The sequence below is a fragment of the Arachis hypogaea genome, chromosome 13, assembly GCF_003086295.3.
Source record: "Arachis hypogaea cultivar Tifrunner chromosome 13, arahy.Tifrunner.gnm2.J5K5, whole genome shotgun sequence".
NCBI classification, from domain to species: domain Eukaryota; kingdom Viridiplantae; phylum Streptophyta; class Magnoliopsida; order Fabales; family Fabaceae; genus Arachis; species Arachis hypogaea.
Genome location: NC_092048.1, coordinates 22,990,944 through 23,063,032, shown reverse-complemented (window position 1 = coordinate 23,063,032; position 72,089 = coordinate 22,990,944). Strand labels below are relative to the sequence as shown.

The 72,089-nt window shown below is 31.7% G+C and overlaps 6 protein-coding genes across 12 annotated transcripts; 4 read left to right on the top strand and 2 right to left on the bottom strand.

Annotated features, from left to right (window-relative positions):
* The first annotated feature begins 18,150 nt into the window (after positions 1-18,150).
* LOC112737697 (uncharacterized) lies at positions 18,151-22,281 on the top strand. Its single transcript, XM_025787724.2, has 7 exons — positions 18,151-18,302; positions 19,491-19,628; positions 19,724-19,769; positions 19,883-20,052; positions 20,145-20,224; positions 20,331-20,469; positions 21,250-22,281. The coding sequence occupies exons 4-7, from the start codon at positions 19,999-20,001 to the stop codon at positions 21,928-21,930; spliced, it is 954 nt and encodes a 317-aa protein (XP_025643509.1). The 5' UTR covers positions 18,151-18,302; positions 19,491-19,628; positions 19,724-19,769; positions 19,883-19,998; the 3' UTR covers positions 21,931-22,281.
* Positions 22,282-23,804: 1,523 nt separating this feature from the next.
* LOC112737696 (GRF1-interacting factor 3) lies at positions 23,805-27,054 on the top strand. 2 transcript variants are annotated; one of them, XM_025787723.3, is made up of 6 exons: positions 24,100-24,533; positions 24,838-24,867; positions 24,959-25,067; positions 25,542-25,618; positions 26,078-26,162; positions 26,251-27,054. In XM_025787723.3, the coding sequence occupies exons 3-6, from the start codon at positions 24,990-24,992 to the stop codon at positions 26,671-26,673; spliced, it is 663 nt and encodes a 220-aa protein (XP_025643508.1). In that variant the 5' UTR covers positions 24,100-24,533; positions 24,838-24,867; positions 24,959-24,989; the 3' UTR covers positions 26,674-27,054. The 2 variants fall into 2 exon arrangements, with proteins under 2 accessions (XP_025643507.1, XP_025643508.1); XM_025787722.3 differs by lacking the exon at positions 24,838-24,867 and having other exon boundaries at positions 23,805-24,533.
* A 6,851-nt stretch (positions 27,055-33,905) lies between these two features.
* On the bottom strand, positions 33,906-38,803 carry LOC112737694 (uncharacterized). The gene is made up of 6 exons (XM_025787718.2): positions 38,514-38,803; positions 36,444-37,954; positions 35,481-35,594; positions 35,311-35,383; positions 34,937-35,002; positions 33,906-34,454 (listed from the first exon to the last, which is right to left on the bottom strand). The coding sequence occupies exons 3-6, from the start codon at positions 35,525-35,527 to the stop codon at positions 34,308-34,310; spliced, it is 333 nt and encodes a 110-aa protein (XP_025643503.1). The 5' UTR covers positions 35,528-35,594; positions 36,444-37,954; positions 38,514-38,803; the 3' UTR covers positions 33,906-34,307.
* Positions 38,804-41,912: 3,109 nt separating this feature from the next.
* Positions 41,913-44,823, top strand: LOC140177493 (serine/threonine-protein phosphatase 7 long form homolog). Its single transcript, XM_072210606.1, has 5 exons — positions 41,913-41,990; positions 43,239-43,954; positions 44,029-44,119; positions 44,207-44,493; positions 44,655-44,823. Exons 1-5 carry the CDS (start codon positions 41,913-41,915, stop codon positions 44,821-44,823), a joined length of 1,341 nt encoding a protein of 446 aa, XP_072066707.1.
* Positions 44,824-49,507: 4,684 nt separating this feature from the next.
* LOC112737693 (snRNA-activating protein complex subunit) lies at positions 49,508-56,376 on the top strand. 6 transcript variants are annotated; one of them, XM_025787711.3, is made up of 13 exons: positions 49,508-49,871; positions 50,096-50,307; positions 51,649-51,958; positions 52,041-52,096; positions 52,190-52,256; positions 52,330-52,382; positions 53,233-53,290; positions 53,891-53,979; positions 54,068-54,152; positions 54,671-54,766; positions 54,936-55,061; positions 55,138-55,398; positions 55,807-56,376. In XM_025787711.3, the coding sequence occupies exons 3-13, from the start codon at positions 51,815-51,817 to the stop codon at positions 56,089-56,091; spliced, it is 1,320 nt and encodes a 439-aa protein (XP_025643496.1). In that variant the 5' UTR covers positions 49,508-49,871; positions 50,096-50,307; positions 51,649-51,814; the 3' UTR covers positions 56,092-56,376. The 6 variants fall into 6 exon arrangements, with proteins under 6 accessions (XP_025643496.1, XP_025643497.1, XP_025643499.1 ...); XM_025787712.3 differs by having other exon boundaries at positions 49,549-49,871; positions 51,652-51,958; XM_025787714.3 differs by having other exon boundaries at positions 49,552-49,871; positions 50,166-50,307.
* An 11,564-nt stretch (positions 56,377-67,940) lies between these two features.
* On the bottom strand, positions 67,941-69,760 carry LOC112735813 (leucine-rich repeat extensin-like protein 4). The gene has a single exon (XM_025785301.3). The coding sequence runs from the start codon at positions 69,690-69,692 to the stop codon at positions 68,376-68,378; it is 1,317 nt and encodes a 438-aa protein (XP_025641086.2). The 5' UTR covers positions 69,693-69,760; the 3' UTR covers positions 67,941-68,375.
* Between the last annotated feature and the right edge of the window lie 2,329 nt (positions 69,761-72,089).

Sequence of the window (72,089 nt, the reverse complement as noted above, 5' to 3'; positions counted from 1 at the left end):
AATATTAGGAAGCCTTAGGAAATGAGGGTTGGAACTTTTACTCAGAAAACAGTCAAGCACACTCACATTCCAGGAAATTTCTGAGTCTGCAATTGAGTAACTTTTCTGTAGGGTTCCTTCCATCTTTTCATTTTTTCAGTTTATCTTTCTGTAAACTTTATGTTTTAAGCAAATTTATTTTCCAAGTATTCTTTATCTTCATCTTTGTCCAATTTACATTTCTGCATTGTTTACTTTTAATTTAAAGTCTTTTAATCCAGTCAAAGGCATTTTATCGCTTTCCTTTAATTTCAACACAAACTTTTCTGTTTTCAATATGTTTTCTTTTCGAAAACCTTCCTTTTATTCTTTTCTTTGATTTATCAATTTTAATTTATTTTTATTCCCAATCCCGGTCTAATCGAAGACGCTTTGATGCACTTTTAGAAAATTGGTACCTGCAAAGAGGAGTAGGTTTTGCTCCCAGACCACTAGATATCAAACCACCATCGATTTATTAAAAATCGACAAAACACATAGTGCATACTAAACAAACCCTAACTAGAACGTTATAAATACTAACAACCTAGCACAAGAAAAATAGAGTTCCAAACTAATAAATATGTCGTAACAACCTTGCACAAGCAAATAGAGTTCTAAATTCCTCCTAGAGACCTACTACTAAACTTGCCAACTACGTTACGGTTCTTCGGGACTACCGTAACCACGACCACATACTTAGATTAAACAAACAGAACAAAACTAACCTTAAAGTCGGCCGCCCTGGCATAATGCGACGTCTCGTTCAGCCTGTTGATGTCTCCGTCGTTCCCCGCCTGTCACGCCATCGCAGTATCAGTCGAAAATAGGGTCAGAAAAGAATAATAGAGAGGAGAAAGTGGTTGATTAGGTTAAATTGGGGTCCAGAATGACACTATAAACGACATATATTTATAGGTGTCGACAGACTTTATCTCGTTTACAGTGTAAACAAGATCTACACATGATAGCGTAACGTGTCTTATCTCATTTACAAGAGAGAAAAAATTTTTAATTATTTATTTTGATAATTATTACATTTATTTTATTTATTAAAATAAAAAATTCAACTAAAGTATATATATGGAAATATAAAATAAAATAAAAAATAAAAATAAGAAATAACATCATTTCACTTGTTTAGGTACATGAACCTATTTTGTGATGAACATTAGAGATTGCAACTGACACGCAGCCACTTGGTACGGAAGCCAGAGTAAGGGAATTTAGTAGACGACAAAAGAAAACATCAGTGGCGAGAATTGAACTTGGAACTTGAGAGGTGAGAGCTTACTCAGCTTAGAGATATGACACAAATGTACGCTCACGTTCGATTAAGTGATTAACTAATGCTCCTCCGTTATCAATTGAACATGTGTATTCCGAATCCTTTCCAATCTCTCGCTCATTTTATTTTATGTTATAATTCTACTTTTTTTTAATGAGTGTATTTTGTCTTAAAATTTTATATATTAACTTTTTTAAATATATGAATTTTTTAACAAATCTAGAATTAAAAAACAAATTTATTTTGAAAAATAGAAAATATAATTTACTACATTCGTCATTAAAATATCAAAGCCAAGTGTATGAACTTGGTACGTTACTAATCCAAATTATATATAAACTCATTTAAAAGTAGAAGCTTATAAAATAAAACTATAAAAAATGAATTAACAAAGAAAATAATTTTTATTTCTAATTGTAATATATTTATAATGTATATTTTCAATATTTATTGTTTATTTATATTATTTAAAACCATGGATAAAAATATGGGTAATTTACATTAATAAACTAAATGAAGTTTAAAATTATGCAAATATTCTAAATTAATTTTTGTTACATAATTGTCCTAGAATATTTTTATACCACCTTAAAAAGCTATATTTTATATTAATTTTTTAATATCAAAAGTTTCTATGATGATTTTTTAGATGCTAATGAATCAAATGATGATTTTTAATAAATTTCTAGAAATCGTTTATTATTCCATTTTAAATTCACAAGTTTATAAAAATCTAAATCTTTTAGAATTTGAACTAAATACAAAAGTTAGATTTTTATTCTTATTTGTTTTATTTTTTTATATATTTTATTTAAACTCAAATGAGAAGTATTTTTTATTAACATTTGTGTTTTAAAGTTAATATAAAAAAATCAAAAAGCTATATAATAATAAATTGAATTAATCTGATTTGATTTACTATATATATACCGCAAAAATAATAAATCAAATAAATTAAATATTTATTATTGGTGTAGTACTTATAGTTAAATCGAATCAAGTTAATTCAATTTACTATTTTTTATTGACATTTGTCTTTTAAAATTAATATAAAAATGTCAAAAAGTAGTAAATTGCTTCATTTGATTTATTATATATATCTCGCATAAGGAGTAAATCAAATAAATTCAATTCGATTTATTATTGATGTAGTATATATGGTAAATCAAATAAATTTGGTTCGATTTATATAGAAATATTCTAAGACATATGTATAATAAAATTTGATTTAGAATATTTGCGTAATTTTAAACTTCATTCAGTTTATTAATGTAAATTATCCTAATTATCCTAAAAATTATTTATAATAAAATTATTTATTACTAAAAATAGCAAGAATTCAAAAATGACTTTTTTTCAATAAATAAGCAGTTAATATTCTTTTTTTTTTCCTCTTTATCTCTATACAATGACAATTCAACGTTTCAAACCCAAACGAAAATATCTCTAACATTTTAGTGCGTATACGGTATTACTTAATTCGTTACTGACAGGTTATTATATAAAAATGAAATTTACATAGTATATAAATATGATTAATTATGTAAGTAAATAAGTTAAATTAACATAAATAGGTTGAAAATAATCACTAAACAGTTAAGAAGCTGAAATATCTCTATATATACATCAAACGCTAACCCATCTATCTATTCTATTATATAAAAATCGGATGTTTGCACTTAATGATGAGCTGACGTAGCATGCTCTGGAGAGTGTTTCCTGATTTAATTATTTTAATTCATTCAATACAATTTATTACCATGACTTAATTATATCAGCTAATTGATTTGATTAGATATTTAAATATTAATATAATTTATTATAATATATATTACTTAATTAATTTTACTACATTAATTATAATTTGTTGTATTAGTTAATTAATTTATTCATTTATAAAGTCTGAAATAAAATAAATAATTTATTATTTATTCTAATTGAATTCATTAAATTTAATTATACATTATATACGAATTAATAATAATTTGTAAATCACTTTATATTATATATGTATTAATAAAATATTATATATGTCTTAATGTGTTAATTAAATATTATATACGCACAGAAAAATAAATACAAAGATGATTTATAGAATATTAATAATATTATATTAGCATGGTGATTTTTTTTTTTTTAATATCATATGGTATTAATAATGATAATATTATTATATAGTATTGTATAAACTTTCTAATATTAGTATAGAAAATTGGAAAATTATTCCTTATAGTCATTCTTAGTAGAATAGTGTGTCCTTTATATAGTATTGATAATTGTTGCTTAATTTAAAGTAATTGTATGTTAGTATCTTAAATTTATTTTCAATAATGACCTAAATAAATAAATCTAATTGAATTGAATAATTATATAAAATATTTTATATTATTAATATACTAAAATTAAATTCATTTTTTGGTACAAAATTTTATAAGTAAATTTTATACAATATTAAGTATTTTTTTATTTTTTTATTTGTTTTATCTATGTTACTTTATTTAATTTTAAGTAGCTTCATATTTATAATTACCGCCAGTATGATATTTTATAAAATATGAAAATCAATTTTTTTATAATTTAAATATCAATGTTTGAATAGAAGAACTTAACAGACTCAGAATGAGAGAGAGAAAAATTTACCTAGAGAAAAGAAACTCGGCATGAGAATAGTGGTGACGGGCTCAACAACGACGGTAACGGGATGAGCAGCGATGATGATATAAGCTGTGAACAGTGACGGACCTAGAAAAATTTAGTAATGGGGACAAAATATAATAAAATTTAGGTATAGATATTTTTTTTACTTCCCACGATATTCAACAAGTTAAGGACTAATCTGTCATGAATTTGAATTCCATTTAAGAATCTACAATTGGCCGGCAACGAGTTGCTATACATACGAGACAGAATTCGAACCCTCAATACTTATTTAAGCGGACGACTAAGTTGATCACTTGATCAATCTAAATTGGTTTAGATATATTCAAAATTTAAAATTAGAACTATCTAATACATATTGATAAGAACTAGAAATATACACACAATCATTATTATAATATTTAAAATAATAAAAATATAATTTCATACACATAGTATAACTAATTTTTAACCAAAATAATTACAGTATATTATAATTGTCAAATCTACTTATTATAATTTTTATAGTATAAATAAATTTTTTAACCAAAATAATTACAGTATATTAATACATAGATAATATATTTTTTTATCTTAAACAATTTTTTAAAAAATCACTAATAATTTAAGTTTATTTAATTAGAAAACTAAGTTTTAATTTAATTATTAAGTAATTAACTAATATAATATAATTAATTATCACTAATTTTTTAGTGTATTTATTTATTTTTCATACTAAATCAAATTTAACAATATAATTATTATTATGTGTTAAATTTAACAAAATATTTTTTAACATAAAATACAAAAGAACTATTTATATTTTATTTTGAGACAAATATACTATAATAAGTGGTATATATGTATATAAGTATTAATTTTTTTCAAAAAAATTTGTGGGGCAAATGCCCCCTCTATATTAAACGTGGGTTTGTCTCTGGCTGTGAAGGAAGATGGGAGTTGTGAATAGGTAAGCGGCGATGGACTCAGCAACAACATGACAGGAGCTATGCGATTTTTTTGTGAAGAAGTCGAGAAGAAGAAGATTTTAGGTGAGGATGATTGAGTTTATCTTGCATGGCTATAGAGTATAGACTGAAACTGTGAATCATGTGTGATGTGAGGCAAATCCTAATTACTATAAAGTGTTTATATGTATATATTCGGGGCGAGTACACCCTAAACCCGACGATACCTGTCTTAAGCAAAATCTGTCCCGACTTGAGTCAAGTTATTACCCTTTTTATCCGGGTATAGACAGGTCGGGTACCTGCGTATTCGAAAACTCCTGCCAAGTCTAACCACGTATTGATACTCTTTTTATTAAGGGTTTATCGCTAGCCAATTGATTGCTATATACACAAGGCGAGATTCTAACTCCTAATAGTTGTTTAAGCGGACGAGTTAGATGATCACTTAACAAACTCAAATTGATTAAGATAAATACTAATTATTTTTAATATTTTAATATTAAAAATTTTAAAAATTTGACTTTAATTATAAGTTTATAAAATATTTATAATAATTATTATATATATTATTTAATTTTTTAATAAAATTTTTAATATAATTTTTTGTATTACTAGTTTATATAATAGGACATCCAATCCCTAGCAAGGTGGATACACATAACACTCCTTATATAATTTTCCTTTCATATTTGTGGTGAAAATTTTTTATTTTTATTTCTATCTTTCATTTGCATTTCACTTAATCTCTTATGAAAACCAGTTTCATCATTTCGAACTGAAATGCATCTTCTTGTTTTCTGAAAAATGCAATTACTCTTTAAAATTTTAAAAAGGTTTTTTTGTCGTCTTCAAAAAACATATGAAAAAACTGTCTTTTGATGTTCTTAGATTTTGTTTAATAATAAATTAAATATAAAAATAAATTATACAAGTTGAATTTATTATTTTTTATACAAAAATTTTAGAAAAAAATGATAAAATATATAATTATAAAAAATTAATAAAAATAATAAAAAAAAGTTATATTTTTTATTAATGTCTTTATATTTTTTCTATAAAAAAAAATGTAGATATATTCATTTAATATTTTTGGACATAATAATTATATTAATATCTTATCTATCAAATATAATTTTGTATTTTTATATTACTGTCTCAATCTATAAACAAATTTTGTCTTATATTCTTGCGATTTCCGCATTTGTCCCATGTCGTGACATTTCACCAAATTTTACTTTGATTTCTATGCCATTTAGTAATAATATTTTCCTTTACCCCAAAAAAGAAAAAAATTATGTTGTAACATGTGAAGATATGCACAATTCCTGGACGAAGTTTTTTGGGCATTACTAGCAGAATATATTCCATTACTAACGTATTGTATATATGGTAGAATTCTTCTGCATAATTGACCATATGTGCAGAGACAAAATGCTGAACAAGATCCCTACATTGAGCCTGTTATTCTTCACCTTATCTTTTTTTTTCCCTCCCTATCAACTGTGAATTAATTTTAATTTGAAAGTTTATCACACTTCAAGACAAATCTTAAGACTCAATTATCTAACGATTAGAAAAATATACTCATAAATAATTTATTAGCGAAAGATAAATCAAATTCAAGTAATCAATGGCAATACATGAAGAAGGTTGATTATGTATATTTTCTCGTAGTATTTAAATTTTAGAGTTCTTCACTCAGATTTTGTGATAAAGATCACAAATTTAAACATTAACTACTATTAAGAGAGAACCATAAAAAAGATTGGGTCAGCAGTTGAAAAGTCGATCTGTATCGACTTAGCCACCAAATCTGAAAAGAGGAAGAAGTATACAAGAGCATGTCTGCAAATCAATTTCGAATTTTCAGTTATAAGGAGAATTAAAGTTAATGGCAATGTAATGACATAGAATATGAACACTTAAATTTTGTTTGTGCAAAATATAGCTGTTTTGGGATCTTTCATCCACGTTTGGCTCTTCGAGAACCTTACATGAAAATGGGTTGAGAATTTCCTTGGCAACAGACTATTACCACAGTCAAAGAACAAGAAGCAGGTTTTTTTTTTTTAGGATGACCTGGTTGAGGAATATGCTTTCACACATTCTTCCTGGAACAGATCCGAATACTCTCTGTAAGTATGCTAGGTGCTACTTGATGATACTTATTGGGAGGTTTTTATTCATAGACAAATTAGCTACACTTGTCCTTCTCAAATGGCTGCTGTTGTTGGAGGATTTCGATCATTGCAGGCAGTTGTCTTGGGAGTCTGTACTCCTGACACATACGTACCACTCACTTTGCACCAGTTCTGAGTGTGATGTGACTGACATTGTAGGGTGCATATCGCTTGTAATGTCCTGAATTTACAAAAAAAATGTCATTTTATCGGATTGGGTATAACGTCCTTAAGTTTCCATTTGCAGCCAAGTAATTAATTATTTTTAAAATTTTAATTTAAGATCTTTTAATTACAGTACTAATTAGTTACTACTTTAATTAATTTTATAATTTTTATTATCATTATTATTCATTTTAATACAACAAAGCATAAATGAGGATGATACTTATTATTCCGGTAATTTAAATAATAATGATACTTATCCTGAGTATACTTTGCTAGTACCTTAAACTTCCTGTGGTTTCGAAGGAACACTTTTGTCTTTGATAAAGATAGAATCCCATATGTAAGCAAGATTCATGAAATAGCATGGTATATGGCACAAGACTATCACATGGCTCATTCTGAATTTATGCGATCTAGGAGAAGAGTGGGACTTTTGCAGAGAAGCTTATTAAGTGGCAACCACCTCCTCCTCCTTTTATCAAGCTGAATTCGGACAGCTCAGTTAGTAAGGATGGCAGAGCGGCTTGTGGTGGTATCCTTAGAGATAGCAATGGTCAGTTTTTAGCTTGTTATAGTGTGAATTTGGGTGCTTGCACTGTGATTGCGGCAGAACTTTGGGGCATACTCTTCAGCTTTGAGCTAATCATTAACTTGGGACACTCCCATGTTAAAATTGAGGTTGATTCAGCGGTAGCAGTGTAGCTATGTTCTCAGGATTTGGGCAACCTACATTCGGTAGGAGCTCTTGTATTAGCAATAAGGATCAGGTGCAATAGGCTCAGTAGCTGGACTCTTCACCATGAATTCAGGGAAGCAAACTCTTATGCCGATAAATTGGCATCTTTTGGTCATAGTTTAAGTTATGGTTGTCATTTCTTTTTTTCATTGCCACCTTGTATTTCCTTGCATTTCTTTACTGATGCTGCAGGAACGGTTCACTCCAGAATAGTTTCTGGTTAGTTCTTTCTTTTTGGGCTTTAGCCCGTTGTTAATAAAAAAAAACTCATGTGTAGGTTAGTGGGTTGGGACAACAAAGCAGAGACCATCACTATGATAGAATATTGTGATTGCGCTGTCGTATCAATGCCACCACCTTTGATGAGGTACGATTTATTTTGGTTTTGACTATATTATAGTTAGTGATCTTCTATATCTAATAATTGTAATTTATGTGATTTTCTAGTTTCGATGGACACCATATGAGAATTTTCAATTACAGCAGATTGCTTATGACTAGATTAGGAGTGCTGGAGAAATTCATACATGGAAAGTTATGGTCCCGATCGTCTGCTTGGATAGAGCCAAGAGACAGCTTGGGGAGCAACGGTATCGGCTAGCAAATCTGGTCAATATCGACGAGTTTCTATTCAAGACAACACATGGAGATGACTATGGTGGCCCGATGTGCATTGTGACTAGTTCGACTTGTGGAAGGGATGGCCAGCCACAACACATGGTGATCATCGATGGGGACCCTAATCCGAGGCCCACACAGGAGTACTAGACATAGTAGCAGCGAGCATGTCAAGTTTGTTTTCTATCTGGGGATGACTTCTTGGCTGATTCGAGGGTGGTAGCATTGCCTGCTGATATCCTCCCTGCTGCCCCGGAGCAGAAAGATCATGTAGACCTTCCAACAGATGCTATAAATCATAGATGGTGGGTAAGGAGGTGTGTTTGAGATAATGTTCAGAGGCCATCTCGGAGGGTACGTGATCAGTACGTGAGGCCTGTAGGTATGGATGATTAACATTCAAACGAGGAGACCGAGGATACATGCCATAAGGATGTTACTGAGGACCCTATAGGAGCTAAACATGGAGATGTTCTATTGCCTGGATTCTTTGTTGGACATGAGACAAATATTGCTAGGGAGTTCATGCCAGGGTCCTCCTCAACTGGACATCACCAAGAGGGTGCCTTTTCTTGTGATCAACGTGAGTTCAACATCAGCACACTACAGCTTATATAGTTCGATGAGATGTACCAGCTTATGACTGCATTGGGAGATGTCATGGATCACTTGGCAGATCGATATCTTGGAAGGAGAGACCACGATGGAAAACTTGTGACATCCACATATCCTGATTTTTAGTAGCAGACTCCTCTATCGTGGGACTACACACAGGCTCATCCTACGTACGAGGTACCTGCCACTACACCCGTAGATCGACAAGTGCCACCACCACTGGTATATCAGCAAATGCCATAATCGTATTACCAGGGAGGCATTCTTGCAAGGCTTGTAACAACTTGGGTATCTTGTTGTATGACTCTTTCTAATCATCATAAATATAGGTAATCACCTTCTGCTTTGCTATCCATACCTTTTGATACAATGACTTAAAATGATAACTCTGTTGCATTGCACTTTGCAATACTAGGATAGAAACATACAGGTCAGCATGTATTATTGGCAGGATGACCTTGCAAATCAAACTACTACCCAACTGAGCATGGTCCTGAGACATGGTTGGTGCCAAAAAGGTATGTGGTCCACCAAATCTTTGCACCTCTCTACAAAATTACTCGTAGATCTCAGCATCTAGTATATAACATAATCAACATATACACATTTAATTTCATAAAGGGCAAAGGACAAAATTTATCAATAGTTCGAATTCTATCAAAGTGCTACACGAAGACTCCATGGATACCCATTAGAGAATTGCTTGCAACGATAATGGTATTTAAGCCTATCCGTCTCTAGACTTTTGTATTATGTGTTCTTTCGAATGCTGTAGTTCTTCACTGCCATGAGAATAACATCCCTATTTCTGTACCTACGGCCCACCTAAAATTTCACACCGTCATTTGGATTGTAATCTTCCTCGTCACCACCTGCATTGCATCCAAATTCAAAGGCTGATAATGTCTTGGAACTTCTGATAATTGTGGAATGGCCAAAGGGAGAGGGAGGAGAAACCGAGCTCCCCACCGGTAGAAGTTTCCGACACATACTCATAAGAGGAATCATCATCGTTGGACGACCCGATTTTGACAACATAATCTGAATCACTCTCGTTGTCGCCCTCTTCAACACTATCATAAGGCTGAGCAAAGTGAATCGGTCATGCATCCAACGAGACTACTTACATCCTCGAAGAGGATGACCCACAACCACCAGCCACGTCACGAACTGTAGCATACCACTCCATCACATGTTGCAGCATTAACCTAGCATGTACGTTGAACATTACCTTCATATGCTGATCAGCTTCGAGCAAGAATAACTTGTTAGCAAATCCACCATCCGAAAGCTCTGATAAAAATCTATATGCAACATGCCCAACCTTCTTAGAATCTATTGTCCCCATGTTACTTAGTATGACAATCTTTAGCGCATGTAGAGATCAACACGGCAAGCATGCAACATTACAGATGAATTAGACTAAAAGCCATTCCTTCCTCACCGTTTCTTATTATCTCATTGGGATAAATTACAACAAAAAAAAACTGATTATTATCCATGACTACAAAAAGAAGGATAAAGAAAGAGACTAAAGATATGGATGTAATGTGACTAATGGTTGAGCTAGGAAGTTTCTTATATAAAGTTTTTCTTTTAGTTATCTCAGGTGCAGAGACACCTAGATAATTAGACACACATCTCGGGTGTTGTGACCTCATTTTTCACTATGCACGCATCCCGGATACTGTAATCCCGTTTCTTGTTATGAACATATCCCGGATACTGTGACCTCATTCTCTCAGCAGTCGTATCTCGAGTAGTCAGTACCCGTTTTTTCGTTTTTTCATTTGTGTCGTATCTTGGATGCATTTGATGAACTCTTATTGAATTTTTGTTTACCTTTAATGAATTTGATGTTTTATGTTTTATTCTAACTTACTTAAGATGTTATTGTTACTTGCTTACATTGGGTAGTTATAGATTTTATTATTCTTGTAATTTATGATGCTTTATTTTTATACACTCTAAGTATTTTTTAACTTGGGTTGTTAAAATTTGCATATTTTTTTTTGAATTGGAAAATAGAGACACCTTTACGAATGCATATGGTTAGCTAATGTTTCATCGTAAATGATCTTCCTAAAGTTTGTGTTAGCAATTAAGAGAATCCTCACATGCTTGTTGAGAAATGTAATTTATCGTCTAAGTGGTACTTGAAATTGGTATTGCCTTTCTAATTCCATTTGGACTATCAATTCCAGAAGTTAAAATAATTTTAAGATACTTGATTATATCATTTATATGTGTATGATGCAACAAAGAATGTTGCTTTGAAAAGTATGAACAGTTCCCTTCGTTATGTGAAAAGTTTCGTTATTTGACTTCAAGTAGTGCTATGGTCCTCGCATACTTTGAGTACCTAACAACCTCTGATAGTTTTCATAATACACTTGTTTTTTTTATAGATACTCATTAACCTACAACTCTATGATGTGTGATTAATAGTACATACTTTTACAAAGTGATTAAAAAATAGTGTGTCAAGCTTTACTAATCTGTGTATTTCTATTTCAAATAATGATTTAGGGCTGCAGAAATTCCCTCCTGTTAAAACCTGCCTACATATATGTGAGATTGCCCGATTGGTGTGAATGCTTTTAGTGCTTCTGCTGTCAGTAATGCAGAAATTCCTTCCTCTTAAAATTTAGAACTCATCAGCAAACGCGCTTCCTTTGACTTCCGCGAAATTGGAAAGACTTATGGGTCACTAAGGAGCTTCAAAAGCTAAAGGACACGGTTGAGTCGTTCTTTCTGATGCCAAGGAGGTCAAGACGTGGGAGCTCTCGTCAATGTCTAGTTATGCAGGCTCAGAGATGTGGTGCACAATGCTGATAACCTGCTCATTGAAGACTTAAGGCGCAAGGCATCGATTTTATTTTCGTTATAAAATGGCCTATAGGGTTGAAAAATCCAGAAGTAATTTAATGATGTCTCTAGTGATATGTCTAAGTTGAATCTAACTAATACAAGAGTTGTTATATGTAATCAGAAAGAGAGTTCTTGGAGGGAAACACTTGTGTTCCAGTCTGGAAATATTTGAAGGGATGAAAGCAAAAATGAGATCGTTGACTTTTTGCTTAAGCAAACCGGTACGAACCGAAATGTTTCCTTGATTGCTATGTTGGTATGGGGTCTTAGGCAAAACAACTCTTGCTCTATTATTGGTCAATAATGATGCTCATGTGCAAAAACATTTTCAGAAGAGGAAGACTGAAATGGATGCATTGTGAATATATTTCGGATCTATTCTTCCCATCATTGGAGCCGCTTGTCTTCTATAATTGTTGGAATTAGCAAAAAATATCGATAAGCATCTTCATTGCCTCCTTTTCCTTGTCTTCTTTTCAAATTAGGATTCATCTAAACTTGACTAATACTTTATCATGCCAGGTCAAAGGGTGAGGAGTTCACATGTAGCACAACTTTGATGGATGAAGAATGCCTAGTACAATTTGAGTCTTCCTTAGTTTGTTTTCTCTCTGCAATGAAGCAGTTGCAAATTGGACTAGTTTCAGAATTCAGAGACTAAAACAGTAGCTAAAGAATGGGTGCAAAACCTCACATGGAATGTCTTCCTACTAAACTTCAGGAACTGCATATTGAATTGAATGTGTTGATGAAAACAAATTGATTTGTGGAAAGATGAGTATAATAGCATTCAATGCCGTATTGCCTCCCTCATGGGATCTATAAATGAATATCTTCAGTTCCTCAAGATATGTAAGTTACTCGTGATTTCTCATGTTTATGCATACTCATAAAAGCTTCTTATTAAGATTTGTTATGCATGCAAATAAATATCAACAGAGAGAAGCATCTACATTTTTGTTTTTTTAAGAAATAGCAGGGGGATAATTAATGAAGGAAATAAACCTCAATTTTACAAGTCAAATGAGAAGATCATTATGTATTTTCTGTTAAAATTGTTGAATGCTGAAGATCACCATACTTGTTCAAATTTAAGATTTTACGCAATTCAGGTATCCTTGATTGCTTGTTTAGTTGTAAACAGTTAACCATAAAGTGACAAAAAGAGACTATAGTATAAAATGCAGTTCAAAGCTATGGTTTTGAGTGACATTAAAACATCTTAATTATTGTAATATGTGGGTCTCATGTGCTACAAGACGAGAAGCACAAATACAACAAGTCAATTAGTATTTGTAGGTAGAGGTAAGTGTACGGGTTAGTCCGGTCTATTTAGTTTAGACTACAATGGACTAATTATTAGCGAACTGAGTTGGGTTAGTTCACAATATATATAGACTGCTTTAAGAGAGGCTCATATTCGCATTGTATTAGTCCGCAGGCCAACCCAAACCGCAAATTTCTTTTTCTGTTACTTTTTTTTTTTTACATTGCTATTATCAAATTCATGAGTTATGACTAAAAAATTGGTAAGAGAATGGATCATAAGAAAAGACACAAATCTTGTAAAGCAATAAATTGATAAATTTAGGTCTAATTAAAGAGTTAAAGAATAAATACTGAGATGAAAAAATAAGTTTTAAATGAGTTGTTGGCTTTTAACTCATAAAAATATTTTGCTAATATTATATATACTTCAAGCAGAGTAACGAGTTGACTCGCTAAATCATAGGTTCAACCTGTTTAACCCAAGAGTTAAATGGTGCAGATTGAAAAACCCATTAAAAGTGTGGATAAAAAAATTACGGATTTAAGTGGTGCAAATTGCTAATTAAATGAGTTGACCCATGAGTCATGACCCATATACTCAGCTCTAATTGTAGGACTCACCATAATCATGCTTGGTATGGTTATGACTTTCACACTCAATGATTTTCGTGATGCTCTAAGCGACAGACCGAGAAAAATTTAATAATGGGACAAAAAATATATAAAAATAAAATTTTAATATAAATTTATTTATAATTTTAAATTAAAGCTATTTATATTTGTTAAGAATAAATTAAAATTATATACACAAACATACATATGTATAAATTAAATTTAAATTTTTAATAAATTAATTATTTAAAAGATATATTAATCTAAATTAATAAAAGATTTATTTATAATTTTCTTTTATTTTTAACATAATTAAGTATTTTTATTCTCTATATTTTTAATAATTATTTAACTATTTATTATTTTTTATTTATTTGTAATTTTTTTATTATAATATTTATGGTATAAATATATTTTTTAACTCAAACAATTACCAGCATAAACAAGATTATTTTAATAAAGAATGTTAATATATTAATATGAGAAATATTAGAGCGTTATCAGAATTTATTGTTTTTAGTCATCACTTAACTATCAACTCAATTTCTTTAGTATAGTTCCTTTAGTCTAGTAATTCAACAATATACTTTATTCTATATTTTTAAACATTAATAGCTAAATAATGACCAAAAATGATAAATTCTAATGGTCCTTTAACATTTCTCTAATAATATAGATAATATGCATTTTGATCTTAAATAACTTTAAAAAGAACACTAATAATTTTAGTTATATTTAAAAAATTAAGTTTCAATTTAATTATTAACTTACTACTTAACTAGTGTTAAAAATTAACTATAACTATTTATTATTTTTTATTGAGTTAATTTATTTATTTATTTTTAATTTCTATACAAAAAATCAAATTTAACAAGATAATTATAATTTTTTTACCATAAAACTCAACATCTATCTATAATTTTCATTTTTTTCAATATGTTTGTGGGAGCAAATGTCTCCTCTATCTTCTTCTTGGATCCGTGCTTGGGTGCTCTTGCCGTGTCCAAAGAAATTCTCTCTTATTTTTTGCTTCAATATTCGGTTAGTTTTTCTGTCTTCTTGTAATGTCAATTCTTTCTTACGAGTTTTTTCTTTAGAGAAGACTAGGCGATCAAAATTTATTATTTTTGACAATTACCTAGCCATCAATTCAATTTTGATGGCCGATACTTTTAAATATTGATGGCTAATTAATAGTAACAAATAATAAATTCTAATGATTCTCTAACATTCTTCTTTTCTTTTTCTTCTTATTATAAAGTTGTTCATATCCTGACCACTAAAGCCAGCTCCAAAATGAATAAAATCCAATCAACAGATATCATTCGGATCGACACCTACTCAATCTCATAGAGGTCGGACATGGTAACGTTAGCCTAGCCCTACTTATCTGAATCAGCAATTAACTCCTACAATTTCTTTTATTCATCTAAAAATGAGATCTCAACAACCTCCCTAATAAAAGGGAGCAACAAACCCACCATCGAAGGTGGAACTACTTCAAAGGTAGTTATTGACTCTACATCTATACTTATAAATACCCTGACACTCTCAGGTATTCTTCGAACTCCAGTCTACTAAAAACTTGCCTAAAAACCTTTGCTAATTTAGCCATCAGAGTCCATTGTAGGTACCACCCCTACCTCCTCACGAGGAACTTGGACGACTTCATCCTTATAGAAAAAAACGTTGGATATTTCACTCAAAGACGTCTAGACCTCATGTTCAAACCAAACCATCCTAATTCTAGGTAAGCCCTGAAACAAAACTAAAATTAAAATTTTAATTTTTTTTCTTTTCATTATTTATTATTATTATTATTATTATTATTATTATTATTATTATTATTATTGAAAATATAAGTAGATAAAATACAAGGAAAATGACTCCCAATTTTTTTTAGAGTGAATACCTAACCTGATTCCTATCCATTCCAAATTAGGACAAAGCAATCTTTGTCAAAAAAGACACCCACGCTGGCTCCTATTTAGGGATGTCAATGGGGCAGGGCGGGGGCGGGGATGCCTCTCTGCTCCCCATCCCCGCCCTCATATTTGCTCCCCATCCCCGCTCCATTCTCCGCCGTGGGGAATATTGCTCCCCATCTCCATTCTCCACGGGGCCCATTCCCCGCGGGGACCCCATTCCCCAATCTACATAATAGTTCTAACTAATTATTAATTTCCATATGAATAGAGCTACAAGTATCTATCTTATACAAAAACTGCAAGATTTTATACAAAAAGTCTAAATGACACGATGGTGACTTCTTTCAAAATAACGCAATGGGGGACGCAACGACGAGCCAAAGGAAAAAGCAGTGGACGAGGTGGGAGACGCGACAACAGAGAGGAGAATGGACACGACGGCAGAGTTACAAAAAGGAACACCGCAAATAGAAATTACGACACAGTAAGGGTGATGGCACGGTGAGGTGTGACGATGCGGTGAGAAGGGTGACGAGGGGGTGGCTGCAGAGAGGTTGGATGGAGTATGGACAGCCTTAGGGATCTCTGAATTGAAGAGGGGTTATGCAAATAAAGATTAGGAGTTTTGGGTTTCTATATATATGTGTGTGTGAGAAATGACTAAAAAACATATATGAGAAATAAATTATTAAGGATAATTCAAGGAATTTATAAATTTCGGGGAATAGCGGGGACGGGGCAGGGATCCCCGCTCCTGCTTCGGGGGAATTTTGTCCCCCATCCCCATCCCCACGGGAAAAATTTCCCACAATCGGATCCCATTCGGGGCAGTCCCCGCAGGGATCCCCGCGTCTCGGAGAATTTTGCCATCCCTTCCTATCCATTCCAAATTAGGACAAAGCAATCTTTGTCAAAAAAGACACCCACGCTGGCTCCTAAGTCCTATTCATCCCTAAAGTGAGTCATCACGGCCTCTCCATCGCTTCCCCTAATCAAACTTGACGGAAAAAATCTTATATGACAGTTATCGGCGTTGATATGGACGTTTATTCAGACTGAAGTGCCATGTTGGATTAGGAGAAATGGTCAGGGGTCGATTTGTCCCCATGCCTCCTCCAAAAACGACGTCGCTTTTGAGGAATGGCAGAATGAAACATCGCTCTCACCCACATAACCCCAAACCTTAATCCGTATTTACAAAATAACCAAATCCTTGTAATATTCTTCGCATGAAAAGAGAAACACCAGATGGAGTAGTTGATTGTGGTGCTAACAAGGGTGCTAACAAGGTCGCTGAGAAGGACCCAAACGACGCTTCTAACTGCACAATTGATGGAGTCACAAATGACGTCGAGTGGAGATAGCTGTTGTCGCCGTTCAGGTTAGTGAGTCTATTCCTAAATTGCATTTTTTTTAATAGCATGAGACTCGCAATAGCACTTTAGAGATACTTATTTTTTCTTCCTTTAAGCTCCAACACTCTCACTAGAGTTCATGCTGCAAATCGAATTATTGCCTCCGATTCACAGGTTCGAGGACGAACAACGTTCTCCACTCCCAATCATGGTGTTTTAGGATTTGTCTTTTGTTGTTTCGCATACGAATGAGTAAGGAGAAGTTGAGGGAGCAAAGAATCATCCAAATTAAGTTTTGGTTCAGCGGATGATGCGTCGTTTTTGAAGGAGGCAAGAGGACAAATCGACTCTTGTTTATTCCTCTTAATCCAACATGACACTTAAATCTAAATAAACGTCCACGTTAGATATGATGATTTTTCTGTCAAGTTTGATAAAGGAAGATGGTAGAGGGGCCACGATGACTCATTTTAGAGACAAATAAGAGCTGGCTTGAGTATTTTTTTTACAAAAATTGTCTTGTTCTAATTTTAAATAAATAAAGACAGAATTAAGTGTTCACCTTTTTTATTTGTTATAATGCCACCCACCTTACGAATGATTTTTTTTTAATATACATTTGCATGAATTTAAAGGCTAATTTTTTTATATGAAAATTATTATTGTATTATTCTCTCTCATAAAGAAGTGGTGTATTTTAATTTAATATAAAGGTAATTATAAAGAAGAAGGTCTAATTTGTACATTAAATTTTTTTTTTTAATTTTAAAACACAAATAAAAAAGTCAGATCTATGTTTTAAAAAATTAAAGTTCAGAAATCAGAGGTTGAGTTTTGTGTAGGTTTACAAATAGGAGGGAAGATTTTGTGTGTTAAAAATTTTAAAAAATTATACTTCACAAATCGGACGTTCCCTCTCTCTCCGTCTCGGATCGAAGTCGCTCTCTCTCGCACCGGCGCCCTTGGGTCGCTCTCCCTCGCGTTTCTCTCTCCCTCACAGCTGCGCAGACCGAAGGCTCTCTCTTTCTCTGCTCTGGTAAGCTATTTGTTTATTTTTCTTTTATTTTGCTGTTTGTGGCAGGGATGTTTGAAGATTCTGTTTTCTGTTTGAGTTTTGAGGGATGTTTGATGATTCAGTTTGAGCTTTGGAATGTCTGATTTACTGATTTTTTTTTCTTGATTAATCACTGATTTACAAATTCTGTTCTCTATTTTTTAGTTACTGATTATTGATTCTGATCTCTATTATTTTGTTATTCTATTCTCTATTGTTTAGGGTTTGAGTTATGGATTCTGTAATAGTGATGCAGCTTAGGATTCCAAAGATTCAAAATAGGAAATAATATAAAGTAATTAGTCTAGTAAGTATTGGGGAAAAGGGAATTTATCACATAATGCAGCAGAACAATTGAATGTTTAAGAACTATATTGCAATATAGTACATTGACACAACATTTTGAACCTAAGCAAAATAAGATTGAAAACAAGCTTGGAAGGCAATTTATATTAAAAAGAAGAAAAGGAAATCAAGTCTGGAACAAAGAAAAAGTTAATATAGAGTATAAAAACAAAAGGAAGTAATGATAATTTGTGGGACTGGTTCATCTAAGTTTTGTGGTTGCTGTTTTTTAATTATTTAATTTGGTGTTCTAATTTGTTCTAATTTTCTTTCAACATGATGTAAATTAGTATCTACTGTCTAGGCCATTGTTTTGATATAAAGGAATTGATTTATGCTTTATCGCATTCATTTCTGCGTTTTGTAACTGTTTCTGTTATTAGTTTGTGTCTTTAGTATTGATTTCACGGATTTGTTTGTTCTTTTGTTTTCTATTTTTGGTTTATGACTGGAATTACTTTTATATCTTCAAATGATGCTTTCTTTAGTTTTAGTGAAGCATTGGTCTTCTTTCATAACGTCCTGTTTTTATAAACTCTCATTGCTTCCTTTTGTTTTTATACTCTGTATTAATTTTTCCTTGTTCCAGACTTCATTTTCTTTTCTTCTTTTTAATATAAATTGTCTTGCAAGTTTGTTTTCAATATTATTTTGCTTAGATTCAAAGTGTTGAGTCTATATACTATATTGCAGTGTGGTTCTTAAAATATTTAATTGTTTGCTGCATATGTGATAAATTCCCTTTTTCCCAATATTTTTACTATACTAATTACTTTATATTATTTCCTATTTGAATCTTTGGAATCCTAATTCTGCCATCCTCAGGTGCTTCACTATTCCTCACTCTTTCCATTACCCTTGTCTCCATCATATTCATTCTCTCTTCCTCGTTGCGCAACACTGCTACTCTCTGCCCCAAGTCAACACTCAGTGCTGCCGTTTTTCCTGTCCCCCAGATCACCAGTAGCTAAACTCTTCATTTAGATTGTAGCTTGTCACTTTCTCTCTTTTTGTTAGTTAGATGCTTGCCTCTATGTTCATTTGTGCTGCCTCATCAGGCTATTAACAGCTGTAGAAGGCCGTACATTTTCAACCTTCAAGGAGGTTGGTTGATTCATATAGATTTCTTGTTTCTTATGTAGTAATTTCATCTTGGTGCAGGAATATTGTTTTTCCTCTCCTGATAAAACATTCAACATGCTTAATTTTTCTTGTAGGATCTCTAAACAGTCTTCTGGCCGAAAGTACTTGGTCTGTTTCCACCCCTACCATAGTGGGTGCTCTAGAATTTGAAATAGATCTGTTGTCACCTCACTGTGCGATCACTCACTTAATGTCTGGAACTCCTCTCTCCAGTCACAAGCATCACCTCCCCCCCTTAAAATATGTATGTGAAGTATATTATCCCCTTTCTCTTCTGTTCCATCAAATTCCAATATCAGTAGTACAAAATAAACTCTTCTCTTCTCTTCTGCACAGGTTTTCATGTCCGATTGGTGGCTTGCCAAGCCTTGCCTTCCACTCCAGGGTTTAGCGGTTGGTGGCATTGCTTATGGCCAGTAAGAATCAACCAATTAATCTTATTTTTTCATTTGATTCTTCTAAGTTTGTTTTGAACTTATGTTTCATTACACTACATTTCCCTTGTTCTTGTCTATCCTGCAGGAGAGAGAGAATGTTCTTATCGACAGTGATTGCAAAGAGGCACGAGGCGAATGTCTTGGAGACTGAAGACGGAGTCACTCTTCACTTAAGTAGTTTCATTAACAGCTCTCGCTCGTTTCAGAATGGCTTCCCACGTGAGGTACTATGTCCATATTCATATTCCTATCTTATTCGGTTTCTGATTACCATAGGTGAACTTAATCACTTCACTCGTGCAAATGCAACTTGTGCACCAAGAGCAACAACAACAAATTAGTCTAGTCTAGTGTAGAAAACCAATTCATGCTTTGACTATCAACCTTCCAAGTTGATGGCACAAGCAGATATATAAAAAGAAGAGTAAAGTAATATTTTTTGTCCTTAACGTTTGCGGTTTTTTTCAAAAATACCATTAATGTTCAATTTCATTCAATTTTGTCTTTAACATTTTCGATTCATTCAATTTTTTCATTGACGTTTTTAATTTGTGTCAAAACTACCCCTGAAATATTTCAATTTTGTCCCTAAAGTTTTACAAGGAATTAACGTCCAGGGGTAATTTTGATACAAATCGGAAACGTTAAGGACAAAATTGAATGAAACTAAACGTTAAGGATATTTTTGAAAAAAATCGTAAGTGTTAGGAACAAAAAATATACTTTACCCTAAAAAGAATCAAGAGAGTCTATTCTAAATTGTATTTGACAATCTGTTTATTAGTACAAAACTCAAGAACACAAAAAGAAAGTACCAAACAGCAGAGCATTACTTAGAGTTGGTTCGAGATAGTTGGTTACTTTATAAAATTATACTCAAATTCAAAAAGTATATAAGATGCTCTACCTAACTCCATAGTCAATTGCTAGGATTAGAATTCTCCTAATGAACCAGATATCCATTGTCTTAATGATAGTGTTTGCTGCTAAATCTCTTTAAACAGGTATGTGAAGACTTCTTGTTGGGATTTCCAGACGATTGGCAAAAGTACACTGCTCATAGTTTTAGAGCTAAATGTGTCGATGGGCATACTGGATTTTGTGAGCCAAATGCTTCTTTACACAAGAGGGCTATTGATCCTATCCCATTTTCCATTCGTGATCATCGTTCGGCAGAGAGATATGATTTTTCATCGTCCAATGATGGAATTCTCAAAGCAAAAACGAATATCTGCAATGAACCAGAGAATTCAATTGTCAATGTTTTAAAGCAATCCGTATCAAAAAATAGTGTGGAATGCAGTAATAGCAAGAAAACTGTGGAGGGTGAACGCAATGACAATATTGTGAGTCTTAAATCGTCTCAGTCACTTGTTGACACGATGGATGATGGTGAAAATGGAGTCTTAGTAGCTGCACCGATAAGCCAAGTTGTAAATCCAAACAACGATCAATCTTTGACAGGTGTGTTTGACTGGAATCCATGTAAAGTTCATTCTGGGAAAAGCATGGTTGGATCTCCAGTTTCGACAGCGAAAATCAGAGTAACACAATCATCGGGTGACTGCAAGGAGGAACATGTTAGTCACACTAGAAAATATTCGAAAAAAAATCTCACATCACTCAAAGAAACCAGTTCTTGTCCAGTTAGAAGATCTCCCAGGCTGTCAAAGTCAACGAAATGAGCAAGTAAAACCTGTATGAGAAACAAGTCGTCATTCTTTGTTGCGGTAAGAAATGGATTAATTGTTGTTGTTTTGTCATTGTGTCTTTGCAATAGGTTTGAGAACGAATTGATTCAAGTTATGTACATCATGGAATGGCTTTCTGTCTAGTATCAAAATTCTTGATTTTTATACCTGGATGGCCATTTTTTTAACATTAGTTTGTCTGTTAGGCCGACAAAAATAAGTAATAACTCCAAGTTTTGTATTTAACAAAGCCCTCGTGTATATAATTCAAAATTGTGTAAGAATATTTTGATAACTATTTATGAAGTACATAAAAAAATAGACCAAAATGGTTTATGCTTTTAATCATGCTTGCAAAATGTAACAAAATTTAATCTTTAAAATACTTTTTGAAATATATATAGATAACATCATAAAAGTATGGTATTTTTGTTAGTGGCTTAAAAAATCGGTGGGATTTTTATAGTTTACCTTAATAGTAGAGACCAAAATTAATTAGTATATATGCATTTAAAATTTATGATGAGGAGTTTGTCCAAGATTAGCAGAGTATATCGCATTCAATAATCAATAAGCTCCCCATGTTGACGAATAAGCTTACTCCTGTTAGCAAGCTTAAACTAGTCTTAAATAAATTGAATTTGATTCTCAATTTATGGACTACAAACGGTAGTTGAATTAGAAATTTATTCGAGGGATCAAGTAAAAGCAAAATATAATTTATTAAATAATTATATTTTTAAATTATTAGTCACATTTTATTTTGATAAAGGTTAAACTTCAAAAGTATATATTAAAGATTTTGGTATTTTAAGATATGTTTGACATTAATGCTTTAGGGAACAAAAATCATAGATAATTATATGTGAAGTAAATTTTGAAACAATCTAATTTTCAATGTATATTTCTTCAGTTCAGTAAGTTATTTAATTAATAGATTGCTTAGTAAAAATTTTAAATATTGATAATTGAATTTGAAATAAAAGAATTAGAATTTGCAAAATTGTTTAGGTTAACTAGCTACGATACAAAATAATATCTTCAAAAAGCTAGTAAAATTATTGATTGATTTTCTCTTAATAGGTTTTTTTTTTTTTTTTTTTGTATTAGGGCATTCATCAGACTCACTTATTGTAGAAACAAAGTGACAACCCTCCCAAACAATCAAGTTTTATTAGTGAACAAATAACTATAAAGTTAAATAACTAAAAATAGTAACAATCTCATATGAGTGAGCATGCAAGACTAGAAAGAAAAGAGGGATATCATGTTTATAAGAACATGCAAAATCCTATTAATGATTCTTTTGTTTATAGGAGAGATTTAACATTCAAATTAATAATAAATAAGAGATCAATTTTGTTAACCAATAATTGTTTTTTTTTTTCTGGTGACTAACCAATAATTGTTTATATTAAGACATAAAATTCCATACTAGTAGTTACAGAAAAAAAAATTCTATCATGTATTATAAAACGTAAAAAAAAGAGTATTTATAGTGCTGGAATAAAAAAATTACTACTATTTTTATCTCATTTTTGAATAAAAAAATCTATCACCTTTTTGTTTACACATTTTTTTTCTCATTTTTGAGAAGAAAAATTTTTAATAGGTCCTACATTATTTTTTTTTCTTTCACTCTATTTTTCTTTTTTATTCATTCATTTTTTTTTTCTATATTCCATTCACTCAAACAATGTGTTAACCTTTGATGAAATTAAGATTGAGAATTTGAGATTCAAGAATTTCGTTGGTGCGTTCTACAGTACAACAAAAAATGAAGCAACCGTCAAAGTCAAACTGAGACAATAAAAGAGCAAAACATGGGGTCTCATTTACAAATATCCACATCCACTAGTACTTGATTTGAGCTTTGTACCCAACTCACACCAAATCTTTGCTTTGGTAAAGTAGTTTTGTGTCACCACAAACAAACAAGTACCTAAACATATTCCTTGTATTTATCTATCTATCCCCCATTTTATTTATTATTAATTATTTATTTACCTTGCCTTAAATTTCAGAAACATTAACAGGTAGCCGTTTAATAAACGGAGTGGAGGACCTTTCTATCCAGTAAATATCCGTATAATAAGTTAATAACCATTAGTGTAAAATTGTTAAAATATCCTCATATATATATTTTGAAACCTGAAACCCTAATTTCTCACTCTCTCTCTCTGTCGTTATTCCTTCACAATTCAAACTCTCTCACTTCCTCACCCACATATACTGATATATACTGTCAAGTCACCGGTCACCGCCACCCTCACAACAACACAGCCGCGAGCTCCGCCATCTTCACAACCGCGAGATCGCGTCTCCTTTTCCTACTCGTCACCGCCTCCAGCAGGTCTTCCAGCAGCCTTCTCAGCCTCTTCGTCTCCGCGTCAACGTCGCCGCATCATCGTCGTTGCGTCATCGTCGCCGCCTCCATCAGTCTCCGTTTCCCATCATCGCCGCCCCCTGCTCCGCGACTGCTCCTTCACGTCGCCGATCTTGTTGCCGCCGCCGACTGCTCCTTCTCGCCGCTGCTACTCAGCACCTTCACGCCGCCGAGCTCTTGTCGCCGCCGCCGTCCACCTCCTCCATTGCAAGTAATTAAATTTTAGAAACCCTAATTATTGTTCTGTTTAAACCCTAATTATTATTCTGTTCATGAGATGGGATACTTACTGTTTATTTAGTGGAAATGACAAATTGAGTTACGGACTTTGTTTATTTCTTGTTAAAATTGATGTGAAATTGGTTGAATAGAGTTACTGGCTTTGTTCATTTCTTGTTAAATTGCAGTGAAATTGGTGTAAAATTGGTTGAATTGAGTTACTGACTTTGTTTATTTTTTTCGGTTTTATTTTGAATTTTTCGGTTTTTTTCGTTGCCAACCGTGCTCCACCGTAGCTTCTGCCGTTCCGATTCTCCTCTGCTCACGTGATCCGCCGCTGCTAATTTCTCTCAAAGTTATCGTCTTTTCTGACAACGGCTTTGTGTTTAGGGTTCTTAACCGTTGATTTATTTTTAGGGTGTTTTTTGGGCGTTATTACTTTGAGAAGATGCAGCAGACACCCCCAATGATGCCGATGATGCCTTCCTTCCCACCTGCAAACATTACCACTGAGCAGATTCAGAAGGTACGCTCTCACTCTGAATAGGGTTTGCAAACTGATAATCTAAAGTTCTTAATTTTGATATCTGTAGCGGTTCTCAAATTCTGGATTGCCTATATGAAATGTTATTTTTGCCTTTCCGTAGAAAGATCAGTTACTTGTTAGAGGGTTGAAGTTAATAAATTGATTGGTCCATGATATGTTTGGTGGAAAGCTGATTATGTAGATAAGAGTTGTTAGAGAGTTTGAAGTTAATGAATTGATATGTAAGCTAGGTTGTAAACGATACTAATGTGCTTGAAATTTTTTCAATTGTCAAAGAAATATTCATTTTACCCTTTGTCTTTGGGGTCAATTTTGACAATTCACCTTAATTTTCGTTGTATTTGCTTGTTGTGATGAGTTTACTAACCATTATATACATGTTAAGTTTTATCCAATAGGCAGCAAGAATTCTTAATTTTTTTTCTATACCCTGTTTGTTCTTACACAACACAGTATCTTGATGACAACAAGAAGCTGATTCTGGCAATTTTGGACAATCAAAATCTTGGAAAACTTGCTGAATGTGCCCAGTAAGTCTTCTCTCAATTTTTATAGTGCTTTGAATAGATTTGTCATATTATATATTCTGAGCCTTGAGTCCTTGGCAGTTTGCATATCTGTATTAGTCATGGATAAAGAATGATCTAATGTGACTTTGGTTGTGTTATTCCAAAGTTTTCTATAGAAAAATACTTTATACTTGGTGAGATTGAGAAGTTTTTCCCCTTTAAGTTTACACTTTCCTGTTTCAGTATCTAAATTCACTCATGTCAGTTGTTATCAGTTGTCATTTCAATCCTGGCAGAAGGATAGTTTAGAGAGGAATTCTATTCTACGTATAGCAATGGACATTACTCTCTTAATTCTTTATCCTTACCAAGCCTCTCTTAATCTTTCTGCATGGCTGGTAATTATCGCATTCTTTCTTTGTCTTAAATAACTTATGGCAAGGTTTTATATAATGGTTGTTGGATGCTTTGATGTTCTAGGTACCAAGCTCAGCTTCAAAAGAATTTAATGTATTTAGCTGCAATTGCTGATGCCCAGCCACAAACACCAGCTATGCCTGCACAGGTGAAAATTCAATCATCACTGGTTTCTCGAATTCTATCATTTGCTCTTAACCACGTCCTGATTGCCTCCTTTTATCCAATGCTTGCAGATGCCCCCACACCCTATGATGCAACCAGGAGGATACTATATGCAACACCCTCAGGCTGCAGCGATGGCTCAGCAACAAGGGTTCTTTGCTCAAAAGATGCCAATGCAATATGGTAACCCACATCAAATGCAGGATCCGCAGCAGCAGCATTTGCACCAGCAGGCCATCCAGGGCCAAATGGGACTGAGACCTGGAGGGATAAATAATGGCATGCATCCACTGCATGGCGAGGCTGGTCTTGGAGGTGGCAGCAGTGGTGGTCAACCTTCAACTGCAGGTCCAAATGATGCACGTGGTGGAAGCAAGCAAGATGCCCTGGAAGCTGGGACAGCAGGTGGAGATGGCCAGGGCAATTCGGCTGCTGCTCATAACAGTGGTGATGGTGAATCACCCTATCTGAAGGGATCAGAAGAAGCCAAGTGACATGTTTTTATGTAGCTTTCATAAGATACATCTGATTGTTGATATTAGGTTTCTCTTATAAAGGTAGGATCTCATGACCTTTAATAGGTCAAAGCAAAGAACAAATAGCTTCTCCTTTCTAGGTAGTTCAGGAGATGCGGTCGTGTTGTTAGGGTCTTGGCATGCATCTGGGTTCTAGAATTAAATCAATGTAGTTACAAGGGGAAGTGATGAAATTGTGTTTTTAAGACCATCTCCAATGTGAAATTCCGAAGTTGGATCCCACTTTTGACCCCCTCTAGAGACCATGAAAAGTAACTGGGATTTAAATTAGGGTGGTTGTTCCCGTACCTAACGTGGATCAGTAAAAAGTTTAAGAGTGCTTTTTAAGCTATTACTCGATGGGTTTTCTTGATTTCGTTCTCTCAACTCTTCCTCTTAATTTGTTTCCTTTGACCATGTTATCTTTATGGATGATAACAGACTCAATATCCTGAAGAATCGATATCAAATTAACACTTTTGGCTTCATATTGTTTGCAAATTGCAGGTGGTAAACATTAGAGCAAGTAAAATACAGTTCCATCAAAGCAACTCCTGCTTCAAATTTGATGCCTAGTATCATACACTTTAACATTCTTATTAGTATGAACTATGAAGAGAACATGTGTCCAATTTGTTGTAGGAATAGCAATATGTCTACTTCATTTGCCTTACTCTTTTTTCTCACCAAAATCTTCCAATTCAAGAGATCAAGGATTAATTTATTGCAGATCAAAACTCTAAGAATTTACCGTTGGTTAAAAGATAATTTCATGTGTAAAGTAGAATTTGAATTTTCGATACCTATTTAAATAAACTTGTGAACTAAGTCACTACATCAAGCCAAGTTTATAACCTTTTTTTTTAAGGTTGCTTGCATGTGTTTACGTAAAGTAGCTTGGATTAAAAAGAATGAATATTTTAGGACAGAATCCAAAATTGAATCTCAAGGGCAGAATCCAAAATTAAGAGATAAGAAAAATCGTCATTTAGGCTTCGTACAGATATTGCTTATCTCTGGGACAGAAATATGAAAACAAAAGGATGGAGGCAGAGAAAGAGACTTTAGAGATATAAAAATTTCTCTCTGTATATTATTTGATAAAAATACTCTCACAGAAAATCACCATCTACCTTCATCTTATACCATTTTTTACCAATAAAAATTTCTCTCCCTATCTATTACTGTGTCCCTCATTTTGGACTGGTTGATTCCTGTCATTCTTTACAAACATTTTTCTCTCTCTGTTTTCAGCTCGAAATAGAAACCAAAAGAAGCTTTACAAAACACGCATGACAATACAGAGATTGAAAATATTTTAATCAAATGGAGTAAATCATCTTTTCGTTCATTTAATAAGTCAAACAGGTGTTCTCAAGAGTATCTGTCACGTGTTCAGTAATCAGTACACATCTTAATTTCATGATGAGAAAGCATTCTTATTAGTAGTACTGGTATAATTATACCAAATTTATAATTAAATTTTTAAATTTAAATTTACAATTATATCGTTGAAATTTTAAAAATATTTAACTTAATAAAATATGTTAAAATATATTTGTTGATAGTATAAGATAAATAATATTTTTTATAATATTTATTTTTAAAGATAATCTAATTATAAATTTAAAATTAATATAAAGAGTCAATTAAAAATTTTAAAATATAAAAATTAACAGAATAATTTAACTTATAATATATACGTATATGAATATAAATTTTTTTTCAAGGGATTCGCTCCCTTATAGAATAATAATTAGGTAATTAATTGAGAGTAAGAACCACTGAAATGAGCAGAAGAAAACAAGCTTCACCGCATCAAGATGTGTAGCCAGCAAGATCATTATTACAATTACACGTAGACACAAAATTAATGATGATTGCCGACAAAATAGAGAACAAAACAAAATACAAAACAGCAGAGTAGTATCAGTATCCTAGGTAGATCGGGTGAAAATATTGTGCGTAAATGGAATAAAATGCAATAATATACTTATACAATCACATGCTAAGTTGTTAAGTTAAATGAAAGAATGGTTTGTAAATTTATTAATAAAATGTTTGGCTATTTTGCAAATATAAATGAAAGAGTTTGTCATTAAAATATAATAGATATATAATTATGTGAGCTTCGTAAGTCATAACCAGCGGTGATAAAGGAATAAGTTTAAGCACTCCAATAAAGGAATTTAGAATTTTAAAATTTTTCATAACCTACAAAAGAACCCCTACATTTTAGGCATTAAATTAGAACTTAGAAGAGCATGAGCAACTTCAATTTAACAACACAGTAGAATTTTAAAATCCTTTTTTATTGTTAATGTCAAGGAGTAGTGGTGCTCAATTCCATGGGGAAAAACCCTCTACATACAAGTGAAAGTTACTGTCTTAGTGTCTTTGATTTCGTTATTGCACACGTTTATGATTCATCACCACCCCAATCCCAAAGATCGACACATAATTTCACGCGGTTACGTTCTTCATTAGTTGATTGGTTAGTTTAGAGGCTCAATAAATTAATGACATATTGACTATGGTGTTCAAATTCAAATTAAATCATTTATTTAATTAAAATTCAAATAAAAACTGATTAAAATCACATTAATTTAGATTTAATTGAATTTTATTTTTTATAAATCACATGGATTGAATCACATTTTATATCTATTTTTTAAAATTGATTCAATCCAATTCAAACCGTATAATATATTTGTTTCACTCCTTTTTTAGTTAACTTTAAAACGAATTTATATCAAAATCTCAAATATTAAAAACAAATATGATTCTTCTAAAAAAATGTGAACTCAACCTAAAAATGACTTAATTAATGTTAAAGCAATTTTATGTCAAGGTTTAAAAGTGCTAAACTTGTGATAACTGACTAAGAAATAAATAATCAAATAGAAAAAATAAAACTGCGAAATATTGATTTAAGCAATAACAACAAAACAAAATTCAAAGAAAATGCACAACGATAAATCAAATAGGCAAAAGAAAACGAATTAAAGATTGATTTCTAATATTCACCTGCACTTATATTTCATGTTTTTTGTTGCGTTGCGAAGATAAAATTTTTTATAAATTTATATGATAATCTAATGTTTTGATTTAAAGTTTTAAATTGCTTCTAAATTTTGACTATTTATAGACTGATAATAAAACATATTGTTTATGATTTTTTTTTTTTTTTAATTATAACCTTGTCTTGATAATAAAAAATTTTGATCTCTAAATTTTGACATTTGCGTCTTCTTTAGTCTTTAATTTTTACGTTTGTACAATTTACTCCTTAAATTTCGCACCTATGTCTTTCACTCAATTTGAAAGTCAATTAACAAGTCTTGATATGATCAAAGAAAGGTAACAACTATATCTTTTCCATTTTATACCATTCTTTGACTTCGACTTGGTCATTTCTGTTTTTGTAGTCAAAACATTGCTTTTATGGTCGAACCCACTAGTAGTAAAAAAAATTCATTTTCATACCAATAGTGCTATAATATTATTAATTTTATTATTATATTTATAATTTTACTTATAATATCTTTATTTTATTATATATTTTAATATTATTATTATTTAATAAATATTTTATGTTTAAAATGATATTTATTTATTTATTTTAACTAATAATTTTATTTTTATTGTTATGTTATTGTTGATTTTTTAAAATATTATTGAGACTTGTTATGTCATTGTTAGTTATTTAAAATTTTATGTTGATACTTATTATGTCTGTTTAATTTTTTTAATTTATAAAATTGTAAATTCAATCTAATTTAAATTGCTTGAAATTGGATCGGATTGGATCAAATTTTTTAAAAAAATTATCCAATCTAAATCGCATTACAAATAAAATTAATGTTCAAATTAAATGAATTTTAATTTAAAATCGATCTAAATCGCATTGCAAACACCCTTGATGTTGACATACATGCGGAATGTGGTGTGGGATAATCAGTCTAAAGAAATTAATTTTAGGTTCTTTTAGGTAGCGTTTGGTGGAGAGACAGAGACGGAAAGACTGAGACTAAGAGACAGAGATTAAAATAAATTTCAGTATTCTGTTTGGTGCAAAATAGGAGATAGAAATTGAAACAAGAATGAAACTCTAATTTAATTTGTACAAAGGATAAAATTAGAATTAATTAATTGAAATAAGGATATTTTTAGTATAAAATGTTATTAAAATTTCAGTCCCCATATCTAAAAATTTTAATTCCCTGTGTCCCTACTTTTCGGAGGTATTGAAATACTAAAATTTAAGGATAGAAATAGAAATTTTAGTACCAATCTCTGAACCAACAAACATGATATTAAGTCTCAGTCTCTCAGTTTCTGTCTCAGTACCTCAAACTAAACGTTACCTTACAAGGTATATTTGATTGAGATAATAATTTCACATTAAATCTATCTATAATTTTTATTTTGGTACTTCTAATTGAGTAAACATAATCTATAACTATAAATCAAAAACAAAAACCAAAAACTGATTTAATTATTTTCTAAATATTCTCTTATGTATTGGTAAATAAATTTAGACATATGAATTACTTTTATTTTGAAACATTAAGTGGGTTGGGTTACAGAGGAAAAAATGACTTGTAAAGTAATTCTTTGAGGATTTATATATTAACTTACACATAATCTCCAATTGTATCTATTTTTTAATTCTATTTTGTATTTTTTATAGCACTTACTTGATTATTTATAAGTCTTTAAAAGAAGAAATATAGACACTTAACATTTAAATAATTAATATTAATTCGTTTTTATTATAAAATTATTTTGTTAACTTTTTTGTGGAGATTTTAGAATTTAAAATAAAAAAAAATTGTTGAGATTACCTAAAGACTTTTTAGTTGAACTTAGAAATAGTTCATACTATCATTCCAAACTCTTACTTTTTTTTAAGCTTTAGAAAAAAAAAAATGAGTATTTGTAAACATCTTACTTTTATATATAGAAATAACTAACAGTCTAACACATACATATTTGATTAATGCTAACAAATCCTGTGTTACATTTTTGGTGTATCTTATTCCTATGAACAAACCTCATTAATAATTTTAGAACAAACCACATATTACCCTTTACCCCTATAGCTACTACCAATCTATATCCCACAGGGTCTTGCCAAAAAAATTTACATATAGGGATGTTTATTTCTATCTACTATAAATTTATTTGGTACATGCCAGTTACAGATTCTTAGGGATTTAATCTTACTAGATATTGTAAACCCTGTGATATCTAGTTTTGTTTGGTAGACATCAAAGTAGTGGTTAATTGGGAAAAAAAGTTAATATGTTTCTAAATTAAGATTCATAAAGAATATGTATGTTATACAAATGTTTTAGGCTTTTAGTTTATCCTTCTATGTTAAGGCCCTTTAATGGAGGTTGTTATAATTTGTCTTTACATATTAAAACGGTAATAACTCCTATCTACAATCTCATCATACACGATTACCTGTATTAATGGGTCAAATTGCATGAGTAGCACAAAAAAATATTATTTAAATAATAATAATAATAATAATAATAAGATACGGGTCCTTTTAAAAAATATTATTTTTAATGGATTCGAAGTTGTTCTGTTAGGTAGTGTTTGTTTTTAGAAATTAAAACTAATATTGTAGGATTATTATGTTTGGTTGTCAAAAACTGAAATTAAAATTTCGGTCTCTTTGTTACTTCTAAAAAATAAGAACAAAGAGGTGACTGAAATTTTTAGAACTAAAAATTAAAAATTTAATATTTTTAAAAAATATATATTTTTATTTAACTTTTTAAAATTTAAATCTATCCCTCAATTTTTATATTTATCTTAAATCAAATATAATATTTAGACATAATTTAATCCAACAGAATATAAAAACTTAATTTAATCTTTATATTTTAGTCTCTATAGTTTTTATTTCTCAGTCTCATTCATCTTTTTCAAACGCAACGCTACGAAACACTATTTTGTTATTTTTTTTTCCGTGCAATAATTTATATTAATGATTAAGAAAATAATTTGACTATAGGAAAGGATTACGTGTAACTGAAGTTGAAAAAAATTATTAATAATAAGGACATTAGAGAAAAGAGAGAACAATCTTATGAAACACATACCCTTGTGAAACACATACACAAGTCAGAGCCTATTAATGCCACTTTGAAGTTTATACTTAAGGAAATAATTCCCAATTCCAGGATCCTAAGCTACCAAACAAGAGCAGGAGAAAAAGCAAAAGTGATACCAGAATCCAATTCCATTCCCATTTTAATTTATACAAGCCAGGGGATAAAACAATACCGAAAATGCTGTAAAAATAGTAGGATATTGGAAAAGGAAGGGACCACAATAAAATCTATAAGTGCAACAAGCATACCAGAGTATATTAATTGAAGTGCTGTAATCTTTTTTATTCTTCTTCTTTTTTTAACAAATAAATAAATAAATAAGTCCATTTATCATTTATGTATAGGATAGTGCCAGATGCATGCAGCCACTCAACATCAACACGTTTGAAACAATTTTGATTCCAAATTTCCATTGAATTGACAAGCTTGCACTATGAAAACGAAAAGCTCTTTAATTTCTGCACAAGGTCGGTTCATATTACTGCTATTGTTATAAACTGCTATTTCCACTTTAAGCAATATGAAGTCATGTAAAAAATTTAGCTGTACTTGATTTTTTAAAATAATCTCTGACTCTGGTGTATTATAAGTGACACCTCGTTTAAAAGTATTATTTTTAGAAAATTTATGAGTGAAAGATATTTTTCATTTGGTGAGTTAGTTTTTGGGAATAAATTAAAAATTAATTTAATTGTTAATATGACATTAAAATCTATATGATTTAATCTAGTTGAACCAATCACATATGTAAAAAATGTGTTTATAAATTTTATAGTAGTTGGCCGAATTGTTAGCGATAAATTTCATAACGCAAGCCTTTTGATTTGATCAACATAACAATGACTGGTATTGACAGAATTTTATTTGCCTGTGCCACAAGAAACTTGTGCTTAATCTCCTTTACATTCTATGATGTAAAATGATGTAATATCTTTTATAGTTTTATTACTAATTTAATATCTTTTATCTACTTAATTAACAAACTCGAAACTGAGTGCAATTTCAACATCATCAAACTAAGAGTAGTATCATAGCTTCATCGATCCAGCTAAAAAGGCAAAGATCATGTTGTCATGTACATTGCAGTGAAAATTTTTTCATAACTTTTGTATTGCCAAGAAAATGCATTCATTTACAAAGAGTAAGCTATGATAAAAAATAAATTAAAACAAAGCAAAGGATATATAGAGTAAAGAAAGATCTATTTCATTCCCGCTAATTTGTTCCAAATTAACGAGTGAATGAATCTAAATTCTAAACTATGTCCTCACTGTTTGTCATGGGCTTCTATAAGATCTCCCGTACAAAATAATAGTACAGAAGATAGAAGAATTGAACTAAGATGGATTAGAATTAGAAATAGAAAGAAGGAAGTCACTAGTGCAGGAGATTTTAGTATGAAATTCTCCAGACCAGTGAAATATGTATTGAAGTAAGGGAATGAATAAAGCCAATTCCTCTCACCCATTCTGTTATTTTCTCTTATCTCCTCCTATAAGTGTATCGAAAAGGAGTGATTTCCCTTTGTTGCCCTCGAGTTTCTATACTGCTGGGGTGTGTAACAGCTTCGTTATTGTTATTTTCAGTTAAAGCTCCAACATTATCAACAGCATTGGAATTGCCATCACTCTGCACACAAGTATACATAAAGAAATAAACATATTTGAAGCTAAATATATAATACATATGGAATGCACCTCCAATGAAACAGGAGGGAAATTCTAGATTACAACTACTATAATCTGTATGTTAATTCATGCTCATTCATTTTATGGGCCACAAATCAAACAGAAAAATGTATCTTTTAGTGAGATTATCCACATTGAAGAATGTACAATTACTAATTAAATCTTTTGGACGAACTCAGTAATCGAAAAAAAAAAAAAACTATGCAGGATTAATTTCCTGATATTAAAAGATTTGGATAGATATAACACCAATCATCCTACCAGAATTAGAGCATATTACAAGTGTTTTTATGTACTTATAGATAATCTATCAAAATGATTTTTATGGCAGCGGTGAGAATCGAAGTTAGGTCCTTATGGGATTCCAATGATCAAACCCTAACCCTACACTGTAAACGAGATGAGATGAGTTGATCAAGATACCTTTTTAGTTAGACCATGAGCTGACATAACTTCATAGAGCTTGTGCATAAGCATTTCTTCTTCGACCTATTAATTAGAACTTGAATTAATGTTGATGAATTAATACAAACATGTCTCACAGAAAAATAAATCATTATTCGGAAATTCATTGATACATGCCACCAGAAATCAGTATCACAATCCCAATAGAAACCAAAAAGTACTTTCTCTCTTACAAACATCACATTTGTTATTTGTTACTGAAAAATGCATCAAACTAGGACTATCTAAATGAAGAATGTAATTTCCTTGTCAAAGAGAATAGCTAAAATAGTAAAAAAGCACAAATTACATTTAGAGACAGGAAAATTCAGGGTTAGTGCTAAGCAAAGAACCTGAAGTTTTTGCGATTCATGGAGCATTGATCTATAGGCTTCCATAAGGATCTCATTCTGCTTATCCATATGCCTGTTCAACATAAAAATCAGAATCAAACTGGGTTCCAAAAAATAAAATAAATTGAAGAAAAAAAAAAGAAGCACGACGCAGGTTGAAGGGAAAGTACTTCAATAACTCTGCAGAGTAAGTTGGATCAAATCTTCCAGGTTCCATGGCAAGAGAAAAGAAATTGGGGTTTCGAACTGAGCGAGAATAATAACGGAACACGCTCACGGGTTTTCTGGGGAAAAAGAAGCAATCAAATTGAAACGAAGATAGGTATGAATCCGCTAAAGCAAAGTGTGGAATGGCTAAATTCCAATTTCAATTCGAGCCAATCATAGTTGTCAGAATCGAATTGGTAATCAAACCGATCAAACTACTGAATCACTGGATTATTGGTTCAACCAGTGAGTCACAGGTTGAACCAATTAATCCAGTCCTATATAAATAAAATATAAAATAGTCAACATATATACAGCAACAACATAGAACAACAATGAACAATATATTACACTATAAAATAAAAAATTGAATAATCTGCCAGGAATCAACAAATTATAATCAACCAAATATAATCAATAACAAGTTTAAAATTCAACTCAATAATAACACAAATTCAACTCTAAATCCCCCTATATTCCCATCACACAAAATTACTGAATCTTCCTTCCATATGCAATGAATTCAACTACTCATCTTCATCTTCATCTTCATCTGTTTCTAATTTTCAAATTCAAAATTTTCAAACACTGAATCCTAGCCTCTCCAAAACACTGTATACAATGGCTACCGCAGCATTCAAATCCACCACAGATTTGATCATTTCAATATCAGACATCAAAATAAAGACAGATTTGGGGATATTTTTTTAAAAGAGGCAAATTTATAATCACAAGCAAAAATTTTCGGCATTACAACGTTAATCAACAAATTATAATCAACCAAATATAATCAACAACAATTAAGATTCAACAAATTCAGTTAATCAACATCATTAGTCAGTTCTTCAGTGGTTCAGTTAATCAAATTATAACCCAACAAGACAATAAATTAATAACTGAATAAATAAAAAAATTAAAAAACATACCTGAGAAGTGGGAGACCAAGCACGGCGGGAAGGAAGAAGCGACGGTGAGCTACGCCGGACGAGGACGAGACGACGACTACGACGAGAGACGAAGTCAGGCAGAGGAGGCGACGAGCCAGTGAAGCCGTGAAGGAGACGCAGAGGGGCCGATGCGAGAGTCGCAACTCACGAGACAAGCAGAGTAGCCCGGCGGTGGCGGCGGCCAGTGCTTTTTTGGGAGTGTGAGAGTCAGAGCATCAGAGGTCCTTCTCCTTCTTCATGGGGGCTCGAAGAGGAAGAGGGTAGGTTTTAGGGTTTTTTTTTTTCCAAAGGTTGCAAGAATCGAATTGGTCATTGATCTGATCTAGTGATTGATTTAGTAATTCAATGGTCCAATTAAAATTAAACTGTGATTAAACCGATTTAATTAAATATATAATAAAATTATTAAAAAATCAATGTATAATTTCATATATTCAAACTCAATCATTTCTAAACTATTTCAAAGTTTCACAACATCTATAATTTATTATTAAAAATTTACAAAATAATAAATTTTTAAGTTGAAATCAAATAATTAGCAATAACATTAAAATTACGTTTGTTTTTTAAAAACAAGATAAGATAAGATATTGAGAAAAAGACATAAGATATAGAGACATAAAATTTTATGTTTTTATATTTTATTTGGTGATAAATTAAAATAAATTATGAAAATCTAATTTATTCTCTTTTTTTTCATTCAAAAAATTAGATCTGTACACGAATCGGATCGAATCGGATATAACCTAAAATTCTATCCGATCTGCATTACACTTATCGGATCGGATTAGATACGATATCCGTATTTTTTTCAGGCCATATCCGATCCGCATCGGATTGAATCAGATATCGGGTATATCCGCATAATTAAAAAAATAACTATTTTAAGATTCTATTTGGCTATTTTTACAAAAATATCCATAAAATTCATTTTTCACCTGTTTAACAGCTTAAGCCTATTTACTCCTAAAATATTATCAATAAAAGTTCTCTTGAATAATAAAAAAAAAATAATAACAAAGATTTAAGTTTAATTATTCTAAATTGAAGTATAACATAAAAAATTAAAAACAAGATATCATAAAATTCATAAAACAACACACTAAAATTTATATCATATTAGGGTTTACTTTCTTAAATTATGCTATTTATATCCTACCATAGTGTGGATCGGATAATATCCGCAAAATTCGGATTGGATGCGGATAATTACTACGGATATGCGGATATTATCCGATCCATGTGCAGCCCTACAAAAAATTTGAGATGAAAAATATAATAATAAAAAAATATAATTATAAAAAAATTAACAAAAATAATGAAAAAAATGAAAAATAAGTTGTGTCACTTGTTAGTGTGTCCGTGTCCTTCCTGTTAGGATAGACACAAAATACACTAATTCAGTGTCTTTGGACACATTGTCTCTGTCCATGTCTCCTCTCTCAAACACGATTTTGTGTCTCTGAATCTTGTCTCAGTGTCCTATATATCTGTAAACAAACGCAGCCTAATGTGTCATCACATCAACAACAAAAAATCAGAATAAAAAATATTCAACAATAACTTCAATAATAAAAAATAAGAACATTATTTGTATTTTACATAAAGTGAATAATGGAGATCTTCAAACCAAGAATCATATAATCCTAACATAAAACAAAGTTCAATTCAATTACAAATTTTTAAACCTTAAGAATATAAGAGAGCCAAAGCATATCATTATATTTAGTTTGAGTTCTAATCCATTAATCAGCAGCTGAATTTAACTTCTGAATTCAAACTAAATTAAAAACACAGCAGCAACAAAAACTAAATTGAATCCAATTTCAAACTTAGAATCCAAATTAATTTGAATTCAGAATCACGTCAGCATTTAACAAATTAAATAAATAATCCAATTCCAAACTCAGAACACAAATTCAGTTTAGAATCTTAAAAATTAATTGGACAAAAAGATAAACTCAAAATTAATTTTGGGAGTCAGAGAGTCGGGAATACAGGAAAGAATGATATAGAGAAGAACGACCAGGTTAGAGTCGAGGAGTTTACTGTCGACGACGTCGAAGAAGCATGCAACGACACTCGCGGTAGAGAATGGAGAGGCGAGCAAAAAGGCGATTTGGGCGGCGAGCCGACGACAGAGATGAAGTAAACGAACCAGAAACAGAGGAACGTGGGTGGGGTGATCAACGCTGGTTGCATCAACGAGGAGAGGAGGAGTCAAGGAGTGCTTACTGTAGAGGTGAGCCGACAAGATGAGCGATGTGCGGCAGTGAAGTGAGTTACGGACTTAGGGTTGCTGGATTGGACGATTGGTAGTGGTTAATGGATCAGGTCACAAAACACAATGTTTTTGGTCAAATTCAAAAAATCGGTTGGGTCCTGGTTCGGTTTGACCAATCGGTTACCGGCCGATTTAGCGGTTCTATTCTGGTTTTTTTGTTTCTACGATTTTGGAGTATGACCAAACTGTAATTGCCATCGGTTCGCGATTCGACCGATTTGACCGGTTGGTTTGAACCAATTTTCAGAATCTTGGTTTACAGTATAAACGAAGTATGTGTATTTTTCCAAATTCCATATATCTCGTTTGCAAATGAGATAAAACCAAATAAAATTGGGTCTTATCTCTTTACCATGTAAACGAGATATAACCAAATTTAATTCGTTTACACTATAAATAAAATATGTAAAAAAAATAAAAATTGATAAATATACTAAAAATTAGGGTAAAAAACTCAAATAAGCCAAAGGGAGCAAAATTTTACACAAATCCGCCAAATCAAAATCTGCTTCATGAATCCACCAATGCACATCTATATGTAGTTTGAACCAGCCTGATTCGAACTCCATTTCTACATAATTCCAACCAGCACACAAACACACGCACACACTAATTCGAACCAGCTTGGTTCGAATTATACACTTATAAAAAAAATTAATAATTTAAAAATTAAATAAATATATATTTTATTTTATACATTAAAAAAAGCTAACAAAATATTTAATTACGAGACTTCTTTAAAATATTAATGAGCTATCGATTCGAATTCCGTACAATACTCTTTTGTCCATTTTTAATAACTCATGAATATTTTTTAATAAATTTTTTTAATAAATTTATTTAAATTATACTACAAAAAATATTTGATCCTATGCAAAACAATTTAAAAAAAATGGCTTAAAAAATGTTAGGAGTACTATAAAAATTTGTAACGTTCTAATAACTTAGGTAAATACATGCATGTACTCAAATTTTAAATAAAATACTCTACATAGTCAATGATAATTTAGAAATAAAAGAAAATATTTTATTCCATATAAAATAATTAAAAAAATATTTTATTCTATACAAAATAATTTTAAAAAAATGGCTTAAAAGATGTTATGAGTACTATAAAAGTTTGTAGTATTCTAGTGATTTAGGTAAATACATGATAAAAATATTTTTTCTTTAATTTTTAAATTATTATTGACTATGCAGAGTATTTCTTTAATGTCCTAAGTCATTAGAACGTTACAAATTTTTATAGTACTCTTAATATTTTTTAAGCCATTTTTTTTAAATTGTTTTGCATAGGATCAAATATTTTTTTAGTATAATTTAAATAAATTTATTAAAAAAATTTATTAAAAAATATTTATGAGTTATTAAAAATGGACAAAAGAGTATTGTATGGAATTTGAATTGATAGCTCATTAATATTTCAAAATTCGAACCAAACTGGTTCGAATTATGTAAAAATGAAGTTCGAATCAGACTGGTTCGAACTACATGTAAATGTGCATTGGTTGATTCATGAAGCAGATTTTGATTTGGCAGATTTGTGTAAAATTTTGCTTCCCTTGGTTTATTAATGTGATTTGCCCTAAAAATTACTTATATCTATAAATAAAATATTTAAATTATTTATTTTAAAAATTTATTTTTTTGTTATCTACAGTAATCTCTAACCCGACAGATTAAGAAATAAAAAAATGATTTATTATTACTATAATAGCATTTTTATGGCCCAATTTAATTTTTATGTCCGAAAAATATTTTATGGTCCAAAAAACATACAGCAAACAAAAAAGCTTCAACGTGATACATTATACTCATTTCATTTTGTTCAACAAGATAACAAAAAAAAAACACATAGACCTTAATGTGATACCAAATAAAAAAATCTAATATTGTCCATATACATCACTATTTGAAAACGATCTGTTATCACACATAAGATCATTTTCAGTAGGGAACTCATCCCAGTTCTTGTTTATGGCCCACCTGTCATAAAAAGTAACTCCACATCAGCTTTTACGTCATAAACAGTAAATAGGAACTCAAAGTATCTCTCTCTTCTCCATTAAGAGAAACTAACTTTAGTCCCTATTATGGTCCCACTTAATTAATTAATTAAAATATTTAAAATTAATATAATTAAATTTTTTCAATAATATTATTTAAATTTATAAATTTAAAAATAATTCATTATTAAAAGATATTAATATTAAATAAATTCATATATAATAATAATACACAATATATAATTCGGGATTACACTAATTTAGAGTTTTGTGTTTACAACTGCTAATTTTAATAATATCATTAGCATTTTAAATTTTAAAAATAAAAATAACCAACTCAACTAAATATTATTTTATAAAGTATAAAATTAAATTTATTTTTTAATGTAAGTAAATTTAATTAATTATAATATAAATAATTAATATAAATCATTAATTAAATAAAAATTTAATTATTTAATATAATTTTTATTATAATTATTACTAATTTAATTATTATTTAATTATTTAATATAATTATTTAATTATTTTAGATTTTATATTATTATTTTTTTATAATAACTTGCCAAATGGCAAGTTATTATTGGTTAATTTGAGTCCCTGCTTAGAGGGACTCTCTTACCTTGATCCTCGTGCTGGAACTCATTTCTTCTCCCTTCCAATGGTTAGAATTCCTATATGTCAGAAAAAAGTGAAAGAGGAACTCACTATTGGAGATGCTCTAAATGATGAGAGTTTAAAAGCAACATAAATACGCATTTACTCTTTCACCATGCCACCTAGTTTTAGCACCTGCAGGAAAATATCCGCAAATTAATTTTCTTATGGAGGCTACATTAGTGTAGGACGCAGATATGGAGAGTAGGAGAGTTTTACCGGGTTGTGGTGTCAGGAAGACACTAATCGGACCGTGCGAGTTGCTTAGGAGAACTCGGACCTTCCGATTTCCTCCTCTAAAAGCGGACCATCCGATTTGCTCTTTCATAGGCCCCGTGTTGTTGGCGTGGGACTTCCCACAGACGGTGCCCCTTTAAGAGTCATTGCATGCGTACCTAGGAAATTCACTTTCCCTTCCTTCCCTACCTAGCATACAGAACTTCATCTTCTTCCTCCCTCAACGTTTTCAGCTTCATCTGTTTGAGGAAAAAAAAAGCTAAAATGTCAAAGAAATCAAAACCTAGAAATGTTGATCGTCCAGAACTTCACATTGTAAAATATCTCAGCTATTCTGATTATGTAAGCTTTTTTGTTAAATCTCTTTTATATTTTCAGAATTATATTTTTTATTTTTAGAAATTTAATTATATTTATAGTTGTTAGGAGTTGAACTGAAGAACATATATATGAGTTAGTGTATAATTTTATTGATAGAAATTTAAAAATAAATGTTTAAATAAGGTGTAAATATAATTAGTTCTTGTTTAGAGTTGTTTATAATATAATAGATTATTAAAAAAATAGTTTTTTAGAATTTTTTGGAATAATATTAGAAGTTATGGTTAATTGTAGAAGTTTAAGAATATATGTTTAAAAGTCACCAAAAAAAAGCAAAAAAAAAAGAATATATGTTTAAATAATAATTAGAAATATATATGTTTAAATGTAGTTAATTGTTATTTAGATTCTTTTTAAATATAACAGATTAGAAATAAAAAAAAATTGTTGTTTAGAATTTTTTGTAATAATATTAAAAATTATAGTTAAGTGGTTAACTGTGCTAATTAAATTTAAAAATTTAGAAATATGTATTTAAATAATAGTTAGATAAGAGAGTTTAAATATAATTAATTCTTGTTTAGTTATTTTTTTCGAATATGAATAGTTCAGTATTAAAAATTAGTTGTTAATAAATTTTTGTAATAATATTTGAAATTAGAGTAGTTAACTGTTATGTTTAATTTTAAGAATTTATGGTTATATGTTTAAGTAATAGTTAGAAACATGTGTATTTAAAAATAAGTAATTTTTGTTTAGACCTTTTTTTCAATATAATAGATTAGTATTAAAAATGACTTGTTTATAAGCTTTTATAATAATTTTAGAAATAATAATTAATTAGTTAATTGTTATAATTAATTAAAAAATTATAATTTTAGGATACTTTTGGTGTATATTTTCTTGGAACAATGTTGATAATTTTAAATAGTAAATTAGGATCTGTGTAGTATAATGTATTTGCATTTTTGGTAGTAATTACTTGTTTCTTGTTAGCCTTTTAATAGACAGAAGTATGTTATTTTAGTTGAGGTTTTATTATTATTACATTTGAACATTATTAGTTAAATAGAAAGTGAAAGTATGTATTAGTGATTATTATCTGCAGTAAGTTAGATATAGGGTCTATGTACATTAATTAAAATTAGAGATAAAAATGTTATTACTTAGTAAATTGGATTCAATATAATTATATGTTTTAATTAGATTTTTTAAAATTATGTATGATAGTTGTGTAATTTGAATCGTGCTTGTGTTATGCTTTTGTAGGGTTTACGGATGTTGACATGTGATCACCATGTCCCTCCGGATCGGTACAATAAGAGAGTGGAGGAGTATTTACGATCAACTGGGTTTTACCATGTCGCCCAGATTGGAGTTGTTCAATGTCAGAAAGCACTGGTAAATGCTTTAGTGGAAAGGTGGCACCCGGACACACATACCTTTCACCTTCCGGTTGGTGAATGTGCCGTGACACTAGAAGACGTGGCTATGATCTTTGGTCTTCCGACCGACGGCCTTCCAGTGACAGGGATGACTTTGAGTAGTTTAGAAGTCTTAGAGGTGGAGTGTCTGCACCAATTTGGGGTCGCACCGAGAAAGTCGGATTGTCGAGGAAGCGGCATAAAACTGACGTGGCTACGGGATTTAAAAGAACAGTTACAGTTGACTGATGAGAACAGTATACAGGTGTACGTTAAGTGCCACATCATGTTGTTGATCGGTACGATCTTGTTTGGAGACAAGTCTGAGGCATCTGTCCACTGGAAGTTTCTACCTCTGCTGAGTGATTTTGCTAGTATTAGACAGTATAGTTGGGGATCAGCATGCCTAGCTCACCTGTACAGGAGTTTATGCAGGGTATCACGTTTTGACTGTAAGGAAATTGATGGTCCGCTAACACTTCTACTGTGTTGGGCATGGATGCGCCTACCATATCTAGCGCTGATTCCTAGGGAACCTCGTAGTTTTCCGCTTGCAAACAGGTTACATTATCTTACATTTACCTGGTATCTTCATGTTTAGAATCCAATTATGTTAATGAGATGCGTTATATTAGGTGGTGTAACTGGGAGCGTGGAGACCGAGTCTATAGATATCTCAAACTTGCTCATTTTTGGAAGGCCTTGGATGATCTTCAGGAATGCCAGGTGTGTTTGCATTAACGTTCTATTTGGGTCAATTCTAGTGATTTAGTTATTTGGATTTTAATTATTTGTTTGCTTTATTGTTACCAGTTTTTGTGGGTTGCATATTCTGTTGATCGTGTTGATCCAGACATAATTCCTGCAGAAATCTATATACACTCGGTGATCTGGAGTGCAACGGTTCCGTTGGTATCTTTTGAGTGTATTGAATGGCATGCTACCGACAGGTTTAGACAACAGTTCGGTTTCATTCAGGGAGTTTCTCATCAGGAACGGAATCTAGACCGGGCACATGGAGAAGTCTTAACTGGTCCTAAGAATTTGAATTGGGCCACAGCCACGAGTCATTCATTTTGGGTGATGCAGTGGACAAACAGGTATAATCACGTTCTTACTGAGGAACCCATGGCTCCACAGTAGCCATTAGATACTTATATGTACTGGTACCGTTCAAAGTATGGCGATCACTTGAACTTGTCGGATCTTGTGGTCCAAGAGGATGTTGAGGGTGACCAGGTTATGGATGATATAAATGAAGAGCAGGAGCCATAGTCACCACTGCCTCCACCGCCATCTCCACCTCCACCTCCACCTCCACCTCCACCGCCAGAAGAACAACATCATTCTACAAGCCAATATGTACCTCAGACACAGTTTATTACGTCGTTCCCGATACATCAGCAGCATTGGGTTACGCCACAGTTTGACTCAAGGGACGGAGGTTCTTTTAGCCAGTTGCTTGGGTTCATGGCCTCAGATGCCGACCAAGCACAACATGGCCATCAGGCCGACTTCATGGTGGGTAGGCATTCGTTTGACGCGAGGTATCCATTTCTCACCTACTCGGTTGCTTCTAGAGGATTTGTATTTGGTGATTCTAGTAGGAGTGTCGGTGGTCGAGGAGTTCTGAATAGTCAAAACCCAAACCATGTTTTGATGACTTTGATTGAAGAAAATGCTAAGACATTTGAGCATGAGACTGATGAGTACTTAGTGGATGAGCCAGATGACGAGGAAGACGAGGGAGATGAGGACGAGGACACAGAGGAGGAAGAAGATGAGGACATGGACCAGGATGAAAAATCCTGTAATGACGCAGGTTCAATATTGCTTTACTTATTCAGTCAATTGATGTTATCACAGTATTGTATGGTTTGTTGGGTAGGAATGATTAAATTATACGCTTGTTTGGTCAATTGATGATATTATATTCATGTATGGTATGTTGGTTAAGGTTGATTATACTATATACTTGCTTGGTCTGATTGCATTATATACAGGTGACAAAAGTACTCCCGTTGAGACAGGCAAATGCTACAATTTCAGGATTGATCTACCGCGTCGTAGCGCGAGTCGATACACGTCGTCTGTGTTCAAAAAGGCTGCGAAGAAATGTAAGAACCTTGTGAACTTTGAAAAGTGGACAGCAAGAAAGTAGTTGTGGTGTAGTTAGTTTTCTCTATGTATCAGTTATCTTTCGTCAAGTATACTTTAACTACTTATGTATGACTAAGCTTTCCTAAGTACCAACTAAGTATTGTTTCAGATGAATTTCTTAAATTTCATTAAACAATTGTACATATGATGACTTTGCATGTGAATCTTTACTTGGACATAGGTTACAATGATTCAGTTATCATAAAGTACATTGACACAGGTTATAATGATTCAATTATCATAAGGTACATGTACATAAGGTTACAATGATTCAATTATCATAAAGTACATGTACATAAGTTACATTTTTTTCAAATATCATATGAATCTACTGCGCATTATGGTCAGTACCTGGACCACCTCCCTGACGGCATCTACTACGATTGTGTCCGTCAGCCGCACATTGCCTACATCGCCTCGAACGACGTAACATCTGTGTGTCCATTTCATTCAAGAAGCGCGTCATCCTGGGGCGACCTTTGGAAACGCGTCTCAGATACGGATTTGGTACGAATCGAGGACCATTGTAAGAAGGCCACGTAGTTAGATTCCCGAGTGGCCTAAACCTAGCCCGATAAACGCGTCTAACTTGGTCCATCTTAAAAACATAATGCACATACACCTGCCAATCTAGTCGTTGATTTGCACAACATGCAAACACATGCCGACAAAGAATCCGGTCTACCTGGAACTCACCACAGTCACATCGTTGACGACGGAGATCAACAGCATACTCCACTCCACTTGGCATCTCGCGCACTTCAAAGACCTCATTCTGCCTGTCGAAACAATTAACCTGAATGTTTCCTAATGCAAGTTGATTTGCATGAATTTTGGAGGTCACATGCTCAGAAAAAACATGGCCATCATTGATCCGAGCCTCTGCCTCAGCTCTTTTCCGTGTGAACAACTCATTAAGTCTGTAGAATGACTTAATAAACTTTTGCCATCTGCGAATTCACCATCTGCGACTAAAGAAACTTCTGTCAGGACGGCAGCCATACCATAAGTATTTAATAAACGATTGTGTAATGACCAAAATTAAAAGTAAATCAGTACTGACAACATTAATAATGATATAAATAAGCTTTACATTACGTTATTATCTCAATCTCAATAAAATAAAAACACAAACACATTAATACATACTGTTAATTAATACAAATTATCTAAATAACTAAAAATAAATACTAATCGCCTAAATAACTAAAAATAAATACTATAACAAATACTCATTAATAAATCCTAATTAACTAAATAACTAAATAAATACAAATTAACTAAATCACTAAAAATAAATAGTAATCGCCTAAATAACTAAAAACAAATACTATCACAAATACTAATGAATTAACCCTAATTAACTAAATAACTAAATTAATAAAAATTAACTAAATAACTAAAAATAAATACCAATACCCTAAATAACTTCATAAATACCATAATAAATACTTATTAATAAATCCTAATTAACTAAATAACTAAATAAATACAAACTAACTAAATAACTAAAAATAAATACAAATTGCCTAAATAATTTCATAAATACTATAATAAATACTATAACAAATACTTATTAATAAATCCTAATTAACTAAATAACTAAATAAATACAATTTAACTAAATAACTCAAAATAAATACCAATATCCTAAATAACTTCATAAATACCATAATAAATACTTATTAATAAACCCAACTTAACTAAATAACTAAATAAATACAAACTAACTAAATAACTAAAAATAAATACCAATTGCCTAAATAATTTCATAAATACTATAATAAATACTATAATAAATACTTATTAATAAATCCTAATTAACTAAATAACTAAATAAGTACGATTTAACTAAATAACTAAAAATAAATACCAATTGCCTAAATAACTTCATAAATACTATAATAAATACTTATTAATAAATCCTAATTAACAAAATAACTAAATAAATACTGGTTAATAAATACTAATTATTTCAAAATATTTTTATCTTAAACTTGACTAAATAAACTTTTTTACAAATAATAGATTGACACCTGCACTCATATAGCCCAGAAACTCTGGAGCATGCATGGCTTCCAAATCCAAAACTCGCATGAAAGATGGTTCCTCAAATGGCACCTCGTTCGCGAGTGCATTTGCCACGTCTGTCACATTCGGAGCCATAGTGTCGTCACCTTGCTCTTCATCTCCGTCTGGACCAACAACTTCGTAATTGCTTTCGAACTCTTCCTCAATGTCACTATTGTAGTCTTCTCGTAAAATATTTCGGTCGGCCTCAGATTGTTCGAATTCAATGTACAACTCGATGAACGAGATTTGAGCACGACTTTCAATATACATTGAAAACATCTCCTGCATGCTCGCCTCATCCGTTGTATATTTGGTCTGAAATTGAACGAATCCACCAAATACTGGTACAGGATATCTGTATAAAATACATAATATTTTTCTTGACATATACGAATCTATATCTTCTCACAAATCACGCCTTTAAGCTCTTCAAACGAAATTGTGAAGGGAATAACAACATCTAACGGATCTTCACAAACAAATTTTACTCCTTCAGGCGCTTGCAACAAAATCTGACCAAAATAATACACTTTTAAAAGGACTCTATCATCCATTCCTCTCACTCACTTAAACAAAAACAGAAACTTTACCATCAATTTTTTTTTCCAACCCAAGTAAACAGACACCAGACCCAGAGAAAGAAGAAGAGAAGTCGAACAAGATGAAGAAACTTGGATCTGGTCGGCTGTCTACGGTTCGCACACCTTCACAAGTATATATATACACACACAACTCGGACCAACCGAGTTGTTTAACCTAATTCAAAAATACTATATAATAATGAAAACGGATCGTCCGATTTCATTTACTGTAAATTAAAAAAAAAATAGTCCTCATGCACAACTCGGACCCAGTGACTAGTAGAACCAAATTCGAAAAACAAATCAACAGAGAAAATGGACCATCCGATTTGATCACGGAGATATCGCACGGTCCGATTTTGTTTAAGTGAATTTCGTATCCTCTAAACAAAACGGACCCTCCAATTTGCATACAAAATTTAAAAAACAAAGAATCAGCCGAAAATATCTTTTTCAGCACACTAATATATTCTTAACATTTTTTTGGATAGTTATCTGAGCCAATTTTTTTAGTAATAGAAAAACATTGTATATAATTTAATATCATGGTTAATTAATATGTTTTTTTATATAGATTTTATTTATTTTATTAAAAAAAATTTAAACTCTCAAATTTGAGAGTTAAATGTTCATAATACACAAATTAGAGATTCTAATTTGTGATAAAATAAAATTTTGTTTGATGTAAAACAAATTAAGAATCTAATTTACATGTTTCAAAAAATTTTCCATAACAAATCTACCTCTCAAATTTGTAAATAAAAAAAAAACAAAAAAACCACTTAAATTATAACACAAAGGGTTAACTGCAAAAAACGCCCCTTAATTATTTAAACGCTGACAAAAATGTACCCGAATGTTACTATCAACAAAAATGCCTTTAAATAATTTAAAAATACAACAAAAATACCCAACAGTAAATATGTATTTTTAAAAAATACTTTAGAGATTGAATTTTGATGTAATTTTTTGCAAGCATGATTAGAAAAATAATAATATCTCAATTTTATAATTATTCTTACAAAAAATTGCATCAAAATTTAATCTCTAAGGCATTTTTTGAAAATACATATTTACTGTTGGGTATTTTTGTTGTGTTTTTAAATTATTTAAAGGTATTTTTGTCGATAGTAAAATTTGGGTGTATTTTTTGTCGGCGTTTAAATAATTCGGGGGAGTTTTTGGTAGTTAACCCTAACACAAAAAATAAAAAACCAGTTATCGGATCCGGCTCAACACAGGCACAGTTTGACTGGAAATTCTGTCATTTGGTCGAGTTGAACCACCCTTCGAACCGCCTAACATCAGACCCGTAAAAAAGGTTTGATACGCCTGGGTTTCATCAAAACGACGTACCCTAATCTGCTCAGTGATCAGCCTCAAGACCTCAACGAACGTCTCCTTCCTCTCGCACTCACCACTCAGTCTCGTCACTCGCTCATCTCTCTCACTGTCGCTCTCGCACTCAAGCTCTCTCGTCTCCAGTCTCGCACTCAAGCTCGTCGTCTCGTCGCCGTCTCGCACTCAGTCGCGCGCCTTTCCTGCGCTCGTCGTCGCCGGCGGCAGAACCAGCAGGTCCCGGGGATTGTCGTCGTTGTTGTATTCTTGCCTCGGGCCTCACTATCAGCTTCCTTTGCGCAACCAGCAGCTGGTCCCCCGATTTGGTAAGTTGCAACAAATTCCCCTGTTCTTTCTTTTTCAATTTTGTTGCTGTAATTATCACTGAGCCTTGAATTTGTTGCTGTCTTGCTGAAATAATCACCTAGCTAAATCTTGTATTGCTGAAAATTATCATAGTTGAATTCGTTGTTGAAAATTGTCAATCAGATGAATTTGTTGCTCTAAGTTTTGATTCTTAGTATTGATTGATTTATTTATTCTTACATAGGCGGTATTGATTTATTCTTAGCTGTGTCTTCTCTCTCCACCGTCGTTGTTGCTATGTAATATCTCTCCAGCGAGGCTGCAACCTGTGACCTCATCGCCAATCTGCTCTCCTCTGGTGTTATGTGCCTCTCTCCGCCGCTGTTGTGCTCTCTACTCATCCAGTTTCGGTCACTTCCTCTGTACTCTCTCGCCGCCAGTCAGCTCTCTCCAACGGTGTGCTCTCTTGTACTTTTGTTTGCCGCTCTCGATATCTTGGCTTTTGATTACTTGATTATTGAATATTTTTGAAATTTCTATTTTCTTAGATTGGGTTAAAATACAGTGGGTGATTAAGCTTGATTAATTTACTTGTGTATGATTAAACCTTGTTACTTTAAGAAAGAATGGACTAATTAACATTCTGGAGCCTTAATTTGCTTCTGTTTTGCTTGCCATTAGAATTTAATTAGACAAATGGAAGGAGATAGGCCTTATTTTGCTTCTGTTTTGCTGGCCATTTAGGTTTCCTAATCCATCTTCATTAAACACGATATAATAAGTGCCTTGCATATGATTGTTTGCAGTTCTTGATTAATATTTTGTTCCTATTTGGATCTTGAACATATGGCATTTCAAATGCCTAACAATTTGTAATATGTGTGAAAGGATCTGCTGCATCTTTACAGGCTATTTCCCTTGAAATTGCTTGCTTTGCTTTGATCAGCTGATGTAATAAATTTGGAACTTAATCAAAATTCAGAATTGTCAATATTTAAAAAAATTGTCAAGTTTTATTACATTTTTCTCCATGCCTGGAGAATACAATTAACATAAACATAATACATAAGAAGAATATGGATGGATCGTTTTGGCCCTTGATTTGTCGTTGTTATGTGATCTGATGTTTTGATGAATTTAACTATTGATCTGTCATTTTTGCTTCTGAACATTGATTTTCAATTGTTGCAATTGTCACAAAATGAGCTTTTAGTTTGATGCTGGAGTGTACTATAAGATATTGTAGTGTGAGACTATGCTGTTTACAGTGGGCACTGGAATTGTTTGGTTTTGATGCTGGGCAGCGTACTCTCTAATTCTATGATAAGTTTCAGAGTTAATTGTGTCTTGTTTGTCATCTGTTTTTTAAGTGGTTAATTGGGTTTACTGTTTTCTTTTGGTTAGAAATGTCTTATACTTGTTTATTTATATTTTTGTACTCATTAAATTGAGTTAGCTGTTTCTGTCAAATCAATAAATTAATTTTGGATTTATTATATAATTATATCTTGTTCAACCGGTTCAATTAGTGACCCACTAGTGGAATATTGACTCAGTGCCTCAGCTGAGTCATTCACCAAATCAAATTTAATAACTACTTGATTTCCTGTATCAATGGCAAGTACTCAGGTTTCAAATGACTGCATGATTCTGGGGTGATGGGCTATAACTGCATGGCCAAATTTGAGCCAAACCTTGTATTTGTAATTATAGCCTCGGTATGAATGCCAGACATTTATTCTGGTGAATGAGTTGGGACATCCTTTTATGTCTGATGATTATGTTTTTGAATGGCAGTAGGCATGTCACAGTGGAAGCAACGATAGTAGAGCCTGGTCAAAGAACCTACTTCGTTCCTAAACCTCTTCAAATTTCTTTCCCCTGCCTGGATCTTTTTGTCTAGTAATTTGGAGCAGGAAGCTCTGTTTGTGCCTTTGGTGGTTAAGTTGTGTATTGTACGGCAATGGATTTCATAGAATCTTCAGTTCCAGAAGCACTAGATTGTGATCTCTCAATTCCAAGGGGTGGACCCATTTATGTTCCCAATATGGTCAGCCCCTCCACAAGGGTTCCTCAGTTTGAAAACTCTATAATTTCTGAACTTCAGGTCTCTCTCTCTCTCTCTCCCCAACAATTTTGCTACCTTTTCCCCTTAGTCTTCTTTGAAAAACTGTTTTTTGTTTATGCAGAATCTAGAGGCTGAATTATCACAAGATGCCACCCGAATCTCTGATGATGATGTCTCGTATGCATTCTTACTGTTATTGTTTTCCTCCTCTCATCACTGCTCATTAATACATAGGGTCTCTACTTGTTAATGGTATTGATACATTTTCAGGGTTGATGATCTTAAAATATTTACAGAGGACGAGCTAATGGATATGTCTTTGAAGGAAGTATTTGAGGTATTCTCCATGAACTTTTATATTTTTCCTTTTGTTTAATATTTGAACAGATTTAATGGAAGTGCTATTGTAGGGTATGGAGAACAATGAAAATCGTCCACCACCTTCAGACCAATCCAAAGTGGGGTTAGTCATGCATGATTTTTTGTTAGTTATTACACTAATGTAGACGGCCCTTATCTGAATTCATTTTATACTAGGTTTCAGACTCTTAGTTTTTTTTTTTTCGAGCTGTATTGCTTCTCTCCTTCAACCTTATTGTGGATATGTGCAAGACTAAAAGTAGCAACAGAATAAGAGTAGTAGATGTAGCATAGAATTAAAAAAGAGAGAGTAGATAAGAAACAGAGGAGCTGGAACATATCAAGGTGATACTCTCAGTCTTTGATATATTCATATAAGAACTAAGTACTGAAAAGAAGGGAGCAAGGTAGCATTTGAGGAGCCACCACTCTCCTAAGGTTCTTCGCAGCCTAGATCCTTCCTGCCATATTGATTCCCTTCATCAATCTTATACACTCTCAATACTCTCTCCTATAACAGGATTCATCCCTCATTCGTGCCCTCTCCAATAACTTCTCCAGCTGTCCTATTTGTTACATCAGCTGGTCCCACTTTATTTTATTTTCATCTCTCTTTTCTTTCATTCTTCTATTGTAAAATAAAAGGCGAAGGAGCTATTTTACCACTCTTTTCTCTAACTATCTTAATTGCTTCTTTTCGCTCATTCTTCTTTTTTTCTTCACTTGGGTACCTAACAATTTGGTTGCAATTATGTCAAATACATGAATCTTAGTAATGTTTATGTAGTTGTACTACATTGATACTTGTCGTAAATTCTTTAGTGAAAATGCCATATACAGGGAGCCTAACAAAAAAAAATCTTATTGCATCTCTTTCAATTTCTTTCTCTATCAAGTTTTACACTTTGCAGTGAACAAATTATGTAAAGAGTTTCTTGTTGGATTTGTTGTAGGGGTGATGAAAAGAGGTCAAGGAAAAAACGGAAAGGAACAAATACTCCTATTCTTGAGGTATGCCAACTCTCTAAAAGAAATTATGTTCATGGCATTATTTTATGGTTAAATTGTTTCTTTCGTGTTGATAGTGACATACATGATATGCCATGACATTTTATCTTTATATATACATGAACTATAACTTGAAGGGTTGGCCCCTAAAAAAATGCCGGGGGCTTGGGCTTGGGTCACCACCTTTAAAATGGGATATTAAACATTTCATCTTGGTTTGCAATTTTGTTTCGTGTATGAGCTGAATCATCTGGATTCAATTATGTTCTTTTGCATTTAAGTCGATTTGATTTGATTTGATTTGATTTTATTTTTTTATCGAAACGTGATCAAGTGGATATAAGCATGTTAAATGTGCAAAGGATGTGTCAGAACTGTTTCTGTATTTGCTGTTGTGTGATTCAATTAAGTTTGCTGTTAGAATAAATAATGGAAATCGAAGCTTTTCACATATAGACTTTGAAAGGATATGTGTGCACAATCCCTTTGGAACTTATGATCATTTAGCTTTTCAATATAAAATATCTCTCTCTAATATCCAACTTTTTTGTCCTTTTCAAAAGAAGAAAAGCAAAAATAATCATTTATTTCATTAATTTACAGAGTGGTTGTATAGAAAAGGTGGAGCAAGTTGTGAGAATCAAACAAAGGCAAGAAGAAGACAAGGAATCAGCGAGACTTCATTCATTTAAGTTGGTATCATTACTATTTATGTGATTATTCCATTTTTCATCAGATCTATCTATTATTCTAATTTAATGTATCTTGTCTTTGTTTTAGTCCTGCTTGCAAGATCATTGAAACCCTCAAACCAGGCAGGAACGAAAGGATGAGATCACTTAGGTCCACAAATTATACCAAAAAGGTTGCTTTGAGATTCTTATCTGATATAAAAAATCATTTGGTTTCAAATTGGAAAATATGCACACTAATGTTATCCTACTGTTAGTAGTTAGAGTAATTAACTAAGTTGTATGCACTTAGAGATGCGTGCCTTATTGAATTGCTGTATTTCTTGTTTATGTTGTTCTCTTTGTTGGATCATATATATGTCTAACTTTTATCTCTTAAGTAGTTAGTTTATGACCATTATTGACCAACTAAAAGCATTAAAATTCATGTCGGAAATAAATCAGGCATTACTTAAAGATTTCCATTTGTGACTTCGATGCAGTTCGCTGCTATCCTGAATTGATGCTTTTTCATTGGCTGCTTCCTCAATAATGGACTCCTAATATTTGTTCAATATCCAATATATCATTATTATACTACAAATAGGTTCGAACCGTAATTGACTTGTGTGTGCCTTAACTTCTTCTTCTTCTTCTTCTTCTTTCCATGTGTATGCGCTTCTAGTCATTCTTCTGGTTTAATGTATGGCAGGTCAGTGCAGCAGATCTTCAACAACACATACCTGTGACATTTCCTGAAGTTCTTCTATCCGTGGAGGTTTACCATAATGTTCGACAGTGTGTCAAGGTATTCAACATCAATAGTTCAATACCATATTGATTTTAACAATGCTAAAATTCAATATGTAATTTCTGAAAAAAAAAAACTCTCCTATAACAAGTTAACTACCACAAAACAGCTGATTAACAACAGGTTCATCTCTGCGTATTTGATATTTTTACTTTTATTTTGGTAGACCCAAGAGTTGTTAGTTCTTGGAAAGCAGCCTTTAACTGATTTAAGGGACAAGATCCATTGCTCAATGGACCAGGTGATGCAAAAAGCTGGGCAGTATGATCCTTCTGGATATTTTCTCATTGAAGTAAGCATCTCTTTTACACTGGTATTAAGGTGATTTTTTATTCCTTGTACATGACAAAAAGGTCACTTTTTTGTAGGATGTATTTTACACTGATTTGAGAGACCCATCTGCTATTAATTATGCCAAACCTATACTGGATTGGCTCCGAAACTCAAAGGAGGAGGTGCAAAAAAAATGGGAATATATTATAAGTGGCAGACTACACCAGAAACATAAAGCAATTATGGGTGAAGTATCTGCATCAAACTTGCCTCGCTTTGCATCGATTGAGATGCAAAAGATACGTTTTTGTGACTTACTATTTCGACTTGGTGCTGGATACCTCTATTGTCACCAGGTAATTTCGTTTTAGTTCTCGGAATTAATGTTTGGTTATTACCCTCTTCCCATAGACACGTATGGTAAATCAAAGGGAAGTGTAGCTTAGCTTTTGCAATTTTACATCAGAGGGTAAAAGGGCTAACTACAGATACTTGAATACCATGATTTTTCTTATGCATAGAATGTTAGATGTGCATCTAATTTTTGCTCAAAATATATTAGAAGAAATCACGACACAGTTGCTTTCTTTTTTGTACGAGCAATGCTACGTGACTAACAAAATTTATCATTTTTGGCCAACACTAAAATCCTAAGTACTAAATTCTAAATCATAAACTTTAAACCCTAGTTAAAAATAAGGTGTTGGCAAATATTAATAAAAAGATGTTGGCCTCCCTGACATTTATCTTTTTCATATCTGCAGGGTGATTGCACGCATACCTTAGTGATTCGAGATATGAGGTTATTTCATACCGATGATGTGCATAATCGGACGGTTTATCCAATAGTCACCTTTCAACTGAAAACGGTTTTTAAGAAATGCAGTGCTTGCAAAATATTCAGAGCTACAAAGGTAACAGCCGATGACAAATGGACACCACAAAACCCTTGTTACTTTTGTGATGAATGTTTTTCGCTCCTCCACTTCAACGACGATGGCTTGCCATATTATAACAGCTTCCTAGAATATGATTATAATCACGATTAGTTCCTTTTAGTTTGAAGAACACTTTCACGAGGATGTCATAAAAAAACAAAAATTGCATTTGGTGGTGCATTTAGTTTGGTATCTACGGAAGCGCTAAAATCTCCGGAGCCAAGAGGATAGTATAGAGCGTAGTGTTAGATTAGATGGGCACTTGCATCTTTTAGAGGCATGTTTGCAAATTTTATGAACTAGATTTAGAGTCCCACAATGTACGAAAAATGAACGGTATAAATTTTTTGCACAAAATCTTTTAGATAATTAAAATGATACTGGAGAAATTTTGTATTTTATAGTTATAACATAATCAACCAATATAACTTAAAAAGTTAAAACAGAATTGTATTGTAATAAATTTTATAGTATAATACAATGATAATATAATAGTAAAATTAATTCGGTTAATATATATTATTTATATATATTGAAGTATTTGCTTAAATAAAAAATTATATCATAATTTTATAATATAATAAAATTTAATTATGTAAATCTATGTCGTATATATAATGAAGTATTTGTTTAAATATAGTTTTTTGATAAAGTGTAATGAAAACTGAAAAGCGTAACCTTTTTTTCTATTTGGTTTTGATAAGTTCAAGTATTTTTGTAACATTTTTTAAATATCATTGAATACCTATTGGCTTTTGCAATTTATAATTTTATTTTAAAAATTAAAAAAATTATAAAATATAATAAATAAAGTGATACATATTCAGAAGAATTTAAATTAAGTTATCTTTAAGAGATTTAAATTTAAATTAGTATATAGAAAATTTTGGCTTATTTTTAAGGGCAGTGCTACGGTGCGAAAGAAATTTTTTTCAGCAGATGCTGAAAAGACGTGGTGAAAGATGAGTTTTACGCGTGTTAAGTAGCAAATGCTGAAAAGACGTGGTGAAAGATGAGTTTTACGCGTGTTAAGTTAGCCTGACAAGTTCTGCAGAGATATCACAGATTCACAGAAATTGTCCAGTGCATGGAAATCATTAATATTAAATTAGTTGAAAAATTAATGTTGTGATTAGTTGTTGGACTTTTTTGGAGTTGACCAATAAATTTTTAAAAATTTTTAATGGTTGGGCTGGGTTCTAAATGTAGCCATAGCTAGTCCATTTGTTGATAATAATAGAAGCAAGGGAAATGGTATTATTAATTGAAGCGCCAGAGAGACAAAAATATAGGGGTTTTTATCAAATTATTAAGAATTTCAACTTCTAAATATATTCGGCTGCATTTGTTTATTTCAAATTCTATATTTTTACACTAATAAATATTAGGCTTATTTTTCATTGCTTTTATGTTTTTATAAAATTTTTTAAAATAAAAATAAATTTTTTTTCATAAAATCAAATTAATTTACAAATTCTATCTAAACCCTTAAAATTCTACATTCTCAAAAATATATATTAAATATTTGTCAATTTTAAATTAATATTCATTAATTTTAAATTTATAAACTAATTAAAAAAAAAAACTAAATATACCTCACTAAATCTTAAACACTAAACTAAAAATTTTACACCCTTAACCCCTAAATCCTAACTTCTAAATACTAAACTCTCAAGAACATACTCTAAACCCAAATCCCAAATCTAAAATACCCCAACTCTAACCTAATCCTAAACTATAATCTCAAATTACAAACTCTAAACACTCAATCCAAAATAAAAAATAATATTGAATAAAAAAACCCTTAAACATTAGTAGTGCCTTTGTTTAACTTGTTTAATTAGAATGATTTATTTTAAAATATATTATGCAACGTTAATTACTAATAGTTTTAAATTAAAAAATTTCAAATTATTTTTTTTCAAGTTTTTATTAATTTCAAATTATGAAATTCATTCTACTAGCTTTGTTTATTTCAATTTTTATAATTTCACACCCTTCTAGGTTATTTCTTCCTGGATTTATTTTTTTTCTTTAAGTTCAAGTTCGATTCATTTAATTTATGAGCTCAATTTCAGACTTACGAGTTCAACTTATCAAATTTAGAATAAAAGAGTAATAACCTAAAAGCCTTTAATTGAATAAATGAGTTATTTTTTTGTAGCAAAAGAAAAAGAAAAATCGATATGCTAGAATTTACATAGTATGCTTTAGATTTTAGGATTTACAATATAGGGTATACGATTTAGGTTGTGAATGTTAATTGTGTAGAATTTAGTAATTAGGTCCATTAGAATTTACGGTTTAAATTTGAGGGTTTATGGTTAAATTATTAAGATTTTAGGGTTTAATTTGAGGGTTTAAGGGTGTAGGATTTTTAGTTTAATGTTAAGATTTAATGAGGTATATTTAGTTTTTTTTTAATTAGTTTATAAATTTAAAATTAGTGAATATTAATTTAAAATTGACAAATATTTAGTATATATTTTTGAGAATTTAGAATTTTAAGGATTTAGAATTCGTAAATTAATTTGATTTTATAAAAATATTTTTATTTATATTTTAAAAAATTTTATAAAAACATAAAAGCAATGAAAAATAAGCCTAATATTTATTAGTGTAAAAATATAGAATTTGAAATAAACAAATGCAGCCGAATGAATTTAGAAGTTGAAATTCTTAATAATTTGATAAAAATCCCTATATTTCTGTCTCTCTCCAGCGCTTCAATTAATAATACCTTTTCCTTTGCTTCTATTATTATTATTATTATTATTATTATTATTATTATTATTATTATTATTATTATTATTATCAAATGGACTAGCTATGGCTACATTTAGAACCCAGCCCAACCATTAAGTATTTTCAAAAATTTATTGGTCAATTTTAAAAAAGTCCAACAATTAATCACAACATTAATTTTTCAACAAATTTAATATTAATGATTTCCATGCACCGGACAATTTCTGTGATATCTCTGCAGAACTTGCCTGGCACAGTATACCTAACTTAACACGCGTAAAACTCATTTTTCACCACGTCTTTTCAGTATTTGCTGAAAAAAAATTTCTTCCGCACCGTAGCACTGTCCTATTTTTAAATTTATTTGTTAGGGGCTTATTTAAAGACTTATTGTTACTCTTTTTGAATCAAATTTTGATGAATGAAATTTTTTGAATTTTTTTAAAAAACTTAGGTGTGAATAGAAGAAGTAGATGAGTCCTTTAACTGTTACTTCAAAAAATTAAATTGAGATAAAGGAGTTTTTTTCTTTGATTTTCTATCTTATACTAGATCTGTTCTATATTATTTGAATTTGGATCTCTAAATTTTAAATTTGTACTTTAGAGGGTAAATATAATCTTCTACCTTTGAATGGTTTCTCTCTCATATTTATTTTTGGTCTCACTTATAAAATAAATGGTGAAAAATCACACTTTATTTTTTAAAGTAAAATTTAAACTTTAGAGAATCCAAATCCCATATTATTTGGTATCAAATTTTAGGTATTAGAAAATTAGATTAATTCTTATTAATTAATATTTATTCTTCTTTTACTCTAATATATATATATATATATATATATATATATATATATATATATATATATATATATAATCTCTTGATCGTTCAAGCGCGGTACCGTCATTTCTTATTTGCTATTTCTCGTCATTCTTTGTTTCCTTTTTCTCGGCAGTTCGTGTCTTCCCTTGATTTTTTCCTTCTTTTTATTGTTTATTGTTCATTACCGTCTCGTGATTTTCTTTTGAAGCAATTTAGTGTTGGGAATATTATATCATTTTTCTTTGAGAAAATACCTTTTATAAAGAAATAAAATAGACACAATCATAACACAAGAATTTAACGTGGAAAACCCCAATTACTGGAGAAAAAAACCACGGCCGTTGTCAAATGACAACCAGAGAATATCACTATGTGAAAATTATTACAACACATAGACTTCTTTCTCTCTAACACCGGCACCCCAGTACACCCACACTCTCAAAGCAAATATTTAACTACACATCACAACACTCTCTAATCAAAGAGTATAGAGGAAAAGAAAAGTCAGATACAAGCTTTAAGTGTTTCCGACTGGTACAAAAAATATGGAGAACTTAGCCTCATATTTATAGCCTAGGCCACCCACTCTATTTGCTATCCTAAGCAATGTGTGACTAATTCAACCAAATCCTAACAATCTCCACCTTGATTGAAATAGTCACACATCTTCAGCTTCCATAGTCAACACCGACAATTCTTTGCTGCCATTGTCTATACCGACAATCATAGTTCAGAGAACTATCATACTCCACCATGAAAGTATACTCACTTGGAATTAGATCACTCCAAATATTTCGCCTTGGTACAGATCGAAACCTTGCTGAAAATTCATGGTGCAACTTCCAAATTGGCTTTTCCTGGAAGTTCTTCAGCTATCGACATAACTCCGCCATACACCTTGCATCTCAATACCAACCAATGTCCGTGTGCGATTGTGGACCCGATTGCCACAACTTATCCTTATCCATGGCAGTGCGGCAATACCATGAGGATACTTCTTATCTTCAACGCCTTGTGCAAACTTGATTGTATCAACACATCCTTGACTTGTATTTGCCACAAGCCAAAACTGATTCTTCCATCAAATTTCTCTATTTCAAGCTTCACAGCACTTGAATATCCTGACATTGTTGCAACCGTATACTGGAATAGTATAACTCAACTATAGACCGTGCACTAGGAAGGGTCTCTAGGAAAGAGAGGTGGGTCACAATGGACACACTTAAATACCAAGTCTTTCCTTAGCCAGAACCTTTCCAAACTGCACTCTCACAGTGTCACACTGCCTTCCAGCAACAACAACAACAACCAAAGATCAACCTCAAGCCACAGGACAAAATTCTTTTCTGATGTGGAAGGTCAGACTAGGCTGCAACCACAGAGCATACTAAGAATAAATCCCACCGAACCGAAACTCTGATACCACATGTTGGGAATAATACACCATTCCCCCTTGAGAAAATACCTTTCACAGAGAAATAAAATAGACACAATCACAACACAAGAATTTAACGTGGAAAATCCCAATTATTGGAGAAAAAAACCACAGCCGTTGTCAAATGACAACCAGAGAATATCACTATGTGAAAATTGTTACAACACATAGACTTCTTTCTCTCTAACACCGGTACCCCAGTACACCCACACTCTCAAAGCAAATATTTAACTACACCTCACAACACTCTCTAATCAAAGAGTATAGAGGAAAAGAAAAGTCAGATACAAGCTTTAAGTGTTTCTGACTGGTGCAAAAAATATGAACTTAACCTCATATTTATAGCCTAGGCCACCCACTCCATTTGCTATCCTAAGCAATGTGAGACTAATTCAACCAAATCCTAACATTTAGTATACAAAAAAAAAACATAAAAAAAAAGCAAGGTAAAATAAGAACAACAATGTCAAACCCCAAAAAAAAAAGAGTGCAACAGTAAAATGATTTTCAAGAGTAGTAAAAAGCAACCGCGGAGAGTTAATTGAGGGTAAAAACTAATTATGAATGCAAACACGAGTGACCTAATCCGAGTGCCATCATCATACATCATGAAAAATTGGTGTGTGCTATCATCATACCACGAGTTTTTTGAAAAGTTTCGTCAGTTAAAACAAGGTTCAAGATCAGTAAAGGAGTACCACAAGTAGTTATTATATTTGATGTGCAAGGCTAACGTTGAAAAGGGTCCTAAAGTTCTTATGAAAATTTTTTTTATTGGATTAAACAAAGAAATTATAGATACAGATAAAGTCGAACTTTACCATTATGTAACAACGGAGGATTTAGTCCATTTGACAATTAAGGTGGAGACGCAACAATAATTTATGGCAACTTGACACTCTTCAGACTCTAATTCTACACAGGGTTCTAAAGGAGCAAAGTTTGAGGATACGACAAAATTTACTATTGTAGATTTCAAGAAAAATATTATAGATTGATATCAGCAGACTTCTTATCCTATCTTTAATTCTACTTCACAACCAATCCTATCTTTAATTTTACTTCACATCCAGTAATAAAAGAATTTGTTGAGTATACTGTAGATGTAGATAAGTACTTAGAGGAACAAAATGTGCAACAATTCTAAAAGAGGTCTTTAGAATATGAGCAATTTAAAAAATAAGAGAGAAAAGAAAAGAATGAGAGAAGAAGAAACTGAAAAAAAGAATGAGTGTTTGAGTGAAAAGAATCTGACGCAGGAGCAAATAGAGTTAGTAGGTTAATTATATTAGTTAATTGTAATAAGGGAATACAAGTCCCATATTGTTTAAGATAGTGAATTTTGTGTTATGTATTAGTCCCACATCGTCCAAGTTATGAAGGCTTTTTCTTCTCCTACTAGTATAAATAACTCATGTACCTTTTATTTATGAAATAGAGTTGAAGTTTATTTGAATATGAAATAAGCTGTGTGCTTATTTTTCTCTAGGCTCTTTGAGAGGAAGAGGTGCATCCTTGACTTAGCCAACCAAGGTAGATTCATGGCTACTTTCACCATAGTGGGGTTGTTAACCTTGCCAAGATTGGTGACCCAAGCGGACGTCTCGGCATAAGAATCAATGTTTGAGTGAAAGAGAGGATTGAGAAAAAAAAAAAAAACTGAGAGAAATAAACATACTTGTAGAGAAATTTTGAAAGTTATAGTTTAGACAAGAGTGCATTAGTGTCTATGATATCCAAAAAGTCTTCAGAACTGCGTTTGTTTCTAAGAATAGGATAGGACAAGACACTGAGAACAGGACAAGACACTGATGGACAGAGACACAAAATTCTTGTATTATATTTGGTGATAAACTAGAACAAATTATGAAAATTTAATTTATTCTCATTTTTTTTCATTCAAAAATTTTGAGATGAAAAATATAATAATAAAAATATAATTATGAAAAATTAACAAGAATAATGAAAGAAAAAATAAAAAATAAGTTGTGTCCCCTGTTAGTGTCTCCGTGTCCTGTTAGGATGGATACAAAATACACTAATTCAGTGTCTCTGGACACATTGTCTCTGTCCATATTTCCTCTGTCAAATACGATTTTGTGTCTCAGTGTCCCTGTCTCAATGTCCTGTCTCTGTAAACAAACATAGTCCAGTTTTTCATATATCTAACCATGCATTGCCTAGTGTTTACATGTCCAATTTTAAAAGTTTTGCCGATCTATTGGTGAATTTTGAAGGAATTAATATGGATAGAAGGAGTGAAGGACAACTAATTTCATTTTATAGTGAGCGGTAATATGAAACATGTCTCAAATATTCAAAATATGACAAAGTGCAGTTTGTTTTGAATTTGATAGTTCAAGCGATCTTGAACAAAAGGCATGCACAGTAGACTCAGTTGCTAGGCTGTTTTTCAAAAGTGATTAAACAAGATTCGAAGACGATTTTTTTTTTGTAGAGGGGGAGAATGATATGTGTTCAGAGAACTTTTTAGTCTATGTTAGTTTGTTTTGTTGTTAGGGTTTGTTAGAAGATTTGATTTAGTTCTAATTTGCTTAATAGTATTTTTTGAAAGTTTAAATTTAAATCAAATCAAATCTAATCTAATAAAGATCAAATTTAATTAAATTAAGTTATCTTTAGAAAATTTAAATTCAAATTAAATATTTAAAAAAATTTAGTCTATTTTTAAACTAATATGTTAGGGGCCTATTTAAAGACTCTTTATTACTTTTTCTGAATAAATTTTTATAAATAAAATTTCTTTGAGTTTCTTTAAGAAATTTGGATGTGAACAGAAAAAATAAAGTGTATCAAAAAATCAAATTGAAGTAGAGAAGTCCTTTTCTTTAATTTTTTATCTTATTTTGAGTTTCGTTCTGTATCATAAAGTGTTTGGTCTATAATATAATAAAAATAGAGTAATAGGCTAATATTTTAATTCATAGAATTAATGATAGATAAATAATATGATAATTTTCTTAGAAAATAGTCTAATAATAAATTTATTATTAATTACGAGATAATGATAGTAAAGACTATTAAATGAGAAGAGATATAGAAAAAATAAATTTAAAAATCTATAAAAATTACAAACTTCGCAAAAAAAAAAAAAAATTGATGCGGCAATAGATAACATAGATGAGATGTCATTTTTTAATAATAAGAATATTTTTAATATTCGATTTTAGTTTAATTTATTTTACGTCTCACAAAATATATATCAGTATTTATAAGATCATATGTTATAGAAATTATTTTAATTTATTAAATTTGTACAAGATAACAAAATTTAATTGATTATCTATAAAAATAAAACTGTCTCTAAAAATGAGAACGATTTCATTGAGAAGTGAAATTTGGAACCATTTTACTTGATGTAATGTCATATTTAAAATTCTAAACAATACTTCATTGCAATTGCTTTAAGAAAACATGGTATTTATTTTTATACATATAAAACAGATTTATCTGTTTACTCCTTTGTAAAAAACGTCTACAGTATACCTACAGTGAATTTCTTGAAAGATGCACGTGTAAGTTAATATCGCAATGGTTTTTGATATCAAATATAATGTTTTTCTTACATATGTAGTATTGAATAGTGAATATTCAATAAAGTTTGAAAAATTCTTAAATTTTTATTTACTCCAGGATGTAAAATTATTTTTTCCCCATCAATTTCATTTATTTGAAATGAATGAATGAGAATATTCTATGGAGCAAAATAAAATTTACTTCATGGAGTATGAAAGAACATTATATTCAAAAGATGATATTCACAATTCAGATTGCAGAATAATAGTTCGAAAGATACAATAATTAACATATAGCTTTTCTATACCAGTTACATTCTGCAAGAAAAATGATACATTAAGGTTTTAAAAATAAAATGCTGGACATGTCAAATTAATGAGTAAACTACTGTTTGTATTTACGAAAATTGAAAACGCCGACACATCTATTTATAAAAAATAGAAATTATCATTTGTACCTATAAAAAAATAGATTTTTATAGGCAAAATTATCTAAATTTTAAAAAATTAAATAAAATTTTTAAATTATTCTTCTCTCCATCACTATTATCATAATCTCTCTCTTCTCTCTCTCTCTCTAAATGTTCTTAGCGACTCCAATTCCAAATTCTACCACCACTCTCCTCCCTAACTACCACCATCACTGTCTCCATTACCATCACCATCACCTTCATCGCCACCCTTCCTCTTCCCTCCACCTCTTCGACCCCAATCTCAACCGCAAGCTCCACTTTTCCCTCACCTTCCGAAACTCCAACACTATCGCCTCCTCCTCTATTGTTTCATCCATCAAATTCAGCAACACAATTCAGCAACACAAAAAGATTCAAACACACTTTTACACTCAAAACAACACGATAAATTCCAAAATTTTTATTTTAACAAAAAAAGTTTTCTCCCACCTGTCTAAATCACTAATATTCTAACTAATCTGATGCTACGTTTATCTAATGTTAATTTGATTCAAATAAATCTATGAAGATGATAACATAATAATGAAAAGAGAGATCTTTATTTACTTAAGGAGGCGAAGATCGAAGAGGGTGCGTGAGAACTTGATGCGGCCGAACTTGGAGGCGGGCATGGTGAGGTAGATGCAGAAAAGGCCGGTGGCGAAGACAAAGAATATGGTAACGGCGGCGAAAAATTCACAGCTATTGAGAGGAAATTTCTCCGATTTGGGCTTCTTGGCAGCGGGGGAGTCGTCTTCCTAAGGAGCAACTTACCGGTATCGACCACCGTGACGCTCCACGGCATCCTTAGATCCCAACGAATCACTCATAATGCTCGCAACATCCTTAGATCTAGAGTTTCTTTTCGGCATAGACAGAGGCTGAGCTTGCATTAGATGATTATGCTGGTGATGGTGGTGCTGGTGCTGTTGAGTCGCGTCTGACACCGATGAGGGAGTGTGGCGAAGGGGTTAGGATGACGGTTGAGGAGGAGGGCAAAGCGGTGGTACTAAGAACATTGAGAGAGAGGGAGAGAGGGAGGATGAGAGATAATGGTAGTAGTGGTGGGGAGAAGGATAATTTGAAAATTTTATTTAATTTTTTAGGGTTTGAATTTTACCTACAAAAATATATTTTTTATGGATACAAATGATAATTTTTGTCTTGTATGGATAGATTGTTTTCAATTTTAGTTTACTCCAAATTTATTAATGTATGAGTACTACTAGTACTCCCTGCTTAGTGGGTATTGTATGACATTAGTAGGTAACAGCTGTATAGAATATGAAAGAGGTAATTAGTATTATGTCTTTTCTTTTTTTTTTTTTTATTTTTTTGGCTATATATAGCTCCACCTTTAGTCTTTGTAAAGGTGTGATTTTTTCACTAATGGAGTAGACACATTTCTCTTTTTTTTGGCTTGCATAGTAAAACCTTTATTTTTCACCAAGAGATTTGCAGCTCAGAACAAATTTTATCATGGTGCGGTGAGTTTGGAGGAGCTGCAAATATTGCTAAATGAAAATTGTGAACTTTTTCCCCTTCTTTCCACGACATCCATGGCAGATAGAGAAGCGGGAGCGGATAATCCAAAAAATTCGCAACTACAAACATTTTCAGTGAGTGATTTACAAAACCTCATGAGATTAATGAATCAATTTGCCAGCTGTTCATACCTTAATCCAATAAATAAGAGCCAGACCCAATAATACAAAAGGTCCACCAATAAAAGTGGACTTCATTATAAACCCGACCTCTTTAAAGAGGTTGGACATCAACAAAGAGATCCAATTCTACTTGATTTGAATGAGTGACTGCCTCTGGATATTTCTCCGCTACATTTAGAAAAGATAGAACTACTCCAATAAAGGTGGTTAGCTATTCTACTATAAATGCACTGAAACTCCCAGGTATAATTCACGTTCTACTCTACTTAAAACCTGCTTAAAACCCTTGTTAACTTAAGTATCGGAGTCTCTTGTAGGTACCACCCCCTACCTTCTCACGAGAAACTCGGACAGGCGACACCTCGGCACCAAAAAAGTCGAACGTTGTCATATTAAGGGATCTGGACTTCACGTTCAGACCCAAATCAATGTTTTATAAATAACCCTTGGAACACTAACCTTCAAACGCAAGTAGGGATATCAACATTGAACCAATTCAAGATCAGACAAGTCCTTCTACCTCCATCCAAATGAAAGCCGAGGTTTATTACTAACTCAAACTCCTCTTACAACTCGAAATTATTACTTATGGATGAGATCGATTTGGCTATCCATCAAATCGAAGAACAAGTTGGGATTCATTGATGGAACCATTCCGAACCTGAAAAAAACTGACTCAACCTATGAAACTTGAGTCAGATGCAACACCTTTGTACTATCGTGGTTGCATTCTTTCCTAAGCGTAGAGATTCTTCAAAGTGTTCTTTGGTGTAAGGTGACTTCGGAGTTCTGGAACGATCTCAAACACAGATTCTATGATAGATTCTACGAAGGTGATTTGTTTCGAAAAGCTTATCTTCAAGAGGAGATGTTTGCAATGAATTAGGGAGATCTATCCATCACTGCATATTTCACTAAACTTAAGGAAATTTGGGAAGAACTTGATGAGTTTAAACCAATCCCAACCTGTGCTTGTGGAGCATTATACTCATGTGGACTGAAGATCATAATATAATATAGAGACCAAGAACATGCTGTTAGAATTTTGAGAGGGATAAATAACCAATAGACAACAGTGAAATCACAAATTATGTTAATGGTGCCAGTATCCAATGTGAATTTCATCTACTCTTTGCTTTTGCAACAAAAAAGATAATTAGCCAACTCAAATCAAAATGAAAAAATAGTGCTGATTAATGCCGTCAAATGTTGGAGAAACTGATAATAAAAACAATATTAACTGGTGTAAAAGCATTTCTGGCTTTTCAAGTAATTTGATAGTTATTCTTAGCGGCTGCTTTTTGATATTGACATATTGTATATTGCATACCAAATTTTCTGGGATTAACACATGCTAAGATTGTATCTGCCCTTTTTATTGATATGTCTTGGGAAACTAACAGTAGTAACAATTCTACACTAATCCATTCTTAAAGCATGAATGGATCACTTTTCTCAGAGGATTAAAACAAAAAAAAAAAAACAAAAAATTCAAATTCCTGCATGTAATGTAATGTCCTTCAAATAACATTACCTTTTGAAATTTGAACCTAGTATTCACATAAAGATAGTCTGCAAACATGCTAGATACAACATTCTCCTAAAAACAAAGAAAGCAAAAAGAAAAAAACAAACCAAAGATAGTACAACTGAGCATATGACACAACTATATAAACACATAGATGAACAACTTAACACACCATTAATAACAATGTACTAAGTGATTGTCTAATTCAGATCATGGGTGGCTTGGTGCAATAAAAGGAGGTGCAGAAATAGGCATTGTTGGCATTGAGCTAGAACTTGTGACATTGTTTCCAAAACCACCTTCTGTGGTACAACAAAGTTTTATGCAATCAACAGGGTTCTGATTTACAGCATTGCACTCCTTCTTGCTCCTCTGTAGCGGTTTCTCCGGCAAACAGTTGCGGCGATCATCAAAGACAGTTCTTTTTGATGTCAAGTTCCGGCAAATTCCCTCTTCCTCGCAGAAGAAGTTATAAGAAAATGTGAAATTGGCCAAGTTGGGAAGCTCACAAACTCCCATAGGGACTATGCCGGTCATCATATTGTGTGCCAAATTGAGCTGCTCCAAATGAGAAAGCCCTGCAAGGCTATAAGGAATTGGGCCAACAATTTTGTTGAAACTAACATCAAATACTCTTAATTTGTAGAGAAATCCAACTTGCTGTGGCAAACAACCTTGTAAACTGGTGTTGATCATGACAAGCTCTTCCAGTGTTTCAGCTAAGTTTACTATGCTTTCTGGAAGACAGCCTCCGAATCTGTTGTTGGCGAAAACCAGGACAGAGGCCGAGATTCGGCCGAAGCTTCGTGGGATGGAACTGCTAAGACGGTTGTTATTGAGAAATATTGCATCAAAGGTTTTGTTAAAGAGATCAACAGGCAATGAGCCTTCGAATTCGTTGAACCGAATGTCAAGGTATCTGAGGGAAGGAAGGGAAAGAACAACCGTTGGAAAAGGTCCAACAAATCTGTTGTTGCTAAGATCAAGCTCGTGAAGGAGACTGAGGTTGCTTAGTGTTCTTGGGAGGATGCCGCAGAAGCGGTTGCTGTTGAGATGGAGCAGAGCAAGGTCTGAAAGCAGGCCTAATTCGGCCGGTAGGAAGCCGGCTATGTCGCCGTGGTTAAGGTCAATGCCTGCTACAACTGTCACTTTAGGGTCATCTTGTGATGGAGCACAATACACACCTGTGTAATTGCAAACTCTAGGACCTACCCAGTTGCCAGTGAAGTTTTTTGGGTCGGAATAGATGACACTCTTCCATGCTTGCAGCGCAAGAAAGGCGCCATCAAGCCTCGGATTCCGGGTGTTGTGGTGGTGATGGTGGCCACCCCGGTTCTGACCATTGGCCACACTATGCTTTGCATTAAGGTTTTTGAAGAAGCAAGATAATTGTACAAGAAAGAGGAATAGAACAAAAGTGGTGAAAGAAGAAGAAGAATAAGAAGATGAAAGCAAACCCATTTCTTTGTGTGAGTGGTAAATGACTAATGACTTCATCAATATATGTAATGAAGTAAGGTCTTTCATTTTCAGTGTAAAAAGTCTTAGTCTTATTGCTTAATCATGTTGTCTTGAACATGTTTAAATTAGTACAATCAAAAATTTAAAATTGGTAAGAGAAAAAAAAAAACATGGATTCCATAGTCCAAACAATATCACAACCACCTGCTAAAGTAGTAAAGTGATGCTTAACATTAATGTCACATAACAAAAAAAAATCTAGGAACCAATGTTGGGTGGGGGCCTTAGAGTACTCTCTACCAATGAGTTTTCTAGATGCAAGAAATGCTAAGTAGGATGAAATTAGAAATTATTCTATCCTCGTAAAATATTTTAAGTGGATTCTATTTAATATATTCATGAAGTCACATTAGTCTCTATTATGATAAATACATTTTTATTTATGAAGAAAAACAATTTATTTTTTTAATGAGTAAAGTATCGTTTTTGTTCTCAACGTTTGAGGTAAATCTTATTTGTGTTTCTAATGTTTAAATCGTCCTATTTGTATCCTTAACGTTTGTAAAAGTGATTCAATGTTATCCTGCCATCAATTACACATCATGAGCGCTTTAATTTGAGTTTTAAAAACTTTTTCTTGAAGTTAGAATATAAATGTTTGGGATAGAATCGATGATCTACTCCGAAAAATAGCTCATCAAATGTTGAAACTAATTCCTACAACATTTATATAATTCACTTTTCTAAGGACATAATTGAATCTAAACACAAATAGTGGGTATAATATTAAAATCGACCACATCCAAGTAGGACCCAATTGAGAATGAATACATCTAAGTGAGAATAATTGAAAAATATAATCTGATTTGTTAGTATAATTGATAGTATTAGGATAACATTGAATCACTTTTATAAACGTTAAGGATACAAATAGAACGATTTAAACGTTAGGGACACAAATAGGACTTACTACAAACGTTAGGGACAAAAACAATACTTTACTTTTTTTTAATAGATACTTCGGAATATCCTTCCAACTATTAAAAAAGAAAAGTATAATTACTTCTTAAGATTTCAAGATATTGGACTTTGTAACTTTTATTTAATTTAGTATTTAAGAGAATGCTTAATAATATTTTTAAGAAGTTATATTATCAAGTTTTATATTTTCTAAAATTAAAAGTCTGATGGCTCTTATGAATATAAAATAATTTTTATTTTTTAAATAAATTAGGCCCATTTAATTTTTTATATGGTATTAGAAACCTGTTTAAAAACTTGATATTTTTTACAAGTGTAAGACAGTTTTTATCTTTTGAACTAATTTGTAGAGTAAATTAGACCTACTTAATTTCTTATATATATATTTACTCATTTATGAATAGATAAATCACCATTTAATTAAATACCCTTCTCTATAAACTTACAATAGTTTAAAAATTTAGTTAACAAGTAGTTTAAATACTAGTTGAGGTGTTAAATAACATTTTTTTCATTGAAAATCCAAAAACTTGAATTTTCAAACCAATGTTATGTATTTATTGAATTATTTTCTTATAAAAAGAATGTTGGCACTTATTAGCAAGACTTATAGTTTAATAGGATGACACAAACGGCTTGTACTTTGATGCAAAGTCAATAGTGTTATTGATGCTATTTGCACATGACCTTGGAAACTTGACCATGCGCATTATAAGGACTTACCTCCTTCCAAGTTGTTTGAGTGGAGCTGGAGAAGGACACTCTCTTAGAGAGCAAAAGAGAGAGAAAACAAAAACAATGGGGTTTCTTTAAAACCAAGGGATAATGAAGAATTTTTGTCTAATGTTCTAAGTCATGAACAATATATCCACCAATTGGATTCCACTATTCATAGTCCTAAGTGGCAACTACCTCTTATTCAAGTTTGTTTCTTGAAAATCTTGCATTGGAGCAAATAAAATGATTACTTTGATTTTATTTTGTTTACTTCATGCTTCTGAATTCTTGGCAGTTAGTGTGTTACATCTTCAAATTAATGCTTGAACTAGTTGAATGTATCTTTCAAATGAATATATTGGTTAACATTATGCAGTAATGAGCATTGCATAGACTTCATACCACAAACTGGGGTACGATGAATAACTTATGATGGCATTAGTTATGATTTATGAAATATGTATCTTTGCATAATCTATAACTTATAGTAAAGAGAAATGTTATAGGGCAACATTCTCTTAGCAATATTAGGTAATATTTTGAATCTAACACCTTATTTTTATACTATTAGAATTTAGTTTTTTGTGGTTTAGACTTTAGAATTTAGTATTTAACATATAAAATTAGATAAATATTATCCAAAAATAATAAATTTTATCAATAACTTAGCATTGCTTTATATTAAAGGATTTAGTTAATATGTCATTTTTTAGCACCGATAAAATTATTACTAGTAAAAATTTTAAATTTTCAACTTTAATAACT

Excerpts from the sequence above, each read along its gene's own strand:
- LOC112737696 (XM_025787722.3), top strand. The coding sequence starts at position 24,990 with ATGCAGCAGACACCCCCAATGATGCCGATGATGCCTTCCTTCCCACCT. Across the intron at positions 25,068-25,541 it reads CCACTGAGCAGATTCAGAAG|TATCTTGATGACAACAAGAA; the intron begins GTACGCTCTCAC and ends TACACAACACAG. Across the intron at positions 25,619-26,077 it reads AAACTTGCTGAATGTGCCCA|GTACCAAGCTCAGCTTCAAA; the intron begins GTAAGTCTTCTC and ends TTGATGTTCTAG.
- LOC140177493 (XM_072210606.1), top strand. The coding sequence starts at position 41,913 with ATGTCAAAGAAATCAAAACCTAGAAATGTTGATCGTCCAGAACTTCAC. Across the intron at positions 43,955-44,028 it reads AGTTTTCCGCTTGCAAACAG|GTGGTGTAACTGGGAGCGTG; the intron begins GTTACATTATCT and ends GCGTTATATTAG. Across the intron at positions 44,494-44,654 it reads GTGATGCAGTGGACAAACAG|AGCAGGAGCCATAGTCACCA; the intron begins GTATAATCACGT and ends ATATAAATGAAG.
- LOC112735813 (XM_025785301.3), bottom strand. The coding sequence starts at position 69,692 with ATGAAAGACCTTACTTCATTACATATATTGATGAAGTCATTAGTCATT.
- LOC112737694 (XM_025787718.2), bottom strand. The coding sequence starts at position 35,527 with ATGGAACCTGGAAGATTTGATCCAACTTACTCTGCAGAGTTATTGAA. Across the intron at positions 35,384-35,480 it reads TACTCTGCAGAGTTATTGAA|GCATATGGATAAGCAGAATG; the intron begins GTACTTTCCCTT and ends TATGTTGAACAG. Across the intron at positions 35,003-35,310 it reads ATGAATCGCAAAAACTTCAG|GTCGAAGAAGAAATGCTTAT; the intron begins GTTCTTTGCTTA and ends TCTAATTAATAG.
- LOC112737693 (XM_025787711.3), top strand. The coding sequence starts at position 51,815 with ATGGATTTCATAGAATCTTCAGTTCCAGAAGCACTAGATTGTGATCTC. Across the intron at positions 54,153-54,670 it reads CCACAAATTATACCAAAAAG|GTCAGTGCAGCAGATCTTCA; the intron begins GTTGCTTTGAGA and ends AATGTATGGCAG. Across the intron at positions 55,062-55,137 it reads CTGGATATTTTCTCATTGAA|GATGTATTTTACACTGATTT; the intron begins GTAAGCATCTCT and ends ACTTTTTTGTAG.
- LOC112737697 (XM_025787724.2), top strand. The coding sequence starts at position 19,999 with ATGTCTGGAACTCCTCTCTCCAGTCACAAGCATCACCTCCCCCCCTTA. Across the intron at positions 20,225-20,330 it reads GGTGGCATTGCTTATGGCCA|GAGAGAGAGAATGTTCTTAT; the intron begins GTAAGAATCAAC and ends TCTATCCTGCAG. Across the intron at positions 20,470-21,249 it reads AGAATGGCTTCCCACGTGAG|GTATGTGAAGACTTCTTGTT; the intron begins GTACTATGTCCA and ends CTCTTTAAACAG.